At 41.9% G+C, this 72,089-nt stretch overlaps 1 protein-coding gene across 1 annotated transcript; it reads right to left on the bottom strand.

The window, feature by feature from the left end:
• Nucleotides 1–13,257: 13,257 nt before the first annotated feature.
• On the bottom strand, nt 13,258–68,976 carry LOC138821883 (endogenous retrovirus group K member 21 Env polyprotein-like). Its single transcript, XM_070014353.1, has 5 exons — nt 68,849–68,976; nt 62,217–62,282; nt 56,956–57,837; nt 14,626–14,730; nt 13,258–13,297 (listed from the first exon to the last, which is right to left on the bottom strand). The coding sequence occupies exons 1-5, from the start codon at nt 68,890–68,892 to the stop codon at nt 13,258–13,260; spliced, it is 1,137 nt and encodes a 378-aa protein (XP_069870454.1). The 5' UTR covers nt 68,893–68,976.
• Between the last annotated feature and the right edge of the window lie 3,113 nt (nt 68,977–72,089).

The raw sequence follows: 72,089 nt of genomic DNA, 5'->3' as shown, positions 1-72,089 counted from the left end.
GGCACCTGTAGGTCACTCTTGTAATCCTAGCTAGGCAAGAGTCTGAGATCTAAGGACCATGGTTTAAAGCCAGCCTGGGCAGGAAAGTCCATGAGACTCTTATCACTAATAAACCAATAGAAATCCAGAAATGGTGCAGTGGCTCAAGTGGTAGGGTGCTCACATTGAGCTGAAGAGCACAAGGACAGTGCCTGAGCCCAGAGTTCCAGCCCCATGAGTGACAAAAAAAACAAAACAAAAAAACAAACAAACAAACAAAAAAAGGATTGAGGTAGTAGTCTAAGATCATCCTGTAAATCCCGAAAGACAATAGTGCCAATACACCCATTTAAGATTCTATTTTTATTTCATAAAGTCATAGGACAGTTTTCAAAATCTATTGACCATACAACTGAGAAATTATTTTTAACAAATCTGTTACATTCTTCTATGTGTCTGCTCTTGTAGTAGAACTATGTTGTCTTCACTACTAAACATGATAAAAAGATTCAAAGCTAGTATGAATGGTGAAGCTCCACCATTTTACAAGATTGTACTGACTGACCTGTATTCCTTGAATTTACATAGGAGTTTATTGAAAAGGTGGACCAATATTCTACAGAGATATCTAGATGTTTGATATTCACTCATATTTTGTACCTTCAAAAAACACAAGACCCCAGATATTATATATAGAAAAATGTCTTCAGAGAATACTTGAAACAACTAAAATTAACTGAGGAATTAGTTAAGATTTAGATAACACTGTAGCATAACAAAGCTGAATGATAACAACTTGAGCTGTACAACAGAGGAAAGTGAGAGGAGAAAGAATGATGGACCACATAGGAGCTATATGTGATTGCTATTGTGTTTCAAAAACCAGAAAGACTTCAGAGAAGAGAAGGAGAAAAATAAAGTGTCCTGAGGGAAGTTTCTTTTTAATCCATCTAATAGCTTGTACTAAAATCAGTGAAAATGGGAAAAATTAAAATAGAAATTAAAGCGTTGTATATACATGTTGTAATAGGAATATGATAATTTTCAATGAAATAAGAGAGAGAATAGTTAAACTCTAAAGGGAAAAGGAATGAAGAGAGAAAAGAAGCAAAGTAAAACCTTTATCAATAACAAACACAAGAGTTTGGAAGCGGAATTATTCTAAATTACAATAAAAATTGCTAGCATGGATAGAATATGGATGACATGTTACCATATATAATTTTGAAAAAGCATACTTGGAATGAAAGTCATGGTTTAAAACACTATTTGGATTATAATTAGACAGTATAGCTCAGTGGTAAACCATTGGCTTTGCATATGTGAAACAATTGTGTGAACTCCCAAGCATTACAAAGTGCACACAAAGCACACACACACACACAAAAACCACATAAACACACACACACACACCACATACACACATTTGCAATATTGATATTATCATATTAAACGGAGGAATTTATCACAAACAGTAAAAGTATGTTAATATATGAAATAATAATATTGCTCGTAGTATTTAAAAGTTTAGTAGAAAGAAAATAGTCACAATATACTTGGATTTTAATAGATTAAGTAAATTGAAAATTAATAGAAGACATGAGAACTTTTGCAAATAAGTTTTAAATAATAAACATTTTGAAACGTGTCCTTTTATTTTAACAAATGATTGATATTACTGGTGTTTTAACTCAAGATTTAGAATATGATAGTGAGGTGCTGTATATAAGGCTAAGGATGGCTATATCCATAATCATTTCACTCTGAATAGTTTTATACTAAGGTCTCATAGTTTCCCAGTCTCTCCCGAATTACAAACTCTATTTACACTTCCCACCATAGCTAGAAAATGGATGTCACAAATCACCATGCCAAGCTCAAAGTTTTTTTTTTAATTCAAGTAAAAGTACTTCCAAAAAGTGACCAAGTAATGAAGCCTTTCTTAGTAAAGTATGTGCTTCATGAAAATACTGTATTTGTTACCTGGACAAATATTTTTATACTATAAGAAAATAAATGTATTTAGATTCACTAGCGAAATAAAATTAAGAAATTAATTTTTAAATAGCCACATGTTAAATATTATAAAAGCAAAATATATGTGTCTGAATAATTTACATGTGTAAAAATCATGCAAAATTAAATTAACTGATCCTAAACTTTGAAAAAAGAATTACTCTAAAGAAACAAAAGGAAACATTTAAGCTCAAAATTTGAAATTTAGAAAATAAAATGAAGTAGGGGCAGGGAAGGTAGCTCAGTTGTAGATCACTTGCCTTGCAAGCATGAGGCCCTGGGTTCGATTCCTCAGCACCACAAAACCAAAAGGAAAAAGCCGGAAGAGGCGCTGTGGCTCAAGTGGCTCAAGCGCTAGCCTTGAGCTGAAGAGCTGAGGGACAGGGCTCAGGCCCAGACTTTAGGCCCCACAACCGGACCCCCCCCCCCAAAAAAAAGAAAAGAAAATGAAGTATACGATTTAGTTGACTTAATTAAGTGTAAACGCTCTGTATATCAATTTTATAATAAAAAATGCTTGAACAAAAAAAGCAAAAGTACCCATTGAACAATGGCAACAGCAAAAGCATCAATAGTTCTTGTTTTGAGTGTACAAAAATATCGTTGGAATATATAACAATGTTCCTTCCCGAAGAAATGTACTCATTACCTCATTTATGTAACTGTAACCCCTGTGTACATTACCATTACAATAAAATTAATTTGAAATTAAAAATAAACCAAATAATATACCAATTAAGAATTCTTAGAAGCCATTGGTTAAAAACATTGTAAAAAACTCCCCTAAATATCCAAGGAATATACTTTGATGATACTATTTAAATGCTTCAACTTCAGCAGAAAAGCAAAAAGTTTAAAAACTGTTACAAAGTAAAGTAATAAATCAGAATATATTACTATTAATAATAATCATATGACGAATTTAGAGTGGTAGTCAAATATTTAAGAAATGAGGCAACTTGCTATTCATTTGCACTTAATAAGTGAGAAAGAATTTTCTAGGTCTTTTTAAATTATCATAAGTTTAATGAAGAAATTATTCTGTCACATCATATGATAATCAGACAAAGCTAATATTAGAACAAAGAACAGATTTATTAAGGTTTTGGATGTTAATATATATACTTATTTTGGTTGTGGAAAATGTGGAGATTTCAACTTGGGGTATATTGTTCTTGCAGGCTGGCATCATATCTGTGGTTAATTTTAGGATAGTGGTTCCCTTTCCACAAGAACATGCACCTGCTCTGTCCTTTTAGCCTTCCCATCATCAGTGGCATCAGAGTTGCACACCAACTTTTCTAGCTTGCTACCTTGACTGGCCTGGATCCTCAGTCCTTCCAATCTTAGTTACTAGATAGTGCAGGATGGTGGAAATGATCCAATTCACCCAGCTATAGATTGAGAAATAAGTCCACTAAATTTTGGCCTGGGTTCTGTCCTCAAGCCTCCTAAGTAGTTAATAGTACACATGTGATACCCTGGTGCCAAGCAGTAAGAATATTTTTAAAGCAAGTAGACATATATATATATATATATATATATATATATATATATATATATATATATATATATATATATGTATGACTTAGGCTTGTGAATACCTCAGGAAAAGAATAAAAGTGCAGTGAAGCACAGAGGATAGGTAGAATTTTAACTAGCTACTCAGAGGCTGAATAAGCTTAGCTAGCTACTCGGGAGTCTGAGATCTGAAGACCACTGTTCAATCATGAAAATACAAGCGATTATCTAAAAAAAAAAACACACACAACAGGATTGTAGCAGTGGCTGAAGTAGTAGACCACTATCCTTGGGCACAGAAGGTGAGGAATAGTTCCCAGGGACTATCAAGCCTCAAGAATGATGAATGCATGCATGAGCATATGCACATGTTCGTGTGCGTACTCGTATATGCATGCACACATATACAAACATAAATGAATATTTCAATGTGAAGTTATTTTTTTTACCTTGCTGTACTTTATTTCCCTGTATTAGTTCACAAATTAACAAAATCAGCTAAGGACCTATTTACATAAAATTCATCATGTTTCTCTAAAATCTACTCTCTTTTTGGAATCCTGCTTTTATTTGTCCCAAAAGTAAATTATTCAGGAAGTCAATTCATCACTCTCAAGTCTATAATATTAGATGATTGTTTAGGTTCCTCCTAGCAATATGATTTTTTTGAAATCCTGCTTCAAGCTATATATTTCTTTCACTAAAAGAGAAACCTCTGTCAAACAATTAATAATAGCTTATTCTCCTCCTGGCATTCATCTGTAGTTTTATTTTCTTCATATATTTCATGATCTCTCTGTGTATGCCAAAGTCTGTGCTTAGCATGTGTATACCATTCATAGATACTGAAATTGCTTTGGAATAAATAATGTTCCCCCTGACTATCTTGAAAAAGAATAATTGGTTTCTTAGCACTTTAAGTAAGAACTTGAGGGAAAGAAACAAAAGGAAAAGTGAGGAACAACTCAACACATAGATTCAAATGAAACAAAACAACACAAGACAACAAAAATTAATTCAGTACTCAAGAACCTGCAGGAAATGAAAGATTTTTTAAAAATCAGCTATGACAAGCTTATGAAATTCGTGACTACATGGAAGTGCACTGTTGGGAGGATAGTGGCTAAAGCCCAGACTGAGCAGAAAGTACTGTACACAATGCAATGCACCTGTTATTCTAAATTCCAGGAAGAATAACATCAAGTGCACTGAGACCAAGTTCATACACAAGTAGGAAGCTAGTTTCTACCTGAAAAATAATCAGGATAACTTAGGGCAGGGGGCATGACAAAGTGGTAAGAACATCCATTTAAGGGGCACAAAACACTCAATCAAACTCTACTATTAGGGGTAAAAAAAAAAGCTAGATTTAAATAATTAGAACAATTGTAATACTTGAGTATTTGAGTGGAGAAAAATCCATTAGAGAGATAGAATGAACCCACGTTCCAATGCTACTCTAGTGATAATATTTAGTGGTACTTGAGACAAAACAGAGTTACCTTGCAAATGAGCATGGATGTACATTTGGGTGATGGAAATACTCTACTTACAGAGGTGTAAATTAGATTTTTTTGGGTAGATTGTAGTTCTTGAACTAAGAGCCTGGGTGATGTCCTTGAGCTTTTTCTCTCAAGGTTACTACTCTAATACTTTGAGCCACAGTTCCAATTCTGATTTTCTGTTGGTTTGGAGATAAGAGGCTCATGGACTTTCCTGCCCAGGATGGCTTCAAACCATGATCGTCAGATCTTATCCTCCTGAGTAACCAGGATTCCAGGCATGAGCCGTCCATGTTTTTAATAATTCAGTAAATTGTATAGTTACAGAAGTTATAAATTATCATTGTAACTTGTGTAATATATGTGTATGTATAGATCAATGCATACAGTTAGAAATATATTGACATATTTTTGCATCTACAGTAGATTTATGAAATCATCCTTCATTATAAAATAAAATGGAAGCTTTAGTGTGGTCTTGTTTGTAAACATTTGGATAAATGCCGAAAAGTGGGATTGCTGGGTCATAGGGGAGCTCTATGTGAAGTCTTTTGAGGAACCTCCATACTGCTTTCCAAAGTGGTTGAACAAGTTTACATTCCCACCAACAACCACATCTCCTCCAGCATCTGTTGTTGTTAGAGTTCTTGATTTTTGCCGTTTTAACTGGAGTGAGGTGATATCCCAATGTTGTTTTGATTTGCATTTCTTTTATGGCTAGGGATGTTGACCATTTCTTCATGTGTCTATTGGCCATCCTTCTTTCTTCTTCAGAGAAGTTTCTCTTTAAGTCTTTAGCCCACTTATTTATTGGGCAGTTGTTTCTTTGATGATTTGTTTTTGGGGGTTTAATTTTTTCAGTTCCAAGTATACTTTAGATATGAGACCCTTGTCCGTTGTATGGCTAGTAAAGATCTTCTCCCAATCCGTGGGCTTTCTATTGATCTTGCTAGCTATGTCATTTGCCATGCAGAAGCTCTGCAACTTGATGCAATCCCATTTGTCCAACCTTTCTTTGATTTGTTGTGTTTTCGGGTCTCTATTCAGAAAATTTTGGCCTGAGCCGAGGAGACCTAGAGTTTCTCCTCTTCCATCCTGTAATGTTTTCATAGTGTCTGCTTTGAGTTCAAGGTCTTTGATCCATTTGGAGTTGATTCTGGTGCAGGGTGATATATAAGGATCTAACTTTAGTTTTCTACATGTAGTTAAGCAATTTTGCCAGCACCATTTACTGAAGAGGTTGTCTTTCTTACATTCTATTGTTTTAATTCCCTTATCGAAGATTAGATGGCTATAGGTATGTAGGTTCATTTCTGGGTTTTCAATTCTATTCCATTGGTCCTGAGGTAACACTAAAGCTACCAGCACAACTATGTTTATTGCAGCATTATTTACCATAGCTAAGATATGGAACCAACCCAGATGCCCCTCAGTAGATGAATGGATCAAGAAAATGTGGTATATATATACAATGGAATTCTATGCCTCCATAAGAAAGAATGACATTGCCCCATTTGTTAGGAAATGGAAAAATTTGGAAAAAATTATATTAAGTGAAGGAAGCCAGGCCCAAAGAAACATAGGTCCCATGGTTTCCCTTATTTGTAATATCTAGTATATGTATGAGTCAAGTGGAAAAGGTCAGATAATGTGATGTCAGGAAAATGAACCCTTAGATGTGTATTTTAATGTTTTTTTTCTTTCATGCATGTGTTTTTAACGCATTTATAAGATTATCTCTTTGTTGCTTTGTATGTCCCTCCCCCACAGTATAACCCCTGCTTTCACTATATTTGATGTCAGTATAACTGGTGGAGGAGATGGGGAAAAACCAGTAGTTTAAGGATACAGGTGGACCTGTTGCAACAATGAGAAGTACAAGTTGTCATGTCCAAAATGAGCTTTACAACGTCGGGGGGGGGCAGGGGGGGAAAGGAGAAGGATTGGGATGGGGGGAGGTGGGAGGCTGGGAAGGGATGTGAAAGGTAAACAAAGGAGGAGGCTGCAATGCTTGGTAAGAAATGTATGCATTATCCTGCCCATGTAATTGTAACTCCTCTGTACATTATTTTCACAAATAAAATAAAATTAAATTTAAAAAAATAAAATAAAATGGAAACACTTTTAATAAGGAGCAAAACAAAGGGAATTGTTACACGTTACTACTTGTTGAATGGAAGATGAATTGTGAGAATCAGTTTGGGAAAACCATCTCTACTTTAACAAAATGGATAATTGCTATTAATTTCAATCAACTTTGGTGGGGGAGAGTATTGGATGAGGGGGCAGGGGGAGGCTGGGAATGGATGTGAAGGGTAAACAAAGGAGGAGGCTGCAATGCTTAATAAGAAATGTACTCATCTTGCCCATGTAATTGTAACTCCTCTGTACAGTATGTTCACAAAAAAATAAAATAAAATAAAAAAGAAAAAAAAGTGTAGGGAAAAGTTATATAAAGATCCATTACACTTAAATCATGATTTATTGAGTGGAAATTCCCTTGTTCAACTCGTTAAGATAATAAAAATAGAATTAAAAACAATGGAGACATCTGATCTTAAACTGTTTTCTCTTAAACCATAAGTCAATAAAATAGTTTCCTTCTCAGAAAATTTCTTTCCAGGTATTTTCCTCATAGTGACAGAAAAATGATCAATGCTATGAATATCAATACATGACATTGCACATCAAAAAGAGACACAATAAAAATCACAGTAAAAATGTTAGAATTCACCACATGATAATATAACAGGTAGAATGTGCCAAATGCTAATTGATTATTTTTCCAAGTACTTTACCTATGGTATCTAATTTAATCCTCAGAATAATTTCATAAAGTGGAACTACTTACATTTTTAATTCTCAGATGATGATATTGAAGTCTTCAGAGTTGTAATTACTAGTACAACATTGCACACATTGTAAGTGTTAGCCTGAGGTCCATCCCTGACTGTATCAATTAACCTCATTCTATTTTATGACTAAAATTCTAGGAAAAATTCCCAGAATTATTGTGTACACTCATAATATTTAAGTTTATCTTTGTTAGAAAATAGGGAACTGTAATATGAAAACTCGAAGTTCAGAATCAATGCATACCTCCCTGGTGAAAGGAACTGCTAAAGTATAATATTCTTGATTTCTAGGTCAAAATAGCAGAAATCATATTCTATCCCTTCACTCAACACTGCACTGCCTGGGGAGCCTAACTCTGTTTAACACTATCTTACTGAAAGAATGACCTCCCCAATTCCTGATGGAAACAGACTGCAGGTCTAATGGACCAATCATTTCCACATTGTAGCTCAACTAAGTTGTTTACCATTAGAAGGATTTTGATTGCTTTTTATACCCAACATTTTGAGACAAAGGTACTACTTTAAAATGCTATTGAAGCAACACTGATATAAAAATCACCTTTGACCCCAGATAAATAATTTACCTTTCATGTACCCAAAAATGCAGTCTGACCTATTATTAATGTAAGGAATGAGAGGATAAAAAATCATAGACAAGAAGGCCTAAGCATGAATTAAAGCTTCTCCAACTTGTGAATACAATTGGTTTAAAAAGACATTAAGGGCTGGGAAGGTGGCTCATTTGTAGAGCGCTTGCCTTGCATGAATGAAGCCCTGTGTTCGATTCCTCAGCACCACATAAGCAAAAAGAAAAAACCCGCAAGTGGTACTGTGGCTCAAGTGGAAGACCGCTAGCCTTGAACTGAAGAGCTGAGGGACAGCGCCCAGGCCCAGAGTTCAGGCCCCACTACCAGACTCCCCCACCCCCGAAAAAAAGATATCAATACTACTATATTTGTTCAAAATTTCTTATGATACTGAAGATTCAATTGTAAACTGTTAACACTTGAAAATAATTCATTTTCTTGGGAGTAGGAAACAAAACACAAGATTAATCCTAATCATTTTCAAAGACATTTATTTATACTACAAATTCATTCTTATAACTACAAAGATTCTGAAAATAACTGAAGCATAGTGTCACGAAGGACATAATTTAACTTCATCATATACATTCAAAGGACTTTGCTAATAGAAAATAAATTTATACTAATAATTAGCTCACCGAATTCACTTCCATTCTTTTATTCTATATCTTTTATTTTCATAAAAACTGGCTTTTCATAAAATGATGCATAAAAAGCCTATATACCCACTTACATTTTCAGATTTTAACAACGTTTATTTCAGAAATGTCTTTAGCTGTGTAGTCAATGAACTGAAATAACACTAAAATATTTAAAGGGTTTTCAGAAATTGCAAGACTCGCTCTGGGATGTTATTTATATTGGAAAGGATATTCAAAAAGCCTTATTTGTTAAAGTTGTGATAGTTACTCCCACAAAAGTACTATTAATGAAGAAACCTTTGTATGTATAATACAACTTCAAATGCACACAATCTGGAGGTGACACATGCTTTTTTTTGTTTTTGCAATGTATATCTAACAAACATATCCACAATACTGATTTTCAGTAAATATGATGGGATATTCAAACCTAAAATATACGGGGTTTATTATCTTAGTGTGAATAGATTCAATCTTACAAAGAAAGTTATTTTCAACAGAAATCCGGAAAGAGTTTATCCACCTTGAGTTTCACAGGAATAACTGGAGAATAATACCTGTTTGGTCAAGTTGGTCAAAATTACTCTATGAGTATATCTTAAAAGTATATCCAATTTAAGAGGTCAAATACATATTTTGTACCGACAGTCATCTTACAGCAATAACTTACTACCTAATTATATGTGTATCTTCTTTCCTAGCATATACTAAGAGCTGAAAGTGATCTCTTTTATCTAACTTAATGGTGTAAATATGATGATGTTATTATTTTACAAATAAAATGTACAGAAGGCTGGTTCCACTGAAATGACAGGACGGAACACTGATAAATAACAATATTGCAACATAGCTCTTTTCAGCCTCACTGTCCACATTGGCAAGCAACATTGCAACCGCACACACACACACAAACACACACATGTGCGCACATGTACACACACATATACATGAATGCCAAATTCAGGGTTTATTGTACATAAAAGTTCAATTAAAATATAAGTGATTAGGAAAAATGATAATTTGACTTATTACAAAATAATACATAATCCAGTCACCACGGTTGTTACATTTTACCTATCTCTCCACATGTGACCACTTAATTTATTTTTAGTTCATTCATTCATTCATCATTCATTAGTTTGGTGCCAATACTGGAGCTTGAACTCAAGGCCTGGCTCTGTCCCAGAATTTGTTATGTTTTTGTTTTTGTTTTCTCAATGCTAGCATTTTACTGCTTATACTACAGCTCCATTTCTAGCTTTTGCTGGTTACTTTCAAACCAGAATCTAATGAACATTTTTGTCTGGTTTCAAAGTACAGTCATCAGATTTCGTCTTTCTGATTAGGTAGGATTAAAGACCTGAGCCACCCGTGTGGCTCTTAATTTTTCCTGCACATATGTAATGCACATACTTAGATAGTAATTTAAAACTGAGAGCATAGAAGCAAGATGTACAGTGATGATATTGTCCTGTCAGAAATTCAAGTTAGTAATGTAAATTTCTTCTTAAGACCATATACAAAAAATACTTAAGAAAAAATCTGATGTTGTGTGTGTATGTGTGTGTGTGTGTGTGTGTGTGTGTGTGTGTGTGTGTGTGTGTGTGCTGTTGCAATATGTTCCTCATATAAGCACTGTGCAGCGGTGTCCAGTCATTCACAGTTATTGGATGAATATCTGCCTTGAGATACCAACTCATGGGCAATGTCTAGGTGTCCACTCTAGGCTTCGCGATGAAGAGGGGTATACTCATCCTCATCCCTAGTATTCATATAGGTGGCCCTTTTGGAAAGTACTCTCCACACTGTAGTAAGCTGCAAGACAAGCACTCTACCACTGAGCCACCTTCCCAGCCCAAGGATTAAGATTCTTGTCTGTAATTTGGTCAAAGCTATGTCTCTTTACGTAGGTGACTAAAAATATATTTACTAATGTCAAGTAAATACATAAATTCTATTTCCATCTCTTTTAAAAAATAAAAAAAATTGTTTGCTCTGTAAATTGATTAGAAGCATGGATTTTGTGGCTAGCTATGTCATTTCACATCTGTATCTGTTTTCCTCTTTCTCTTTCATGGTTCTCATAGACAGACAATATGGTTGCTCCATAATTATCCTAATTTATTTTGCTTTTATATTTTTAGTTGCATCATTTCACTTTCTGCTCTGCCATTTCCCAGAACAGCATCACATAAACAGAAAAATCCAGAAGTGGTTCTGTGGCTCAAGTTGTAGAGCGCTTGCCTTGATTTGAAGAGCTAAAGGACAGTGCCCAGGCCCAGAGTTCAGGCCCACAACTAATTTTAAAAAAGAATCTAAATACTTGATAATTCTACTAACAGATCTGACTGAAATCAGTTCAATCACACTTTTCCTGTACAATGAAGGAATAGGTCCCGGCTAGGAAAGCAGCTACAGAAGGCAGGCAGATTGTATCTGTGATAAAACTTTGTGGAAAATGGAATCAAGGATTACTTACTGGTGATTCACTTGCACTTGAAGCATGATTCTGAACTATTGCTTGCTGATTCTGAACTATTGCTTTGATCATTATATTTTCCAAGAAGAAAAAGTGAAATTTAATTGATAGTAAAGGAATACTAATACATTTTGACTTCTCATTAAGCATCTTCAATCATCAAAATCACTTGAAGGCAATAGACAGGCCTATTTTTAGATGAAAACAAGTGTCTTTAAAAAAACAAGAATTTAGGTAGTCATACCAAGGACTTCTATTTACTATTGCATTATACATTTTTTCTAATGTTGGATACCAACATTAGAAAGCTACTAGAAAGCTCTTAAAGCCCATATCTTGAATAGTGAGTTCTCTTACACTATAACATGATACTTCCCAAATCATTTACAAAGAAGGCATTGTTTCCTATTTTCTCATTCCTAGAATAAGCTGCACATGAAGACACCAAGGGTTCTCATGTTCAGACAAGGAACAAGATGAAAAAGTGAGGAATGGTATCAATTTAAAGAAAAAAAATGGAGTAGGATCCAAGCAAATTTCTTCTTTGGGATGCCGAAATTAATCTGCTTACTATGGTTTGAAGACTACTTTCCAAATAGGCCACCCAGATGAATACTAGGGATGAGGATGAGTATACCCCTCTTCATATGGAAGCCTAGAGTGGACATTTAGACATTGTCCATGAGTTGCTAGCTCAAGGCAGATATTCATGCAATAACTCTGAATGGCTGACACCCCTGCACAGTGCTTATATGTGGAATAATACCAGAGTGGCAGATACCAATTCCCAAACTAAAGGCCTCTTGTCCGCCTTGCATGTTGCTGCTGGGAATAGAAATCGAAAAGATACGCTGTTGAACCATTATATCAAACCAGGTTTGAAGAACAGGTTGGAAGAAACTGAAACGTCCTTCCTCCACTCCACTGCCAGCCTGCTGAGAGGGACATGCAACCAGGGGTCTAGCTGAGGAAAAGGGCAGGACATCCCATGTCTGAGTTCCCCACCCATAGACAGGCAAGACTTTATTGCAGCTAGCCCGGTTGACCCAGAATCCCTTGCAGGAGGCCAAAGATTTGGACAGCTGGACTTGGGCCCCAAAGGAAAGCTTGAACTCAGGTCTCTGGCAATTTAGGATTCATTGTAGACCCTGATAAGAGGATAAAGACAAAGTCGGTGTGGAGGAGGGGCACCATCCGAGGTCAGAAAGAGGCAGACAGGCACCCAGGAAGGGGACAGAGAAAGATGATGGACACACACACACACATACACACACACACACACACACACACACACACACACACACACACACACACACACACACACAAATATGGCACTGGTGTCTCACACCTGTCATCCTAGCTATTCAGAAGGCTGAGGTCAAAGCCAGCCAGCACAGAAATGTCTGTGATGCTCTTATCTCCAATGAACCACCAAATAGCCAGAAATGGAGCTGCAGCTCAAGTGTTAGAGCACTAGCTTTGAGCACAGAAGCATAGGAACTTCACCTAGTCCCTGAGTTCAAGGCCCAGGTCTTCTACATCCAAACACACAGACAAAGACACACACAGACAAAAGACACATGAACACACAGACACACACAGTGGTAGCCCAAAGCCTCAGCAGTCCCTGAGCACCCTGAATATTCCACCACAGAGATGATGTCACTATCATCATCAGACCAACTGCAGACAAAAGTCAGAGCCTCTCACATGTCTGCAATGGTTCACAACACATCATGGCATTTCTACTGTACACATTGTTATGCAGAAAATTCAGCTACCTTTTGTTTGGTTGTAGGTTATGGGGTTTGAACTTTGGGCCTGCCAGAAGGCCCTCAGCTCTTCAGATGAAGGTGTGCGCTCTACTACTGGTGCCACAGCACCACATCCAATTTTCTGGTAGTTCATAGGGGATAAAGTCTCACAGACTTTCCTGACCAAGCTGGCTTTGAACCGTGATCCTCAGATCTCAGCCTCCTGAGTAACTAGGATGACAGTTATGAGCCACTGGCAGCGCCTGGCTACACCCAACTTCTTTTTTTTTTCAGCTCTTTTCTTTCTTTCTTTTTTTATTGTGAAAATACTATGAAGAGGGGTTACAATTACATGGGCAAGATAAGGAGTACATTTCTTATCAAGCATTGTAGCCTCCTCAGCAGCCACCTTCTTATACCAAGGGAAAACCCAACTCATCAAGACACAAACCAAATGTAACCCTACACTTCAGAATTGGTCACCAGCATCCAAAAACTTCTTCCATGAATGGAGAGCATATAATTGACACTACCATCCCACCCCTGCTCCCATTCACCCACTCCCTGCCTGCCACAGGCCACGACCTCTGGAGATCTTGGTAAGACACCACCCACCCTGCTATGGCTTCACACAGGGGTAAACCTGGGGAGTTATTAGAAATGTCTCTACTGTGAGGCCAGCATCTGGTCTCACAACCTCAACCACCCCAATACTTCACTATCTCTTGCAAGCAAGGAAGGGGTATCTTTATTTCTTGTTTGGTTTTTTGTTTTTGTTTTTGTTTTTGTTTTTTTTGGTTGAAAGCCTTGAACTCAGGGCTTGGGTACTGTAACTGATGTCTAATTTTCCTAAAGGCCAGTGTTCTGCCACTTGAGCCACAGTGCCACTTCCAGTTGGAGATTGGAGATGAGGCGCTGGAGGGACTTTCTTGCCAGGGCTGGGAAATGAGATCCACTGCATTTCAGACTCCCGAGTGGCCAGGATGACAGATGTGGGATGACAGGTATGAGCCAGCGGCTCATGGCTTAAGGTGTCTAGTCCTTCAGAATTTCCACCTAGTCCTCCTCTAGAAGATACCACCTAGACACCCCTCTACCTCCCTCAGAGACAGCAAAGGGAGGCTAGAATCTGGGTGTGGCCATGGGGATTAAAGGGCCCACTCCACATCACTAATCCCCTCTAAGCTCCCATCTGCCTCCCCCGGATTGCCTGGTCTTCCAGGGCAGATCAGACCCACTAGAAGTTCTGGGGCCTGCCCTATGTCCCCATGCCCCACCAAAGCGATACCTGAGGACTTCCGGGGCCAACTGCTCCATGTCCTGGTGGAAGACCTGGGGAGCCTTGCTGAAAACTGGGTCAGGGGTGCACAGGGCAGGAGTGTCCAGTTCACCTCTGTCAAAAGAGACACAAAGCACGGATGAATCTACTAAGAGCTTCAGGGCATAGCCATCCACCTGTCACCAAGGTCCCTGGGAGAACTGCTTTATGGTGACAGCCCTGGGGCCTGACCTCAGGGCCCCGATACTGTCCCTGACTTTCTTTGTCTCCAGAGGTGTGCTCTTTCAGCTGAGCCACAGTGCCACTTCCAGCCTTTTCTGTGTATGCAGGACTTAGCAATCGAACCCATGCTTTCCTGTGTGCTAGGTGAGCCCTCTACCTCTAAGACGCAATGCCAGCCCTGGATAGCTGTTCTTTTGTGATCCCTCAGGCCTGTCTTGGGACAGTCTTGCACATCTATACCAAGTCTCTCACCAGCAGCCCTGTCTGGAAATAAACATGCTCTGCTATGTTGTCTCCAAGAAGCCCTTTCTTATCACCTTGGCATAGCTGGAGCCTCTCTGCTGTGCAGGCTGCCAGACTTGTGAAGCTCTGACTTCCAGCCAGTGTGGGTTGAGAATGCACAAAGGGGAAGGCCTGGATTCCACCACCGGATTTCTGAAGGCCCTGATACACCACCAAGGGCAGGTGTTGTATCATACTCCATGAGAGGGGCTCGAGGCCTGGGCAATCTGTGGGCAACAAGACAGGACCATTTCTTTGTGTGGGCTTGAACTGAGGATTTGGGAGCTGTCTCTCTGAGTTTAATTGCTCAAGGCTGGTGCTCTACCACTTGAGCGACAGCTCCACTTCTGGCTTTTTGGTGGTTCCATGGAAAGTAGATTTTCATGGGCTTTCCAGCTTATGGCTGGCTTCAAACTGTCATCCTCAGATCTCAGCCTCCCAAGTAGCCACGATGACAGGCATGAGCCTGAACTCCAGGTGACAAGCACCAAAGTTTTTTTGGTTTTTGTTGGCTCACGTTCATTTCTTATCAACTAGCAAGCCTAAGTTAAAATAATCAGTTACAGGGGATCAAATTCCTCTCCTAGTTCAGTTAATCCAAGGAGATAAAGTGTCTTTGGAAAGGGCTAGTCTGGGTTGCCTTAGGGATGTTTGTGTGTTTGCGTGTGTGTATGTGTGTGAGTGTTGGGGTCCCTACCCTCAGCTCTGTGGTGCCTCATCCTCCCAGCAGGGAGTGCATCCAGGATCTTGACCCCAAGGGAGGTGGATGGGAGAGGGTACCTAAGGTCACATCCAGGGGGATGATTTGAATTCTGTCCTGCAACCTAAGCCTGGACAGATAAAGGAGAGAAGGAGAGGGTTGAGGGAACATCAAAGTTATCCCCTTACATTTGGCTGAATGTACCATCGAGAAAACTGAATACATCTTTCTTGGTAGTCAGTTAGAAGGTATACAGTGTTCATTTATTTTATGATTGTGTTAGTCCTAGGGCTTGGATTAGGGCCTGGGTGTTATCCCTTAGCTTCTTTTGTTAAGGCTGAGGCTCTACCACTTGAGCCACAGCACCAAATCTGGCTTTTTTCTCTGTAGTTTTGGGGAGGGAGGTGGTTTATGGGAGATAAGAATCTCCTGGACTTTCCTGCCTGGGCTGTTCTGAGTCACAGCCATCAGACCTCAGCCTCCCAAAGAGCCAGGATGATGGGTGGGAGCCATGAGCTCCTGACTGCCACCATCCATTTATAATCACTTAAGCCCAGGGCTGGGCAACCCACACTACACCTCCTTGTTGGGAGTAGGAAGCAGACATGAGTGGGTTTGATACTTCAACAGCCTACCTATCTTTGAGCATTTTTCTGGGTCAGTTTGATGGTGGCTTCATCCTTATCCACAGCAATGACATGGCTCTGTCACAAGAACAAATGTCCAACGGGAGGTGTCAGGTCTGGGGTCTTTCCTCTGAACCCCGCCACCATAACCAAAATGACACTTCCGAGCAAAGGGTAGTACACACAGAGTGTTTTTATTGTCTTGTAGCCAGGGTCTTGTCAGATAGGTGGGGGTAGAAGTCAGAAGCCCTGGATTATGCTGGGCAGGGGGACAAGGTGACACCTCCTCATCCACTTTTCTTCAACGGTGTAGCAGAGGGATGTAGGGAAGAAATCATGTGATGGACAATGAATAACCATCACGGTCTAGCCCGGGCACAGAGGGGCTTACCTCAAGGGGCTGGTTCAACAGGCTGAGCAAAACAGCTCCTGTCCCATAGCCCACCTTCAGAATGAGAGGGCCACCTTGGGTTCCAGGCACATGGGGATGCTGGGCCACCTCCTCTAGCACTCATTCAACCAATTCCTGAGAGAGAAAGAGAGAGGGAGAGAGAGAGAGAGACAGACAGACAGACAGAAGACAGAAGACAGACAGACAGATTGAGAGAGACAGAGAGAGAGAGAGACAGAGAGAGAGACAGAGAGAGAGAAAGAGAGAGAGAGAGAGAGAGAGAGAGAGAGAGAGAGAGAGAGAGAGAGAGAGAGAGAGAGAGAGAGAGCGGGGGAGAGAGAGAGAAAGACCAAAGTCCAGAATTACACTTAAGCCAGGTGCCGGCGGCTCAGACCTTTAATCCTACCTACACAGGAGGCTGAGATGTGAAGATTTTGGTTCATAGCTGGCTCAGGAGGAATGTCTGTGAGACTCTTATCCTCAAAGAACCAACAGAAAACCGGAAGTGATGCTGTATCTCAGGGGGTAGAGTACTAGCCTTGTTCTGAAGAGCTCAGGCATAGTATCCAGGCCCAGAATTCAATCCCCACAAATGACAAGAAGTGGACTTCCCACCACAAGAAGTGGACTGAATAACACCCACTGTTCTAGGAAGCATGGAAGAAAAATCAGGCCAAGATTCTTGTTAGCTGGAGGTCATGAGTAGGTCACCTGGCTTCTCCATTACTCATTTTCCCCAGCTGGAAAAATGAATAGAATGAAGGATCCCTTCCTCATGGAGACAGGGTAATGATGAAAGACAGCCATGTTTTGTTTCATAATCCCACACCTGTTGCATGATTAATAACAGACCCCATCTGAGCCCTTCCCGGGCAACTCCCTGTCATGTGCTCACAAAATTGTTAACTCTATATGACACCTGCTCCCTCTGTGCCTGGCCCTGCTCCAGAGATCCCTCTGTATTAATCCCTTATTTATTCACAACTGTCCCATGAGGAGACTGAGGTCCGATGGTCGACATCCAACCCAGAGCTTCACCTGTGGTCAAGAATCAGCTGCCGTGAACTAAGAGTTTGGGACAATCCGTCTAAAAAGATGACTGAGCAGGGCGCTAAATGTCTACCACCACCACCCCCCACACACACATACACACAAACACTTCTCCACCGTCCTTTGCAGGCAAAGATGTTTTACTTTCTTTCTTTTTGTTGGTTGTGGGGCTTGAACTCTGGGCCTGGGTGCTATCCCTGAGCTCTTCAGCTCATGTCCAGCACTCTACTACTTGAGCCACAGCACCACTTCCAGTTTTCTGTTGCATTATTGGAGAGAAGAGTCTGAGGGTCTTTCTTGCCCAAGCTGGCTTTCACCCATGATCCTAAGATTCAGCTCCTGAGTACTTAGGATGACAAACATGAGCCACTGGCACCCAGCCAAAGATGCTTTTCTATGCCTGTCATCCTATCCCCTCAGGAGACTGAGTTCTGAGGACTGCAGTTGGATGCAACCCTTGGCATCAAAGTCATTCAGAACTCTTATATCCAATTAAACACCCAAAAACCTTGCAAGTGTAGCTGTGGCTCAAATGGTAGAGGGCTAGCTTTGAGCATGAAAAAGGGATGGTACCCAGGCCCTAGTTTTAAGCTTTTTCTACTTAGAGCCACCCAAGAAAAGGAAGCAGGTGAGCACACGGGAGCTCAAAGCTCACACATAATACTCAAGACTCACAGAATAGACCCCATCCTGCTCTGAGTCTCTACATTCTATGTCCTAGATGATGGCAGGCTGAGATGGGACTGACCATGCACCAACTCAGGACATTCAAGTACAATCTCATACTGAGGATCTCGTGACGTCATCAAGGACTCAAGATCTCTCACTGTCCTGCCTTGACAGTGGGCAGTCAGGTGAGATCTAGTTATCCAAACAAAGGATATGGGAATGAATGAATTTCTCAGCCAAGGGATGCAGACTGGAGGGCTCTAGGTCCCTCTATCTCGGGAAGGAGAAAAGTGCGGATCCATCTCAGGAATGTTCCTGGGTTGTTAGTATCCTCTAAGAAACAAGCCTGCTCCCAGCCTAGTGCCTCCTGTTTTCCCACTAGCCTCGACCTTCAGTCGGGGTCTCCCACATCTGCCATCTAGACTAAAGGCTGAGCCAGCAAAGAGACCAACCTCTACCTCTGAGGATGGCAGTCATGGGGCCCTAGAGTGCCCCAGAAGAAGTCTGGGAGCAACACGGGTCTGAATCTTGCCCTCATTTCCTGGGTGTCCTGTTCCAGTAGCACGCTTACCTCTGTCTCTGGTCGAGGAATGAACACTGGGCGTGTCATCTTCAGATTGAGCCAGCAAAAGTGCCAGTCCCCAAGGATGTACTGCACAGGCATCCTACAGTGGATGACAGCCAGGTTGTCAACGGTGAACCCAGAGTGCCAGGACTTTTTATAGCCATGTTTCTGGGTTGAAGATTCTCTCACTGATGGTCTAGGTTGTCAGTTGAGGTCATGGCTCCAATGGCCTGACACAATGGATCTGAGATTGTCATCCCTCTTCATCTTCCTGCTTATCCCTTGCCACCCCCCCTCTTCCCACTCCCTCACCCTATACCTCCCTAGCCCTTGGACAGTTTCTTCTTATCTGACCAGAAAATAAACTCCGTGAGCCAGGGGAGATTGAAACTCTGTGACCCACCCTGAGTCCTAGGGACTTCACCCGAGGCTTTTTCCCTCTTCAGTCAGCAACCACTCAGATTTGGATGTCATGAAGTTGCTGATGTCATGAATGGGTCAGTGTCTTGGTCCTACACACTAACTTTAGGCTCTGAAACTGTCCCCACAGAGATTGTGAATGGTTGGCTCCCTTGATCCAAGGACTCCAAACCAAGGCTTGCATGCTCCCTTCTTCCTTCCTTTCCTCCTTTTCTCCCTCTATCCTTCCCTCCTCTCTTTCTCTTTCCTTTCATTGTGTCACTCCTGGGCATGAACTTAGAGCCTGGGTGCTGTCCCTGAGCCTTTTTACTCAAGGCCAACAGACTACAGCTTGAGCTACTCATCCAATTCTGGCACTTCTTTTTAGTAGTCAGTTGGAGATAAGAGTCTTACAGGCTTTTCTGCCTGGCCCTTAAGCCTCAATCCTCCTATCTCAGCCTCCTAAGTAGCTAGGATGACAGGTGTCAGGCACCAGCATCCAGCTCAAACCAAGATTTCTTCATGTGCTGTGGAACCAGCACTGGAACCTTTCATCCTGTATGACCCTCCACTCTCTCCCCCCCAGGTACTGGCATACACTGTAATGTTTTGTTAGATAAATAGATGAGCATCTGTGTATGACAATACTACAGAAAAGTCCCATCCAACTCAGGTAAGCATCCTGGGTGGGGGTAAACCTGATGTAGCTCTTCCACAGTTCTCTTCTCCCTCTTCCCTCTTCCCACCCTCCTGGTGCCACCGCACTTAACTGTTTTGGTTCCAAGGACGTGAGCCATGATGTACTCACTGTATTCTGGGGCATCTTGGATGCCTATCTTCTCAAAGATCTCTGTCCAGCCACTGACCAGCTGTATGGCACTCAGTTCCCCACTCAGCTGTGAACAAGGTTGTTGTGAGGAGAAAACCTGGCTCAAGGGGCCTCCTCGGCAGTCCCTAGGGCCAGACAGTATGGTCCACCATATCCGGCCCCCAATTTTCATGTTGCAGAAAAGGATCTCTGAGGCATCCTGGGTCTCTGAATCTCCCAGAGTCCAGTACAGGTCCTGGGAATTGTCTCTGCTCACAGCGATCAGGCTGCTGGTGGCTTGTTTTAGTGTCACTTTCATTATGTTTTCCTGTCATACATCGGGTCTTAGGATTCCAGGATCGGCTTTGGTTCTGGAAGCTGCACCCCAGGCTAGTGAGATGGAAGCTGAGACAGAGCTGTCACAATCTGAGTTCAAGCCACGTGCATGGCCAAAAACAAACAAAAAAATTAAAATTAAAAAGTAAAACAATTAAAAAATTAAAACAATTTTAAAAATTAAAAAAATTATTTATCTCCCTGTTTTGCAATTCGTGCCATTTTTTCTGCCAAGCCTGGGATTTGAACTCAAAGTCTGGATAAATAGGCAGCACTGTTGGGCTAGGGGAATCACACCATACTTGAAGCCAAGAAAGTCAGGCCTCTTTCCTAGGTCTGAATTCAAGCCTCAGTCCTGCAAAACATACTCCTTATATACATTTTATTTACATTTTAAAGACAGGATTTATACTTCCATATAGTCAGACAATATCATGTTTGGTGTGTTTATTCATTTCATTTCTTGTTTTATTCATTTATTTACCATTTATTTTATTGACTCTGATGACACTTATACCATTTATTACGATTTTTTACTTCCTATCACATAGCATCTAGATTTGTAGATGTGTTCACTATCATGCCTGACACCCAGGACTCTCTCAGGAAAGGAAAACATGTGTCACACTCAGCTTCTTACTCCAAGATTAAATTTTTGGCTGTGCTGGGATGTGAACTCGGGGCCTAGCAGGCCCAATTCATGAATGGGTAAGGGTGAACACAGCAACTTCTAGCCAATGAAGCTGTGAGGTGGTTCCAAGGCACTGAGATGGAGCCCCAGGTTTGGCCAAAACAGTGATACATGGATTGGCAGATGGTGGTATACAATTAATACATATTGGTAAAGAGTGCCAGAGCCATCTATCTGACTGAATGATGCCTACTACATTCCTACCAACTCTTAGGTATTTATTATACTGCCTTTGAAGTAATATTATTCTTTTCATGCTTAATAAACTATCAATTAAAATCAATCAGCACCCTAGGATTATTACACCCACTTTTAGACTCGACTGATTCACGAAATACTTTTTCAATCAGTATTCCTATGCATAGGAACGAGTCTCTTGTGCTGTCCTGCCATTGGTAGGTGTCAGGACTTAGATTTTTAACCCAGGGCCTATGTTGACAGGTTGGCCTATTTCTTCCCTGATGACCCACCAGCCTTCAGGAATAGAAGTTCAGCTCTACTTTGCAGCCATGTCATTCAGACTCAGGACGGTCACCCTGCAAATAAAAAAATAATGTAAAATCCCCAGTCCTCTGCAGCTCGCCACTTTCTGTGCTGTCCTACTTTTTTTTTTCTTCATGCAAGTCCTCTGGGCCTAGAATCCCAGGATAGACTATGGGTGAGAGGCTGCAGCCCAGTCTAGGCAATCAGAGCTGAGGTATAGTTGCCATGACCTGAGTTCAAGCTCCATGGTTGTCAAAAAAAAATCCCCCTGGTTTGGAATTTCTGCCAGTTTTTTTTTTCCTAGCCTGGGATTTGAACTCAGGATCTTGGTAAACCTGTAGCAATGTGAGGGAAGGTGCAGAGTTTCTACTACTTGAGTTCAAATCTTGTGCCAAGACAAAAGGAAAAAATTAAGTCACTGACCTCAGCTGGGGTTTCGGGAGATAGCTGTGGTGGTGGGAGGGAAGGGATGGCAAGGGGAAAACAAAGGAGGAGGCAGCAATGCTCAATAGTAAATGTACTCATTACTTTGCTCATGTAACTGTAACCCCTCTATACAACGTTTTTCAACAAAAAATGTACAAAAAAGGAAACAATTTATAGATCGGAGAACCACTTTGCAGGTAAGGGAAGGATGTCTGAATAGATATACAAACTGCTGTTTTTACAATCTTCAGTACGGAACTGAATAAAAATCACTGCTTCCATTTAAAATAATTAAGTGACAGTCTTGAAAGTGGGGCCAGTATTTCTGCCACTGCTGGGATTTGATCTCACCATCCGGGTAACTCTTTTGTATCGTAGGTTAAGGGGAAGCTCACTGTCCTTGAGGAAAAGAAATTCAGGGTAGAGTTCCCAGGGCCTGAATTAAGTCCCTATAATGGAAAATAATATGTGTGTACATGTGTAATATATGTTACATATTACATGTCTATGTTTAATACAAACTATGATTTTTTATTATTGATTTTGTATTTCTGTATTTCTATATTTTATTCATTTACTAATTGTTTATTGTATTAATATTATTTTTCACATAATATTTATTACATTTTGCACATCTATTATAGAATTATACACAACAATTTAGGACATTGACTCATTTTTCATTAATACTTTAAAATAAAGGCATTTGTCACAGTCTTCACATGTTTAGAGCCTTTCCCAAATATGAGATTTGACTTGTTTATCTTTAATACCTTCCTATAGGAATTTCTTTAGATGATTTATACTCAGAAACCTTTCCTTGAGGATAGGCAAGTTGAGGGATAAAATTGTAAAGGTGGGACTGGGAATGTGGCTTAGTGGTAGAGAGCTTGCTCAGCATGCATGAATGCCAGGGTTTGAATCCTCAGTGCCACATACTCAGAAAAAGCCAGAAGCTGTGGAGTGCCCAAGTGGTAGAGCACTAGCCTTGAGAAAAAGAAGCATGGAGACAGTACGAAGGCCCTAAGTTCAAGCCCCAGCACTGGCAAAAATGATAGGCCAGATGCCAGTGGCTCACACCTAGAACCCTATCTTCTCAGGAGGCTGAGATCCGAAGACCACAGTCCAAAAACAGCCTGGCAAGTAAAACCTGTTAGACTCTTATCACCAATGAACCTCCAAAAGGCCCCATGTGGCACTGTGGCTCAAGTGGTAGAGTTTCGCCTTGAGATGAAGAGCTCAGCGACAGTGCCCAGGCTTGAGTTTGAGACACACTATGGGAAAAAAGTGAGGGTTAATCAAAGTACTTTTCCAATTTGCTAATTAGGAGAATATTCTCTGGAAAATGAACGCTGATGTACACCAGAATTGGAGTCAGAGCTCAAGGTTCAACTGTAGCTGATCCATATGCCCAGCCTCTCAGACACTAGCATTATAACCTTGTGTCCTAGAGTTCTGAAAGATCCATTGGTGAAAGGCTTAATATGCTCCTCAAGTCCTTTGTCATAAGTAGTTGACTTGTATTGTCAATGTTATTACAGTTCTGACCTAGCAAGTCCCAGTAGCCAAGGCCCATCCCCTAGCTCAGGAGGCTGAGGTCTGAGGATCACAGGGTGAAGCCAGCCAGGTCAGGAAATTCTATGACACTCTGACTTCCACTTCTGAAAGGGCAGATTTTCAAGAGCTTCCTGGGTTTTCCTTGGTGATGAGAAGTTACTTGTACTTGTGTTGAACTCAAGGCCTGCGCACTGTCTCTAGCACTCTACTACTGGAGCCACAGCACCAATTCTGGCTTTTTCTGTGCATGTGCTACAGAGGAATGAACCCAGAGCTTCTTGCATGCTAGGCACTAATCCACATTCCCAGCCCTCTCATATTTTTCTTAATGGTAGTTTCTACATAAGTATGCTACCACTTTACATTCCCCAAGTTTAATTTTCTGAATACAAGTTATTTCAAAAACCCTGATCTTCTCTTCCCTTGCCTGATTTGTGACTGTTCCTGCCTTGGCTTAATAATAATATGAAATAAAGGATGCTGAGATCTTATGTGTGTATCATATGAGGACACAGGCCTGGAACTCTGGAAGAGAAAAGACATGGGCATGAAAAGAAGAGAATGATGCAGTATGTGCAACAAGCCTATGTGAAAAATAAATCTGTACATAAAAGGAGAAGCATTGCATACCATCTGATTGCACTCAAAGAGGTAATATGCACATATAAGTAGGTAGGACACTCATACATAAACTTGGCCTTCTCTTTTTGAATTTTTTTGGTGGACATCCCAGGGCTTAAACTCAGGGCCCTATATGTTCCTCAGCTGTTTTGTTAAAGTCTGAGACTCTACAACTGCCACAGCTCCACTTCAAGCCACCTGGGTTAATTGGACATAAGCGCCTGCCAGGCTTTCCTGCCTCGTCTGTCGTGTATCTCCTGCTCGGCTTTCTTTCTCAAAGCTGGAGCTCTACCCTCTGGGCCACTGAGTCACTTCTGGTTTTCTGGTGGTTTATTGGAAATAAGAGTTTCGCAGACTTTCCTGCTCGGGCTGGCTTTGAACAGAGATCTACTGAGAAGACTCTAAGTGGCTTTGCTCAGGGATTTGGCTGAGGAACTGTTCCACACAAACCCTTAGTCTAAATCTCGAGAGGTACTAGAGAAAAAAGGAAACACGAAGATTCTTCAGTTGTGTTCTAGATACTTCAGGTTGGAGACACAAAACACTCATAGTATTAGATAAATTTATAGGCCTAAGGAGCAATTCAGACAGTATGAGGATCGCTCCAGCTTTTGGTCCTCTCGTCCTGAGACAGTAAATTCACTGCAGCTCAATGCTAAGTGATTGAACTGGCATGTCCTGTGGACATTTGCTGCCAAAATCATGTCACACTCATTTCTCACTTTTGGCTTCAAACCTGTGACCAGAGGAGAAGATGAGGAGAGAAAATCCTTCTCAGAGAAAGCACCTATAAAGAACATTGGGTAGTTGACTTATAAATTCAAAGCATTGGAATGGTGCTGTTAAGTAGTCAGATTGTCCAGATTAAAAAATGAAGAAGAAAAGAAAGGCAGGTGCCAGTGGCTGCTGACTGTAACCCCAGCTCCTCAGGAGGCTGAGATGTAGAGAATCTGAGTTTGAATCCAGCCAGCATAGGAAAGTCCATGACACTGTTATTTCTAAGAGATCACAGAAAACACAGAAGTGGGGCTGTGGCTCCAGGTTAATGCACTACACTTGAGCAAAAGTAACTCAGGGACAACGCCTATGCTCATAGTTCAACCCCAGGACCTACTTCCATGTATTGTGCATGTGTGGATGTATTCCTATAAGTGAAGCTCCAGATTAGCTATGATGAAAGGCACCAAGCTAGAAAATTTGTTTTCAAAAAAATGATTTCATAACACAGAGACTGCTTTCATGACAGTGCATGTTCCTGGGCTCCCCTCATAGTTCCCAATGCAGCCTGAGGGTTTCTCTGCCTCCCAGGCCTGCTGGAAGAAGTCTATCTCATTGTCTGAACAGGCAGACAAAAGGCCTCAGTCCTGTACAGCTGTGTAACAAACAACTCCATCTGGGCCAATTAGTGAGGATGAGTGTGGATGGGCTGTGAAGGTCAGGACAAAAAGGCCTCTTTGTACCCCAAGCTATCTCTCTCCCCAGTGCTCCGGGTTGACAGGCAGCCTTCATTTGGGCCACCTCCTGTGGCAGGCCAAGTTCCCAGCACTTATCCTGCCTTTGTGAGACTACATTCTGGTGTTCAGATACAGTGCTCAATATAATTCGGGAGTCCTTCTGGCAGACAACTAGGGCACTTAACTTCAAGAAATGTTTCATTGAGGGTGATGATGGGCCTATGATGCCTCTGCTAGGTTTCCGGAAGCTTTGGAAATCCAAGCACATGTCTGATCTTGTTTCCTGTCATCTAGGACTGCTGAAGCACTTTAGGTTTTGAAACCTTTGACCTCTCCTAGTTGAGCCCTGGGTGACAAGGTTTTGGGGTTGAACACAGGGCCTGGGTGCTGACCATGAGCTCAGCGCAGGAGCCCAGTGCTTTACCATTTTGTGTCACAGCTTTACTTCTGGTGTGTGAGTGTATCTGTGTGTGTGTGTGTGTGTGTGTGTGTGTGTGTGTGTGTGTGTGTGTGTGTGTGTGCATGCGTGTGCACACATACACCAGTCCTGGAGTTTGAACTCAGGACCTGAGCATTGTACCTAATTTCTCTTGTACAATAATAGCCCTCTCCCTCTTGAGCCACACAGCCACTTTAGGCTTTTTTCTAGTGATGTGTTCCTGAGAAGTCAAGTCCAGGGTTTCATAGATGCAAAGCACTCTATCCCTAAGGCACATTCCCTGCCCTCTACTTCAGGTTTGTTATTCATGCCATATTTTTCTGCCAGTCCTGGGATTTGAACTCAGGGCCGAGGTACATCTACAGCACTGTGGGAGAAGGGGAAGCTCACCATGCTGGTAGACAAGAAAGTCAGGCCTGTTCCCAGGGCCTGAATTCAAGTCATAGCTCTTGCAAAAATAATATTCTCATGCATTTTAAATATAGGATTCATATTTACATACACATGTTTACTGCATATTACAGTTAGTCATTCATTTTATTTTTTGTTTTATTTATTTCTTATGTATTTTAGTGAGTATGATTACACACATAACCTTTTTTACGTCTTATTACATAGGACATAGATTTGCCAATGTACTATAGCTCATTCGTGAGACCCAGGACATTCACTGATAAGGAAGACAAATGGGACATTTGGATTCTTCCACCAGGATTACTTAAGTTTTTGGCAGTTCTGTGATTTGAACTCAGGGCCTAGAAAGCCCACCTCATGAATGGGGAGTGGGTCAATGTTAGCACACCAGTCTGATGCAAATGAAGTTGTCTAGCAAATTTGGAACTAGGAGTGGCCAATATATAAACACATAGATGTGTAAAATGCAGTGTGTGTGTATTTGCATATGCATATGCATCTATGAACGTATACAGAGAGAGACAGGTAGACATTTATGTAGATTCTAGTGTATAACTCTATATAAAGAGTGATGTCTATATCTTACTTTTGTATATTCTATGGCTACTAATTATTGGTCTAAAATTATTCCTCCATTAATTAATCACAGTAGAAGACTTAATAAAGTATTAATTAAATTAATCAATGACCTATATTTAATGCATACAATCTTACATTAGAAAGACTAGTTAATTAGTAATTCAATTAGTACATTTCAAACATTCTATTAGTGTTCCTAGAGATAGGAATCAGTTTCCTAGGACCTTCAGCCATGTGTATGTGGGAGTCCCAGGATCGAACTCAGGGCGCAGGTGTCTGGGTTAACCTCAGGCTTCACTGACAGCCCACCAGCCTCAGCCATGCAAAGTCATGTACAATTTTCAAGCCAAATCAGTGAGACCCAGGATGGTCACTGTGCAATAGAAACAAAGGTAAAACTGTTGTGTAAAACTTTCTGGTTTTTCCTCTTCCATTTTGGTTTGTTCGTTTGTTTGTTTGTTTGCCAGTGCTGGGAGTTGAAATTGGGTCCTAGAATCCCTGGATCATCTGTGGGTGTAAAAGTTGCACCCCAGCCTAGGGTAATCAAGGCTGAGGCAGACTTGTGAAGACCTGAGTTCAAGCCCTGTGCCTGCCCCCCCCTCAAAAAAATTAAGGTTCTGGCTTGGAATTTGGGACATTTTATATGCCATACCAAGGATTTGAAATCAAGGCCTGGGAAACTCTATTTTGCTGTGGGAAAGTGGATGCTCACCCTCCTGGAATAAAAGAAAGTCAAGAGCATTTCCCAGGGCATGAATTCTAGCCCTAGGACTGGCAAAATAATATTTATATACATTTATAATTTACATCATATATATGTATTTGCGTAGGTATTACATATTGTACCTAGGAAACAATATTTTCACAGACAGCAGAAGAGGTCAACATTGGCTGCTTAATCCACCTATTGTCTTTGGAACTGCTGGGATTTGAACTCAGGGCATAGAATGCCCAATTCGTCAAGGGATCAATGAAAGCACAGCAATCTCAAACAAATACATTGCCAGGGAGTTCCCAGGACCTAAGTTTAACCTCCAGAATTGGCGAATATATAAATAGATAGATGCCTAATTGCTGCAAATACATATATATGCATAGAGTGAGAGAGAGATGTATATGTATATTCCAATGCATGTTTAAATATATAAATATATTTATAGAATGTGAGATGTCTATATATCATTAAATTACACGTAATATATTACTAATAATTATTAGGTATTAAATTATGCCTTCATTAATGATGTATCATGGTTTAAGGCACAATAAAGCACTTCCTTGTGCAATATGAGCTCAGGGACAATGTCTAAGCTCACAGTTCAAGCCTCAGGAATTGTACCAAAAAAAAAAATAGAGCCAGTAACTCCATGTGTCTGTGTATGTGTGAATGTATTTCTATCAGTGAACATCCAGAGTCGCTATGAAGAAAGGCACCCAGCTAGGAAATTTGCTTTGAATAGAATGATTTCATAGTACAGAGGGTGCTTTCAAGACAGTGCATGTTCCAGGGCTCCCCTCCCTGTTCCCAGTGTAGCCTGAGGGTTTCTCCACACCCCAGGTTGCTGGAGGAAGTCTGCTGCTTTGTTGGAACAGGCAGACAAAAAGCCTCACTCCTATACAGCTCTGTAACAAACAACTCTTTCTGGGCCAACTAGTGATGATGAGTGTAGGCTGGCCCTGAAGACCAGGAGAAAAAGGCCTCTTTGTACCCCAAGATATCTCTCTCCCCAATGCTCTGTTTTGACAGGAAACCTTCATTTGTGCCACCTCCCGGGGCAGGCCAAGTTCCCTGCACTTATCCTGTCTTTGTTAGACTGTGTTCCAGTGTTAAAACAAACTGCTACAATTAATTCAAGATTCCTTCAGGCAGACAACAACTAGGGAGCTGAACCTAAGTCAATGATTCATTATTGGCAACGGTGCCTCCGTAGGTTTTCGGAAGCTTGCTACATCTAAGGCAAGCACTCTACTACTGAGCCACCTTCCCTGCCCTTCTCCTTTTTCTTTTATCAGTCCCAAGATTTGAACTCGGGACCTAGGATCTCAGGATGGGCTGTGGGTCCATTGGCTGCACCACATCCTAGGGTGATCAAAGCTGAAGCAGAATTGCCACAATATGAGTTCAAGCCCCGGCCTGGACAAGGCCCAAGGCTGTGACTTGGAATTTGCTCCATTTTTCTGGCAGGCCTGGGATTTGAACTCAGGGTCTGGGTAACACTGTGACACTGTGGGGGAGGGGAAGCTCAATGTTGTTGAAGACAAGAATTTCAGTTTCCAGGCCTGAATTTAAGCGCCAGCACTGGAAAAATTGATATTCATATATGTGATCTTTTTACATACATGGGCTTACTCCATATGACATTTATTACCCTTATTTATTCATTATTTATTTTATTTAGTATTATTACATATATAACATTTATTTCATTTATTACATCTTATCACATGCATATATTTGCATATGGATTATACTTCATACTGAGATCCAGGATTTTTACAGAGAAAAAAAAATGTGTCAAAGTAGTCAGGATGACAGATATCAGCCACAGATGCCTAGACTGTAACATTTTGTACAGGTGTCCTTGGGTCCCATTGGTAGGGAGCTAGCCATGATCCCAACAGGGAAGGGTCAGTGGCTAGGCCCTGAGTTCAAGGTTCATGACCAAGAAAAATAAACCAAAACAATTGTCTGTAGGAGAAAATTCACTAGAGTTCAGTACATACATCATTTTGGCCCTGACATGGGGACATATCTGAGCCTCAAGGTTCTCATCTGCCCAATAATCTGGGGAGCTCTTACAAGGACCAGATGCAAGAATGTACTCAGTACACCATTCCTCATATAAAACCAATGACATAGCTGTATACCCTGTCAGGGCTGGATTTTAAAACCACCAGTGTCTGATCTCAGCTCCCCAGTATCTTGGATGACAGGGCTGAGGAAGCCCCAAGCATCCGGATCCGTGTAGCTGGGTTGCAGCAGTTTACCTCTGGCTACATCAGGTTAGATGGCAGCTCTCAGCACCAGTCTCCTAGCTTCCCTTACGATGATGTATTTGCAGTCCTATTCTTATATCTTTGCAGTCAGAACCTTCTATCATTTTGTTTTGGTGACAGTTCTGCATCTTGAGTAAGTGTCTAGACACAGTCCCTAAACTTTTATGCTCAAAGCTAGTACTGGACTGCTTGAGCAACAGCATGACTTCAGGACTTTTCTGTGCAAGTGGTAGTGAGGAATGGAACCCAGGATAGATAGATATAGATAGATAGATAGATGTATATGTATAAAACAAAAGAGATGTCTGTATATTATGAAACTGCATATATGATATTAATACCAATTATTGGCAATTAAATTATTCCTTCCTTTTTAAGTATCATGATTGAATACATAATAAAGTATTGAAAATTAGTCAATGTAGAATAATTGTGTATAATTTTAGAATATAATCATATACTAACTACTAATTTAAATGTTACTTTTATAACATTCCATTTGTACGGATGTATATCAGAATGAATTTCTTAGAACCACCCACCATTCATTAGTGGCAGTTCCAAGATTGGACCTCCAGGTCTAAGTTGCTTGTTTCAGCTATGGCTTCCCTAATAGCCCACCAAACATTAGCAATGCAGTGTCATGTACACATTCTGGGTCTTGTCATTTAGACCCAGGATGGTCACAATACAAAGAAAAAAAAAAAAAACGTAAAACCACCTTCTTGAACTTCTCAGTTTTATCCTTCTCTTTTTTATTTTTTTTTTGCCAGCTCTGAAATTTGAAGTAGGGTCGTAGGATCCAATGATCAGCTGTGGCAGAGATGCGAAGACCTGAGTTCAAGCCCTGTGGTAGGCCAAAAAACAAGTAATAATAACAGGAAGACCCTGGCTAGGAAATTGCACCATTTTTCTAGCAGTCCTGGGATTTGAACTCAGGGTCTGGGTAACTCTGTGACACTGTGTGTGAAAATGGAAGCTCACCGTCCTTGAAGACAAGAAATTCATGGGGGTGAAAAGGTGGCTCAGTGGTAGAGTGCTTGCCTTGCATGCATGAGGCTCTTGGTTCAATAACTCAGCACCACATAAGCAGAAAAAGCTGGAAGTGGCACTGTAGCTCAAGTGGTAGAGTGCTCACCTTGAACTGAAGAGCTGAGGGACAGTGCCCACGCCCAGATTTCAGGCACCATGACTGGCAAAAAAGAAAAAAGAAAAGAAAAGAAGAAAAGAAATTCAAACCAGTTCCCAGGGCCTGAATTGAAGCCCCAGAACTGGAAAAAATAATATTCATATATATGAGATCTATTTACATACATGGGTCCTACTGCATATGACATTTATTACCCTTACTTATTTAGTATTATTACACATATAACATTTCCTTTATTATATCATATCTCATAGGATATATTTGCATATGGATTATACATAGTATTGAGACCCAGGACTTTCACAGAGAATGAAAAAAAGTGTAAGATTGGCTTCTTACTCCACAAATAAATATTTGGCCATGCTGGAATTTCAACTCAGCCTACAATGCCCAATCCATAAACGGGGTACAGTCTTAGCACACCAGCCTCCGGCAAACTGAGCATCCAGGAAATTCTGAGGACCTGTAATCAAGCTATAGTAGTGCCCGATAGATAGATGTGTAGATTGATATTATATATATATATATATATATATATATATATATATATATATGATATATACATACATATATATCGGCATATATGTATATATTTATATATACACACATACAAAGGGAGAATGTGAGAATATTATTAAATTATATATATGTTATTAGTAATTATTAGTTACTAAATTATGACTCCATTTCATGAGGTATCATGGTTGAGTACTAATAAAAGCATTAATTACAAATATAGGCAATATCCTTAATCATACCATGGTGCTAGAATGGAAGATATAAATCCATTAATTTTTGTGTGGCATTCTAAAATAGAATCATGAATTAACTGCAAATTAAATTATTACTTTTATAACATTCCATTAGCATTCACATGAACAGAAATTAGTTCATCAGGATCTCCCTCCATTTGTGGGTGGTAGTCATAGCATTCGAAACCCAGGCCTGGGTAGATAACTTTGAATGCAAACCATTGAATGACACCGTGAAGATTTCAGATTGTCATGAGTAAAAAAAAGAACAACAAGAAGAAAAGAAAGCCAGGAGTCAGTGGCTCCTACCTATAACCCTAACTCTTCTGGAGGCTAAGATGTAGAGAATGCCAATTTGAATTCATCTGAGGCAGGAAAGTCCAAAACAATCTTCTTTCTAAGAGATCATAGGGAGAAAAAAAGCCTATGAGTGGGGCTGTGACTCAAGAGCAAAAGGAGCTCAGGAACAGGGCCTAGGCTCATAGTACAACCCTTGACCTGCCTCACCCCCCCCCAAAAAAAGGAGGCAATAACTCCATGTTTCTGTGTATGGATGGATGATGTATGGATGATGGGCATTCAGCAGGTTGCCCATGTCCATACCCCCAACCTGGGCAAGTCCTCAGAGAGTCCTAAGTCTGAGCCAGCAGGTTGAACAAAGCATCCTTCTCTGCCATTTAATAACTGAAGCCTGCCGGTTTTGCATGGGCTGTGCAACAGGTGAATTACGTCCTGGCTGAGATATCCCATTGGGACACCTAGCAGCCCACCACTGCCTCCAGGGAGACCACAGTTCCTAGGCTGTAGGAGTTGTCAAAGTTTCTGGCTCCATATTCGCTATCCCTCTGTAGGATATGTTAGCCTACTCCCCTGGGGCCTGGTGGCTATCCCTCATTCACCATTCCTCATTGCTGAGTCACAGGCTGTTCACAAATCTTTGCAAAGATATGAAATAGCCAGCGATTTTTGCACCAAAAAGAGGTAAGTCAATAAATCCCACCCTCATAGTTCCTGTCAGAAGTGAGCCTTGGGCTGTGAATGTGGCTTAGTGGTAGAGTGTTTACCTAGCACACATGAAGCCCTGGGTTCGATTCCTCAGTATCACAGAACAGAAAAAGCCAAAAGTGGCACTGTGGCTTAAGTGATAAGAGTACTAGCCTTGACCAAAAGAAACTCAAGAACATGCCCAGACTCTGAGTTCAAGCCCCAAGACTGGCAAAAACTGAGCTTGGTGAGACATATTCTTCTGGTACTCATAGGAGGGCCAAGATTAGAGGTAAGAGGTAGAGTAGTGGACAGTTGCTGGTGGCTCACCCCTGTAATCTTAGCTACTCAGGAGGCTGAGATCTGAGGATCACAATTGCAAGCAGGAAAGTCTATATGAAACACTTTTCTCCAAATAAACACCCAAAAAGTGAGAAGTAGAGCTGTGGTTCAAGTAATAGAGTGCTAGCCTTGAGCACAAAACCTCAGGGATAGCATCCAGGCCATGAATTCAAACCCCAGGACTGGCAAAAATACATACACACACACACACACACACACACACACACACACACACACACACACACACACACACACACACACACCAAGCTAGAGCATTTGTCAGTCAGCCTGCACAAGTTCCATCTCTAGCAACTCAATATTAAAAAAAGAGGGAGAAGGGAAGGAAAGACTTGCTCCTGGAGGTGATATAACCAGTGCCAAAATTCCACAGGAGTTCTAAGATGTGGAACAAGATAGAGAACCTCAGACAGAAGGTACAACATGCGCACAGTTTCCTGAGGTGTGGTGTAGAATAGATGGTGTGGGTGGAATGAAGGTTCTGTGGCTTCAGACAAGTCCGGCAGGACATTCAAGGCTGTGTCAAGGTTTGTACTTGAGTCACAGGGAGGGCAGAAGGTGGAGGTCCCAGAATGGGGACCAGGGGGAAGATTATCTTGGCTTTTCACCATGGACCCCAGGTATTTCCTGTGGCTGGAAGCCTATTTTTCACAGCTCCGGACCCTCAGGCCTCCTTTACATGGAGGAGTCAGGGCAAATGCAGGGAAGAACACTTGCTTAAGAAAAGCTTCTAGCCCAATGCCAGTGGTGCCTAAAACCCTGTAAATCCTAGCTACCAAAAAGACTGAGATCAGAAGTCGTGGGTCAAAGCCAGCTGAGGGGAGGAAAGTTAGAGGGACTCTTCTTGCCGATGAACTACCAAAAGCCAGAAATGGAGCTGTGGCTCAAGTGGTAGAGTGCCAGCCTTTAGGCAAAAATTAAAGAGACCAGAGTCCACACCCTAAGTTCAAGTCCCAGTACTGGCACATAAAAAATAAAGAAAAGCTTTCAGGAGTTCCTAGTCCACTGTGGTGAAAGTCCAAATCAGTTGGGTGATGGTGGTTCATGCCTATATTCCTAGCTCCTCAGGAGGCTGAGATCTGAGGATTATGGTTCAAAGCCAGCCCAGGCAGGAAAGGCCGGGAGACTCTTATCTCCAATGAACTACAAGAAAATTGGAAGTGGTACTGTGGCTAAAATGGTAAGCTGAAGAGCTGAAGGGACAGTGCCCAGGCCCACAGTTCAAGCCCCATGACCAACACCGGGCCTGCTTGAACCTTACTCTGTGGTTCTAGGAAGAGTAATTTCCAGTGGGCCCCTGAGCGTCTCCCAATATCTAGGTGTCCTACAAGTCTTGAAAGCAGCCTCTTTGGGAGCCTTTGCCTACAGAGCGGGCCAAAGTTTCAGAGAAGGGTCTAGCCTTGGGGCACGGAGGACATTGGCCAGAATGACATCAGAATGGCATCTGTCATGGGTGCAGTGTGGATCTGAGCAGTAAGTCAGCATTTCAGAACAGGTTTCTGGGCCAGGAGGGGCAAGGGCTGCAAGATGGCACAGCAGGTAATGCCTACTCATGGGGGCAAATTTGTCAGGCACACCTTGGGTGGGTGTTGATTTGGGCTCATGAAAGACTTGTAGGCTCAGGAATCCACAGCTGGCTGGCTGCTACTTGTAGCAGTGGCTATCCCAGGAGTCCCCGGCTCAGAGCCCTGCTTTCCTCACCAATGCTCAGCAGCAGATGAAGATCTGAAATCATGCACCAAGTATAAACGAGCATCCATCCTGTTCTTCCCTTGGTTCTGTACCCTATGCATGGATGGAGGTACAGGTCCCATGATACTTACTACCATGGCCCAGACCCCTCAGCTCAAGAAGGAGTTAGGGAGAAATAACTTATGTGTCGAGAGTTCACATGACTGTGCCTCTAGACTGCCCACAGTTCTAGTTCAGCTCAACATTATTACCTTCCTCTGTGTGTGTGTGTGTGTGTGTGTGTGTGTGTGTGTGTGTGTGTGTGTGTGTGTTTGTGTGTTCATGTGCACATCTTGGTACTAGGGCTTGAACTCAGGACCCGGACTCTTTCCCTCACTTTTTTCATTCAAGGCTAGCAACTCTACCACTTGAGCCACAGCTTTTCTTCCAATTTTAGGTGGTTATTGAAAAAGGAGAGTCTCACACACTTTAGAAAAGTGAGCTGGTGATAAGAAATGTACTCATTATCTTGCCCATGGAACTGTAACCCTTCTCTACAGTATTTTCACAATTAAAAAAAAAAGATCCTACTGATACAAAACAAAACAAAACAAACAAAAAAAAAAAACAAGAAAAGTGAGCTGGGCTGCCTCTGAATGTCAATCCTTAGATCTCAGCCTCCTGAGGAGCTAAGAATATGAGAGCATGAGCTGTTAACATCTGACCACACTTTCCTTCTTGGCTAAGACAGTGTACCTCTCTCCCAGCTTAGCACCATCTACAGCTAACCTTCCTTCCCCTCCCTCTACTCCTCCAGGCTTCAGAGGAAACGTACCCTCCCCTGAAGACATAGAAATAGGATGCTTGACAGTTTTGAGCTTTATGTTCTCCACACAGTCAAGGGCTGATGGGAGCTGATGTATAGATCAGAGATCTAGGCCAGGGAAAGTAGACAGCTGTTAGAACAGAAGACAGTATGAAGAGACATCCTTGAAGCTGGATGCCAGTGGCTCATGCCTATAATCCTAGCTACTCAACGCTGACACATGAGGATCAAGCAAGATTCAAAGCTAGCCTGGGCAGAGTCTTATCACCAATGAATGACCAAAAAGCTGGGAAGCAGAGCTACTGTAGTTCAAGTGGTAGAGCACCAACGTTGTGCAAACAAGCTAAAGGATACCACATAGGCTCTGTGTTCAAGCCTTAGTAAACACACACACACACACTAACATCCTTAGCAGGTGCCAGTGGCTCATACCAGCAATCCTAACTACTTAAGAGGCTGAGCTCTTAAGATGGCACCTTGAAGCCCACCCAGACGAAAAGATCGTGAGAATCGTATCTCCACTAAACTACTAAAAAAATGAAATATGAGCTGTAATTCAAGTGGTAGAGTGTTAGATTTGAGCAAAGGAAGCTCAGTTCCTAGGCCCAGAGTTCCAGTTCTAAGAGTTTTTTTTTTTTTTAATTTTATTTTATTTTATTTGAGAACATACTGTACAGAGGGGTTACAATTACATTGGCAGGATAATGCATACATTTCTTACCAAGCATTCCAGCCTCCTCCTTTGTTTACCCTTCACCTCCCTTCCCAGCCTCCCCCCTCCCCCCACCTAATCATACCCCCCTCCCCCCCCCCACACTGACATTGTAAAGCTTGCTTTGACATGACATTTTGTAATTCTCCTTGTTACAACAGGTCCACCTGAATCCTTAAACGACTTGTTTGTCCCCATCTCCTCCACATGTTATACTGACATCAAATAAAGTGAAAGCGGGGGTTACACTGTGGGGGAGGGACATACAAAGCAACAAAGAAATAATCTTATAAATGCGTTAGAAACACATGCATGAAAGAAACGAAAACATTAAAATACATATTTAAGGGTTCATTTTCCTAACATCACATTATCTGATCTTTTCCGCTTGACTCATACCTATATCTAAGAGTTTTTTTTTTTTAAGACACCTTTTGCCCCCCTCCTTCCCGCAGGCCATAAATCCAGATGTCGGTCATCCTAGATCTCACTTCCACTCATGCCACTTCAACAGCACCACCAGTGGCCTGTTACTGGCCAGCTCTGGGTTAAGAAGTGAACGTACCCACTGTGACATCAAATACTTCCGTCCTCACAACATTTGTGATATGTCATTGTGATATTTTAGGCCCTTTGTGAGTTGAAAATCTGTGTTTGACTTCATATTTCAGATATGATATGAGATATCTAAAATCCAGTGTAACATCATGATATTATACCACTGGACATCATAACAATTGTGTCACTTTGTGACATCTCAGAACTGTTAGTTCTTTACCTTTTTGACTACATGCACTTTGGGGACATCAGAATCCCTTCGCAAATCCATATACTCATGGTGTATGACAACTGAGGTCCCACATGCCATTGTGACATCAACAACTCCTTGGGACATCTCAAAACTATTGCGACCTCCTCATCAGTATGGTGTCACCAATTGTGACATCAAAACATTATTATAACATGATGTTGAGATATCACATTGTCATTGTGAAATCATTGTTCATTGGGTTTTCACATAGTATGACCTCATACTTTGAAGCTTCTTCTATCACCTGGTATCCTCATATTGAATTAAGAGTAATTGAAATTGGATATATTATTCTGATATTATAAACTGTGACATCACAAAACCATTGTGACCTCATCAAAAACCCAATGGGACATCTCATTTCCATTGTGATATTATGAATCACAGTGTGCCTTCAAAAGCTATTATGACCTCTTACCACCTTTGAAAACACACATGGCCTCTATGATATCACAGAACATTTTTTGTATCCATATCCTCATGGGGAACTAATGACAACTGACATCAGACATACCATTAAAATACAAAAAAATCTTTCTGACATCATCATAATTGTGACATCATGTTGCCATTATGACGACATCAGCTCATTTTGACATGTAAAACTACAATGACATCATAGCACTGTAACATTATATTGTCATTCTGATATCATAGACACGTTGTATTTGCCCTTTATATTATTTGATTCTATATCTAATGTGGCATGTTGGTTGATATCAGAAACCCATTTTGAGTTCATCACCATTGTGATATCATGGTGCCTTAGTAGCATCACATTGCCATTGTGATGTCACATTGCCAAATTGATGTCACAAAGGTTATGATATCACAATGAGTTTCTGATATCCACCCACATGCCACATTTCAAATACAATGAAATCACAGATTAGGCATTCATAATGTGACTATGATGTCACAATGACCTAATGGCAAATGCTATAATGTCATTGTCATTTTGTGATGTTACCATAAGCTAAAGATATCATAACAACAATGTGATATCATACTGGTTATGACGCCACACAGGGTTTATAATGTTACAATGGTTATGAGGTCACAATATGTTTCTGATATCAACTGATATGCCACATTTAAAATAGAATGAAATCATAGGATATACATTCACAATGTGTCTATGACAGCAAAATGGCAATGAAATGTCATAATGCCATGATGTCAGTGTAGCTTGGTGATATCACCATGAGCTGAAGGTGTCATAACGACAGTCTGATGTCACATTGGTGATGATGTCACAAAGGGTTTGTGATGTCACAGTGGCAAGTCAGATCTTAATTGCCATGAGTTTATAGTGTGGATATGAGAATGAAATCACAATGACATATGCAAATGAACTGTGATGAAACAAAGGCCATTTTTTTTCAAAAGTGCTAAAGTTCCTAACAGGTTTCAGTTGTCAAAATGTTAATGATATGAAAATGCTCTCAGCAGTCCTCCTTAATACTTACAAGGCTGTGATAGGAGGATGATGGTCAAAGTCACCCTAGGCAGGAAAGTCCTTGAGACTCCTGTCCAAATTGTGCCAATAAAACCAGAAGTAAAGCCATGTAGCTCCATTGGTAGAGGGCTAGCCTTGATCAAAATCAGCTCAAAGACTGTGCCCAGATCCTGAGTTCAAGGTCTGGGACTCGGAACAAACAGACATACACAACAATCTTTGCAGCCATCCGGCTAAAGCAGGTAACATTCTTTTTTTTTTTTTTTTTTTTTTTTTTTTTTTGTCGGTCGTGGGGCTTGAACTCTGGGCCTGGGCGCTGTCCCTCAGCTCTTCAGCTCAAGGCCAGCGCTCTACCACTTGAGCTACAGCACCACTTCCGGTTTTCTGGTGGTTTATTGGAGATAGGAGTCTCACGGTCTCTCCTGCCCGGGCTGGCTTTGAACCGCGATCCTCAGATCTCAGCCTCCTGAGTAGCTAGGATTACAGGCATGAGCCACCAGCGCCCGGCTCAGGTAACATTCTTGTCCCTAAGTGGATTGAACAGAGTTCCCTGGGAAAGGGGCTGCCATCATCTTGACTCCACCCATTCTGACTGCATCACAGGATTCCAGCCACATCCCCATTCTTTCATGGATCTTTCTGAACAATGGGATACAAGAATGGTGGCCATGCCCACATTCCATACTACCCAGTAGCACTGAGATTCTGTTGGTTGACACCACTACCAGCAGTTGAGGTAGAGGTAGCTGAGTGATGAGCAGGAGACTCGAGGACTAAGAGGAGAGGCCTTGCTCAGGCCCACCATGTGCCCGCCTGTGCTTGGGCCCCCTCCTCCCCTTCCCCATGGCACAGCATTTCAAACCTGGTGCTGCTGGCTAAAACCCATGTTGCCTCTTGGATTCCTCAGACAATGGGGCAATGGTGTACCTCTAGCCATCTTGTTGCCCTGACCTGGTCCTGGCACCCTTGTACTCTGCTCTGGGCCTGATGTCAACCATACCACTGCCATTGCTGTTCGCCCCACCTGGAGCAGCTGCCAACAGATTTTGCCAGCAGCACATGTGAGTGGTGGCCACACAGGCCCGCTCCCTTTGACCCCATATCACCCCCCCCCCTCCTGACCAGGACCTGCGCCTCCTCTGTGCCCCACAGTCTGGCCCACACCCTGCCATAAATGTGCCCCAGGAGTGGGGGTGGGTGTGGACCCGAGGATCCCATCCCCATATCCAGTGTCTAGTGTCCCAGGAAATGGGGAGATGCAAGTTTGGGTGAGGAGTGGACGCCACAGAGCCCCTGACCTGGAGCAATGGGAGACACACAGCCGCACATCTGCACCCTTCCTTTCCCTGGTGGGAAGCTGGTGGGGAGCAGTATGTCCACCCCTGCCTTCTGGGGTCTTTTGCCTTTTTCTGCGGATGGGAGGCTTTGGATGCAGAAGATAGACCCCCCTTTCTGTGTGAACCCTTGTCTTCTGTGCTTGATCATCCTTTCACCTGAAGACAGAGAGACAGAGAGAGACAGAGAGACAGAGAGAGAGATCATCTTTCTCCTTGTACAGTCTGACTGTGCTCAGGTGCGTGATCAGTTGGCAAATTGAGGTGCTGCATGGATGAGTCTTCTGTCACCAGTCTGGATGTGTGTGTGTGTGTGTGTGTGTGTGTGTGTGTGTGTGTGTGTGTGTGTGTGTGTGTGTGTGTGTGTGTGTGTGTAGAAGTGAGTGGTAACAAGGAGGCTGAATGCTTTGGTAATTTCTACCTGCTATCTTTCGGGCATGCATGGGCTTCATAGCTGAGGTCTGGGAGCCTGGAAGGGTGAGATGCTTGAATGGGACACAGCACTGTTAAATTACAAGAACAAGGGATCTGTGTGCCCTGGAGCTGTGTACTCCCTTGGGCCTGGTTGGTGGGAGTGGGAGCTTGGGAGGACCTAGGAGTGCAGCTGCAGGGGATGGCTTTCCTGGAGGACAGAGAGCATGTCCAACACTTAGTAAAGATATGAGTCCTGCTAGTATGGAGTGCAACAGCATTAGTCAGACTCTGGGTCTTCTCCTCATGACTTCTGATGGGCGAGGCGAAACCTATTTTAAATCTTGAGCTGTGATCTTCAGATCTCAGCCTCCTGAGTACCTAGGATTATTGGCATGAGCCTCTGGCACTGTGACCCTGGTTCTTTTTGGTATATTAGGGTTTGACCTCAAGACTTTAGGCTTGCCAGTCAGGTCTTCTACCAGCTTTTCTGTCTTGGGCATTTCTGAGATGGAGACTTAATATATGCTCAGGCTGGGATGGATCACAGTCCTGTATGTGACAGGCATGAGCCACCAGGGTCGGTCCTCTGTAGTTGGGATGGTAGACATGTAGTGCCACGCTCAGTCATTGGTTTTGATGGATTGTCACAAACTCAGTCCACAGCAGCCCATTTTTGACCACAGGTGAAGCTCTGGGTTGGGCCTCAACCATTGGACTTCAATCTCCTCATGGGACAGTTTTGAGAAAACAAGGGATTAATACAGAGGGATCTCTAGAGCAGAGCCAGGCACAGAGGGAGGGGCCGTCAGATACGGTTCTTGGCAGTTCTGTGTATATATGACAGAAAAGACCTGGAAAGATCTCAGATGGTTTTGTGTTATTAATGTTGTGACAGGTATGGGATTATGAAACAAAACATGACTCTCTTTCTTTAATACCCAATCCCCATGAGGAACAGGATCCTTTACTTTGTTCAGTTTTGAAGCTGGGAAAACTGAGGCACAGAGAAGCTGGGTGACCTACTTATGACTCCCAGCTGACAGGAAGCTCAGCCTGACTTCTCTGCCATGCTCCCTAGGACAATGGGTGTTATTCAGTCTACTTCTTGTGGTGGGAAGTCCACTCCTTTTCAGTCGTGGAGCTTGAACTCTGGGCCTGGGGCAGCTCCCTGAGCTCCGCAGCTCAAAGTTAGCACTCTATCACTTGAGACACAGGACCACTTCCAGTTTTCTAGTGGTTCTTTGGAAATAAGAATCTCACAGGTGTTCCTGCCAGGGCTGGCTATAAACCACAATCCTCATATCTCTGCCTCCACTGTACTTAGGATTACAGGCCTGAGCAACAGGTACCTGGCTTAAGTGTAATTCTGACCTTCTTTCGTTTTTTTCTCTCTCTCTCTCAGGAACTGATTGAATGGGTGCTGGAGGAGTTGACCCAGCATCTCTAATGTGGTTGGAACCAAGGTGGCCCTCTCATTCTGGAGTTGAGCTGTAGGTCAGGAGCTGTCTCACTCATTCTGTTGTACCAGCTCCATGAGGTAAGTCCCTCTGTGCCCTGGCTAGACCGTGACTGTTATTCATTGTCTATCTAGCCTTACTGGATTCAGTACTTTGATCAATGCCCTTTTCTAGCAAAAATTTCTGGCTAAAATTATGATACATAGTTATGGAATGAAAATTTAATGCCATCTTAAGAGAGTCATTTAGTGTTCTGGGAATGTGGCTTCATGGTAAAGTGATTGACTAGCATTCATGAAACCCTGGGTTCAATTCCTCAGTAACACATAAACAGAAAAAGAAACACTGGAAGTGGTCCTGTGCCTCAAGTTGTAGAGGGTTAGAATTGAGCAAAAAAAAAAAAAAAAAAAAAAAAAAAAAAAAGCTGAGGAATAATTCCCAAGCGCGGAGTTTCAGCCTCAGGACTGCCAAAACAACAAGAGCAACAACAACAACAATGAACATTTAGTTAGTGAATGCAAAATAAAGAACCCAAACTTGGAATATATAATTGTTCCTTCAATACTGATACTTGACAATAGACCCTAATTCATGTGCTTTACCTACATTAGGATACTGTGTTGAAGAAAAGTTTTGTTCATTAGGTCAGGGCAATTAATGCCAGGAATGTGCTTAGATGTCAGGTGTAGATTAATTCTTGAAATACACATATTCCAGGATTTTGAGAGGGGTCACTGCTAATCACAATGAGAAGGATAGTCTAAGTGAGATTTGGAAATCATTTTGGCCAATCATAGCACCAAAACGGCAGACGCTAATTTACAGTCATGAGAGAAGAGAAGGAATACCTCCAGATGGAAGGAAAAAAATGATAGTAGCTAAGGTATAGCAGAAACAGTTCTAGGGAACCATTTTTGGTTATTGAAGAACTAGTTATCAACTAGGCTTATTCCTCATTGTTTTAGTATTCTAAATCTCTTAGGCTAGATAAATGTGTCTCCTTCTATGCTGTTCTTTCATACCTGATATCCTTTGCTTTCTGAAAATCTGTCTGTCTATATTTCTCTATGAACATTTTCTAATACTAAATACACCTACACAGATGTCACAAGATGCTAATGTAAGGGTCCCATAGCTCATGAGTCATTAATGTAACAAAATGGAAAAGGAGGAGATATTTATTGCTACCTCAATTTTTCTGAAAAGCTGGAATGACATCATTTGGTTCAAATTTCCATTCTTTATCTACATAGTGTCATTAAGTGCACATAAATGCAAATATGAGCCGGGTGCTGGTGGCTCTTGCCTGTAATCCTAGCTAAAACCAGAGGATTGTGATTCAAATCCAGCCTGGTCAGGAAAGTCCATGAAACACTTATCTTCAATTAGCCACCAGAAACGCAGAAGTGGTGCTGTAGCTAAAGTGGTACAGCATTCAAGTTGAGCTGAAGAGCTGAGAGACAGTGCCCAGGGTCAGTGTTCAATCTCCACAATCAAAAAAAAGTGCAAATATGGCTTTAAGTTTCCCCCAAAGGAATGATTAAGTCAATAGTAATCTTCCCAATGGATTCAGAAACTTTGTCTATAATTTTTATACACTAAAGTTCAAAACAGCAATATTATCCATGACAGCCAAAGAATTGAAAAAAAAATTCACGCTGACCAATAGGAAAACAGATCACAAAACATTTTATACTCATGAAATAGCCCATTATCAAGTAAAAAAGAGAAATGGAGAATTGATATTAGTGGAAACACTGACAACAGGCTAGATGTAAAGAGGCAGACACAAAATAACAAATAAAATGATTTGATTTTAATGAAATTTTTGAATTATCAAAATCAGGCATAACAGTTTCTTTGGGGTTGGAAGTCTAAGGAGAATTCAGAATAGCTGCAGACAGGTATGAGATTTCTTTGTGAATGAGGAATATTTGAGAATATTCCAAGGTGATGATGATTGAATATACTTTCAGAATACAAAGTATCCCTAAATTTTATAGAATTAATTTAACAAATATAACATTTTTCAATTACACATAAAATGATTTTTTAAAGGGATACTAGATAATCTTTAACCAGCAAAAGTGTTCTACCATGAAAGTAGATATAGAATATAGCAAAGTGGTAGAAAGCAGGAGCAAGTAAAAAAAAATCAATGCATATGCTACAAAATTAAGAAAAATCAGAGAATAAGTGGTTGGGAGAGATGAATGGAAATGTTAAAAAGAGATTAAAGTGATCAAGATGCATTGTATTCACAAACTACTTTATTGAATAGCAACTCCTTTATTCAACTATTAAATAAAATATTTTAAAAACTAGCAAAAATAATTAATTAAACAAAAATAAATGATGAATAGATAAATAAAATACAATAAAAATAAACTATAGATCTATAACAATATAGGCCAGAAATTTAAAACACAAACAAGAATAAAGTAGTTTTGTTGATGCTTCTAGATATATAAGGTAGAAAATTTTGACTACATCTAATTTATTGAGTTCTTTTGTCAATGGCATTAATTATGCCAGTAGTAAAAATAATCATGAAGTTCTGAAATAAGTAACACATTATCTAGGATATTACTAATTACTAATGCAAAGATAGATGCAAAGAAAGATAATGCAAAGAAAGATGGAATAGTATATGTTTGTATGATAAGATAAATTGTCAGAATGATGTCTGTATGTATACAGATATCACAGAAATAAACAATAGAAATTTAAATGTATAAGCCAGGGCATTACAACATGATTACAGCAAGTAATTTATCTTTTTTTTCTGGAAATGAGAGAAAAATAAAAGCAATAGTGCACAGTACAAAAGTCAAAAACTACCAAAAGTGGTCAAAGTCACAAATACTACTTTTAATCCTATAATAGGACGGTGAAGTCACCCTAAAAATCACGTGTGAGAAGATAAACCAAGACTGCACTGAATTCTCTATACTCACATTTATACAGTGAAACATGACCACACATTCTTTTAATAAACTCAGCACCACCTTATGTTAATTAACACCTGCCTATGGTTTTCTAAATTGAAAAACTGGACCAACATCATTGCATTGTTATAGATTAATTTAGTGTTAAATAAATTGGTTTGCAGAGTTTAAGCATATGGTATGAATTCAACAGTACAGTACCAGAATTGTATACAACATACCCATTTTTAGCTTATTTTTGGAATATGATCTTGTGTTTATACCTAAGCTTTCCTGGATTAATATCTTCCTATCAAAGCTTTGTACATAGCTGAGATGACAGACAGATGCCAACTTGACTAGCAATTGGATGAGATGTGATCATTGTTAAGTCTACAGGGAACCTACCCCCTACGCCCACCTCCTTCACCAGTCTGAACCCAGTAATCACCTGAATGTCCATCAATTAACTGTGTGTCAGAAAAGGATCCTTGGATCTGAGATTACTTCCTCCAAGTCTATTTTCTATTGTGACTTACTCATTTTAATTTTTTTCCTGAAATAGTCCAGGGGTTTAAACTAAGGATCTATGCACTCTCCTGAGCTTTATGTTGGATCAAAAGGCTAATAAACACCATATATGACTAAGCTTATATTAAAATGAAATGGTAAATTAATATATATGATAAACTGATAAGAGAACCTAATAATGCTTGTGTGTGTGTGTGTGTGTGTGTGTGTGTGTGTGTGTGTGTGTGTCTGTTTTATAAGAGCACACTTTTAATACTCTATTCACTATAAACAGTAGAAAATTATCTAGGATGTTATTTTTAGGATAGTAAGTTCTGTAGAATCGATGACATAAGCTTCCACATTCCAGGATCTTGAACGTATTCTGTTCTTGTTTGTTGAACCATGAGCTTTGAAAGCAAACTCTCCTATATATGAATTGCCAACAGGGAAGTAGCAGTCTAACACTACATACATATCATTGAATCTCAAGGTAATAGTTTTTTTCACATCAATAAGATAATTACAGAAGGGATGAACACACAACAATTAAGTATCTAGAGTGAAAGGGAAACAAAAAAGTAAGCTTTTTGGGGGGGTGGATGGGTCCGGTCGTGGGGCCTGAACGCTGGGCCTGGGTGCTGTCCCTCAGCTCTTCAGCTCAAGGCTAGTACCTACCACTTGAGCCATAGCACCACTTCTGGCTTTTTTTCTGCTTATGTGGTGCTCAGGAATCAAACCCAGGGCCTCAAGCATGCAAGGGAACGCTCTAACACTAAGCCACCTTCCCAGCACCAAAGGTATGCATTTTTTAACTCCATATGATAATTTCACAGGGGATGAAAGAACTACAATTAAGTATCCAAAAAAGAGCCATCACACCTTCACAGCATCCTGTTATATTGTTACAACTGGTAGCTCTTATTAACTTCTCAGTATGCCTAATATATAAATTAAGCTTTGCCATAGTTATTATTGTGAATCTCTTAGCCTATCATAGTATTCTGTTCATTTGTAGATCCCCAAAAGATGACTTACTTCTTCTATTTAAAGACATGCCTTCAGCTGTAGTGTTCAACCATGCATTTTCAGTCTTCTCAATTATTAACAGCTCTTTTTCTGAGTATACGTTTTTTTTCCCCTTGTTTAGGAATTGGTACTGAAAGTTAAAAAATCCAATCTAATAGAAAGTGTAAACACCCCTATGATCTAGGAGAGAGGTGTTTGTTTTTTTTCCTCCCGGGATGGATAACAGGACCTATTAATAAAAAGGCTGCTCTAGAACTTTGTGTCACTGAAACTAGTACTGCTTTATTGTTCTAGCTGTTCCTGGGGCTTGAACTTAGGGCATGAGCCCTGTTCATGTGGGATTTTTTTTCTTCTACCACATGACCACAACTCCACTTTGGTGGTTAATTGGAGATAAGAGTCGCTTCGATTTTTCTGTTCGTCCTGGCTATGCATTATCCTCAGAACTCAGCTTGCTGAGTAGCAAGGATTACTGGTAAAACAAGAGTGCTCACTGCTTTAAGTGTTGATTTTTATTGTTATTCTGAGCTCCCACTCCTTTCAGGGTGAAAAGCAGTCACTGGGGACTCAGTTTTGCATGGGTTTATTTGTATAGCAATTTTTAAATATTTATTTACTCCTTTGTTACATTCTTGCTACTTTATCTTATCTTCATTTAGTATTGGTGTCTACATTTTACATTTTATTATTACCAACATATTTCATGAAAAAATGGGATTACTGCACCGAGAAATTCAAATTAGTACAGTATTAGTGGTTTGCCTCATTTGAGGAAGGTTCTCTGCCATAGAGTTCCCAACATATAGATATTCTCTTCACTTAGAACACCAGGCTACCACTGAAAAAATGGGGCCTGACAGGAAATTGGATAGCACCAGTGGGGTATCTCCAGATAAGGGAACTCTTAGCCACATTCCAAAAACTCACACTGCCATCGTCAAGATCAAGAAACACACCAACCTGGCCCAGAGGTTTCTCTACATAGTGAGACAGCAGTGGGGAGGTGGTAAAAATGGTGGAAAGTGTGTTCTCTTTCACAAACAAAAGGAGGAAAAGATCCTCAGATTCAGTGAGGTTGCTCTCTATGGAGGAATGCCTAGTAACTCCCAGGGCCCAGGTGGAAGAGTCATTCACACTAACCTCCCAGTAATGTTTCCCAGAGCTGAAGACTTGGCGTCCAAAAGCAGTAAAGTGGAAGGACTCTTCAGAATTCAAAACTGCATAGGGATTGTCGTGTCCAACACAGCTCCCAAGATCTTGATTCCTCGTAGCTTCATTGAAAGCAATCTCCACCCGGTACTGGCTGAGCCTCTCTATCAGTCCAGGAATGGGAGGGGCACTGAGCTCTGGCCTCAGAGGAAGAGGCAGGAAGAACAAGACTGACTCACAGCTTTCTAGGGTCAAATCTACATCCTGAAGCAGGTCCACATCTGGCTTCTGGTATGTTTCGATCAGCTTCTGATACATATTCCTGAGCTGATGCTTCTTCTGAAGCATTTGGGTTTCCCTTTCTCTGAGTTGCAGTAACATGGCTCTTCCTTCATTGATCAGTAGCTGGGAATGGTGTCTTTCCTCCTCCTGGACGCCCAGCTCTAAAAACAGCACTCTAAAAACATCCTTAGTCATGCCTCGGAATAGCTTCACATACCAAATCCATCGGTTGATGAGTCTCCTCTTCTCCTGTAAATTGTGCTGGTTTTCTTGAGTCTTTTCCCATACAACATGCATCTGCTTTGAAATCATCTCCCTCTGCTCCTCAGCAGCCCTTTCTATGGGATGGTGTTTGTGAGCCCTGTGCTCCTGAGACTGGGAGCAGCTCCTACAGAGCAGGGCCTTGTCTACCTCACAGAACATCTGCTTTGTCTCCCTGTGTGTCCCACACATGTATTCTTCAGAGCTCAGAAAATGCCTGAGGCTGGCTCTTCTGGCAATGGCCACCAGGCTCCTCAGAACCACGTTGGTTTTGAGGTCTCTCTGCTGGCAGGGTCCCCTGCACACAGGGCACGTGGCTGGAGTCTGGGTCTCTTCCCAGCAGAGGCAGATACAAGGTCGACAAAAACTGTGCCCGCACTCTAGGGTGACTGGCTCTATGAAAGTATTTATACAGAGGGCACATCTCAGTTCTTTCTGGAAGGCCTGGGCAGTGTCAGGGTCCATCATTCCTAGAATCTAATGAGGTGCTGGTGGCTCACGCGTAGAAGCCTAGCTACTCAAGAGATTGAGAGCTAAGGATCAAGCTTTGAAACTGCCTCAGCCACAAAAGTCCCCCTGACACAGATTCTTATCTCCAATTAACCACTCCAAAATCACAAATGGGCTGTGGCTCCAGTGGTAAAGCACTAGCTTTGACCACAAAGTGGCCCAAGGACAATGCCCAGTCTTGAGCACAAAGTGACCCAGCAACACTGCCCTACCACTGGGTTCAATCCCAGCAACTGACAAAACAATACCACCACCACCACCACCATACCAAGGAGAGAAGAATTAAAAGAGGAGTAGATTCTCCCACTCTAATCCTCACCTGGAGTATACAAGCTCCAAATGGCCTCCGTCCTTCTGATGTAGGATCTTCAGCAATGCTTGAGACTCAGACTTCCACTCTATTTATACTGAAAGAGGGTGGGTCCAGGAAAGGAAGTCTCTGATTGGTTGCTTAGGGAAGCTGATTTACATATCAATAGGAGCTGGAATTTACATCCTGGCAACCACACCTTTCACTTCCTCTTTCAAGGACCTACTTCTTACAATTTGGTTAGGTTATTTGAGTTAGGTGCAATGTAGGTTTGTCCAGGATTGGAAAAGTTTATTGTGTTTGTTTTATTTTGTTTTGTTTTGTTTTTTACTTCTCTGTATGTTTTATAATGGAACTATGCATTTATTACTTTTCCACAGGACTGTAGGCCATATTACTGATTATCCACTGTATCTTGTGGGTCTTCAAAAGTAGCTGAGTTCGTATTTCTTAACAGGTGATCATCCTATAATTTTTTTATTTGTAATTTGTCAGGCCTGATGTTGGGCTGGTACTTTACCAGTTAGGCCTTGTCCTCTCTGTGTTTGCTTTTGTTTTTGGAATAAAAACTTGTGTTTATTCTTAGGATCTCCTTGACTGAGTTCTTCCAATTCACACTTTGCACATAGCTGAGATGCCAAGAATTATCTCTTGCTTGAGTTGTGATCAGGATTAAATCTGCCCACAGACCAGCCCCTCCCAGCTTTCCCATCACCTGCCTGAATCATACCAGTAATCACGTGACTATCGTTGATCACCTGACTATGAGGGAACAAAGATCCTAGGCTCAGAGATCACTTCCTCTTGTCTATTGTCTATACTGACTCATCCTTGCGATGTTGTTTTTCTTGTTGTTTGTCAGTGCTGGACTTGAACTCAGGGTAGAGGATCTGTCCCTGAGCGCTTCTTCCACTCTATTTCTCTTATCTTTATTTCAAAAATCATTTTTGCCTTTTTATTATAAAATGATGTGGTATTCTAATATATAATTTAATAACTCAATGCCATTATTGAGAATGATCTAAAAAATTATCATAGACATAAATATACATATATATACATATATCTATATACATTGGATTTCAAGAGCACATTATCAATATTCAATTAGCTATAAATTTTATCCTATCAGAATATTCTCTTTAGGGTTATAGGTTCTGTAGTTTCCCTGGCATAACCTTTCCCATTTATGGTTTTGTTACTATAATCAATTTTGTACCTTTCTTGCTGTTGATCCACTAGCTTTGAAAGCATAATCCCCTATCTGAATTGTCAGCAGAGAAATAGTAGCCTAACACTATGTTTGCATCTTTGACTCTCAGGCATTGACTCTCAATCTTTTTTTAAATTTTTCTTTTTAAAAAAATTTTGTCATTGGTGCTGCGGAACTCTGGGTCTGAGGGAAACCTCAGCTCTTCAGCTCAAGGTGAGCCCTCTACCACTTAAGCCACAGCACCACTTCCAGCTTTCTAGTGGTTTATTGGAGATGAGTGTCTACAACTTTCCTGCCCGGGCCAGATTTGAACTGATATCTCAGATCTGTTTCCTGAGTAGCTAGGATTACAGGGGTGCACCACTGGTGCTGGCTAAGCATTATTTTTTACCTTCATATGATAATGGCAGTGGGGATGAATGCACAATAATTGGGTACATAGAGTGAAAGACAGACACCAACAAAGAACCATCACAACTGGACAGCAAACCGTTGTATTGTTCCAATTTTTGGCTATTGTTAACCACTCAGTATGCCTAATGGGTAAATTGAGCTTTGCCATTGTTATTATTAATCTCTTAGCCTGAATTAATGTTCTCTTCATTTTTACCCCAAAAATTATGACTTATTTTTTCTGAAGCCATTCTTTCATCTTTAGTGTTCAGCCCTGCATTTTATTTCTTCTCCATTATTACCAGCTATTTCTCTAAGTATTCCAATTGATTTTATTTTATTTTAGTTTTAGAAATTAGTACTGAAACTTAAAGAATCCAATCTAATAGAAAGTTTAACACCCCAATGGTCTAGTATAGAGGTGTTTCTATTTTTTTCTTCCCAGGTAACAGGGTCTAGTAATCAGAAGTCTGCTATAGAGCTTTGTGTCACTGAAACCAGTACTGATTTTTTGTTCTCGAATGTACCTGGGGCTTGAACTTAGGGCATGAGCACTATTCGTGAGGGTTTGTTGTTGTTGTTGTTGTAGTTGTTGTTTGCTTTTTTTTTTCTCCTACTACTTGGACCACAGCTCCACTTTGGTGGTTAATTGAAGATGAGTCTTTTGGACTTTCCTATATGAACTGGCTATGAACTGCCATCCTCAGAGCTCAGCCTACTGAGTAGCAAGGATTACTGGGAAAACAACAATGCCCACTGAATTAAATGTTTTTTTGTTTAATTTTGTTTTGTTTTTTGCTGTTATTCTGAGATCCACCTTCTTTCATGGTGAAAAGCAGTCACTGGGGACTCATATTTGCATGGGTTTATTTTTATAGCAATTTTTAAATATTTTCTTGCTCTCTTGTTGCATTGTTGCTACTTTATCTTATCTTCATTTTTTACATGCTATGTTTTATTATATGTTACCTCCATGTTTCATAACAAAATGGGATTACTGTGCATAAAATTCAAGTTAGTACAATATTAATGGTTTGCTTCATTTGAGAAAGGTTCTCTCCTATAGAGTTCCCAACGTATAGAATCTTCACTAGTAGTGGTTTACCATTGGAGAAAAGGGTCTGACAGGAAGTTGGAAATAGCCAATAGCGAATCTCCAGAGAAGGGAACTCTTAACCACATTTCAAAAACTCAAATTGACATTGTCAAGATAAAGAAACACCACAACCCCAAGAGACTTCTCTATATAATGTGTCAGCAATGGGGAGGTGGTAAAAAAAAAGTGTAAAGAAAGTTCCCTTTCACAAAAAGAGGAGGAATAGGTCCTCTGATTCAGGGCGGTGGGCCAAGAAAAGGGTTTGTACCTGAGTTCTCATTGAGGGAAGTTGATTTACATATCATCTGGAGTTGGAATTTCCATCCTGGAAACCACAACTTTAACTTCCTCTTTCATGGAAATGCCTCTTACAATTTCCTTAGACAGTGACAAGTGTTGTTTATTTTGGCTAGGTGAAAGTTAAATTTGAACAGGATTGGAAAATTTTTTTTTCTTACCTTTTTGTATCTTTTATTTTTTACTATGAATTAATTACTTTTCCACCATACTATAGCTGACTTTTTATCTTGTGATTTTGAAAATTAGCTGAGCTTTCATTGTGGAGTTATTAGATGACCATCCAAGTCTTTTTATTTGTAAATTGTCATGCCTCCTGCTTGTCTGGTGCTTCACCACTTGAGCCATTGCAATCTTTATATTTTCATCGGATTTCTAATCTCATAAAAAATACTGTATTAATTTTCTATTGGTAATGTAGTTCCCCAATTTTAATTTGTGCAAGAATTCTGAACTGATTTCAAAAATGAAGGACATTTTAAAGTAATTCATTAAAAAGCTATGAATATGGAGCTGTATATAATTCATTACTTTTGTTTAATTTTTCACACCTCAGTTGTAGAGTATGCTCAAAGGTGATTTTCACACTAATCTTTTTCTTTGAGGAATTTTTTTAATTAAGAAAATATTTTAGAGATATTAATGTTAGTTCAGCTATTTTTCTCCTTCATAAGGAATGTGATTTTAAGTTAATAAACAGAAAATCTAAGACAGATGATACATTTGGTATTTAGATCAATTTGTGTAATTACTTTTTTATTTAAATACTGAAGAGTTGTTTCTGAATTTTCAAAATTTCAGGGTCTTCTTGGGCACTTGTGTGTCCTGCTTCCATTCCCGTGGTTTCAACTTCTGGAGAAGAAACCCTACTGCTTCAGCTTTCTCTGTCTCTTGACTACCATATTGGCCAGGAACCCATAGTAGGTCTGTTGCTCCTGTAGCTGCTGGCTAAGCTTCACCTTCTTTAATTCATCAATGGATAAAGATAAAAATCCCACCTAGTCTTTGGGTTGTCTGTCCTCTAGGACAGTCACAACAAGTAGAATCACCCCCTTTACTTTTTACTCACTCCTCCTTCTCTAGTGAAAGCCAGAAAGCTCAGCTGGGGCCCATAGCTGCTCCTGCTTCTGTCTGTTGGTTTTAAGGCACATCACAAGTGTTGTGTAATATTTGATGGTCCTTCTTGGTCCTCCAACTTTGTTCAGCAACTGTGTCTGCTTCTGCAGGTGCTGCGGCAAGGCCTCATTCTTTAAGGTCAGCTGCAAATTGTAGGCCCTGTGCTGTTCACAGGTAGCTCTGAGCTCCTGCAGCTGTTCATGAAGCTCCTGAGATTCTGAGCCACTTGGCTCCTTAACTCAGCCATCTCTTTCTATTCTTCTAACTTCTCCTCTTGCTGGTCCAGCTTCTTCCTTCACTTGGAGCTTTGAGTGCAGCACATGAGAGAGCTCCTCCTTCTGTTTCTTAGCCTGTGGAAGGCATCCTGCAGCTGGTCCAGCTGCTCTTTTATCTCTAGGTTATGCAAAATTGTGCATCTCATGGCCTCATTAATGTGTAATCTTCCCAATGTCTTGAAGAGCTTATGCAGATCCCAGGCCTTTTCCTGCTGCTCCAGTTACCACAGCCGCTCCTGCTGCTTCAAATTTTGGAGACTGAGGCTCTAGTTTTCCTGCCTTTGAATGTAACACTGCTTCTCACATTTCTGTTGCTACTTCTGCAACTAATAGGTCTTGGCTGGCAGCTGTAGCTTGGTCTGAGTTGGTCCTGCAGGCTGCTGCTGGAGGGTAGCTCTGCCAAATGCCATTGAAGTTCCACCATGTTTATTTCTAGGTCAAACACTTATCACGCCCATTGCTCTTTCTCATCTCTCAGTTCGTTCATCTGTTGAACCTTGTCTTTCCTCATGGACCTCTCCAACTTCAAGTCCTCTGCAACATGGTCTCTCTCCAGGCTTAATTTGGTCATTAATTCTTTCATGTTCTCTAGCTTTCTCCAGCCATGCCTTCTCTCTTATTATCTTTGTTTATCTTTTGGTTACTCTCTTGGGGTAACGTAGGACTTCTGACATATTGTTAGTTATTCCAGTGTCAGAGGAAAGGACACTAGCAGGAAAGGAACCAGAGGAAGATTCCAGGTCTGCATGGTCTTTGGTCTCACCCTTGGTTGATTTACAGTCCACAGTAATTATTGTTATGAGGTTACCTGTTTTCAGTTTTCTTTTTGTTGGTGTTAGTGGGTCCACCAGGTCAATTCCTCTCCAGATACTCTTGCTGTTGTTTCTTGCCTAAAGAAAATTTTATTGTGCATGCGTTTCTGGTTTGGTTAGATATCCCAGCAATGGGATAGGGAAGATGGAGGGGCCATATTCCCAAGCTTTCTGAAATCACTTCTATTCTTGCAATCACCCACTTCCTACAGGATCTCTGAAATTCACTCAGTCACCACATAGCACCTTTACTTCCTTCACCTGCTGGTAGTGGTATGATCCAATAGAGGAAAATGCCAATGGTACTAGGTAGCACAGAATGTGGATGTGGCCTCGATTCTTGTATCTTATTGTTCAGCTAGAAACAGGTATGCATTGTCGGCTCATTGTGATCCAGACACAGTGGGTGGAGTCACCCCATACCTGCTCTTACAGTCCTCCCCCATCTACATATCTACTTGGGGAGCAGGGCAGCACCAGCTCCTGTTTGCCCTGCCCATCAAACCTGCCCACTTGGGCTGATAACTAGGATTAGCTCTAGTTGGGTGCCTCCACAGTTGTACTGGAGACTGCTCAAAACAATGTCGTCCATCCCACAATTACAATAACCAAGTGATCCTGAGTGGTTGTTCTCAGGAATAACCACTCAGGATCACTGTCATAGTCCCTCTTATGCTGGGACTATGGAGGGATCAGACCCAGAGCTTAGGGGATGAGTGAGTGACAGAGAGTAGGGATACTGGATACTGCATCATTTTGCAGTCTATTTCCTCATGTTACAACTTGGTACACATATTTTTACATCACAGAAATACCGTCCAAATAATTTCCATCCAATCCTCCAGACTGCAAGACTGTCCTAGTCCCATAATTCGCTCACTCCTTACTGCAAGTTTCTAATCTGGGTCTGAATCTGTTCCCCTGCCCGCCAGGTCTCTATTCCACACCTAGCATACCATGTTCCCATAAGAGAGAACAATGGATTGAACCAGCCTTTGTCTTTTTAAAAATTTTTATTGTGAAAATACCATACAGCGGGGTTACAATTACATGGGCAAGGTAATGAGTACATTTCTTATCAAGAATTGTTGGCTCCTCCTCTGTTTCCTCTTTCCACCCTTTCCCATTTCCCCCCCCCCGCCCCCTATCAAAGTTGTAAACTTCGTTTTTCAACATAACGACTTGTACATCTCATTGTTGCAATGGGTCCACCTGTATCCCTATTTAAACGCTTTGTTTTTGCCCTTCCTCTCCACAAAGTATACCAACATCAAATCCAATGAAAGCAGCGGTTATGCTGTGGGGGAGGGGCATATGAAACAACAAAGAAATCATCTTATAAATATGTTACAATCAGAAGAAAAAAACAATTCAATACTTATAGTGGGGTTCATTTCACCTAAAATCAACTTATCTGATCTTTTCTGCTTGTCTCAGACATATACTTATTATTGCAAATAAGGGAAACCATGGGACTTGTGTTTCTTTAGGCCTGGCTTACTTCACTTAATATAATTTTTTCCAAATCTTTCCATTTCCTAACAAATGGGGCTATGTCATTCTTTCTGATGGCAGTCTAGAATTCCATTGTGCCAGAGCCTGCCGGCAACAAAAGGGAATCCTGAATTAGGGGGCGAGGATGCAGAAAAATAAAGACATTACAGTCCCGTTTATTTTTAATTTTTCCTATTATATACTATTAGAAGTCAAGAGGTAACATAAGGTTACCATAGTGCAGAAAAACAAGGAAAGTTTTAATAAAAACAAATTGCAGTAAAAACAAGACAAGATCAACTGATAGAAAGTAAAACAAATTCTGTAGACATAGCAAAGCAATCCCGGGCACCTAGTGTTTTTCATGAAAGCCAGTTCCTTATGTGTGCCTTTAAGTGAGCACAGGGGTCAAGATGACCGTAGAGCTTTACTGTGGACTCCCAACATCTCCCCCATCTTTGTTTGAAGAAGCGAACCCGCCTGTCTTAGGCTGTGTGGATCACCTTGTCTGCCTTACCCGTCATCGGGAACTTCTTCAGAGCAAAGCTGAAGGCCCTGTCTTAGGTTGGTCAGACTGGCACCCCCTCTTACCCGACTCTGGCTACAGTTCCTCTCGGGGAATTCATTTATATAGAGCTTGATCTTATGTAGCTGTATGGCTAAACTCATAAGAGAGTTTTGCAGTGCATGTATAATACAAGGAAGGCATAGAAATACTATCAGCAAAAGCATTCCCACGCCAAGCAATGACATTAGCAATCCTTTAACATAAGTCAGGGAAGTGATATAGAGTTGAAATTGTTTAAAAAGTTTTTTTTAGCAGTTTTTGCCACTTTAGCGTCCAGAGGTAGGGCTTGTGTGGTACTATGAGCAAGCTGATTAAGATAATGGACAGTTTGTGCATTTTGTGTTAGTGCCACAGCAGCTGCCGCTGAAGAGGCAGCAAACAAAATAAAAGCCAAAACATCAGCTACAAGTAGCCCAACAAATCGATGAGGGTGCATTAGTTTTTTCAATTGTCTTAACACCTGAATGCCAGAATCTTTATACCAAGTTTTAGAAATATTTACAGGAAGCATAACAACAGATGGTTGTCTAACAATAAGTATGGATTCAGTTATGCCGCTATACAAGCAATTAGTAAAAGAACAATTAGAACAGGTGACATTAAAATAATTAGCTCCTATAGAGATATTGAATGGTCTATACATAATGACATGGGGTGGTGATACACAACTCATAATATTTTTTGAAAGGGATGAATTGGGCCAGGTTATGTTGTTGAGTGCAGCCACTAGCATCCAAACATGATGTTGAGGATGCCCATTCATCCACCACAGTCCAAAATTGTACTTATTAGTAAGATTAGCTCCAAACCAGTCCATTAATTGAAATTTAGTTCCAGAAATATTGGTAACAAATGGCTTCACATGCCTGTACCTTATTGGATGAGGCTTTCCTGTAGATACTACTATTTGTGAAGAATTAATGCAACGGGGTATCATATAGGATGGAGTAAAATTTGCATGAACTGGGTAACCAGTTGGTAAAGATGTCATCTGTATATTGTACATTTGATTTTTGTCTGGGATCCAAATTTTATGAGTCATGGATAGCATTATAATACAGCCTGGAATGGAGCCTTTAGAGCTGGTGGTAAAGTAGAATGGAGTTCCAATGTCTGAAGCTGAGGTATCTCCCATCTTGGTGTGCTGGATGAAGGGATCAAGTGCTGTACTGTATGCTGATCTATTGACGTGAATGAGTACTTCAACTCCCTCCCAAGTTGTAGGGCGCACAATCGGGGGATCTGGCACGTAAGCCCAATGTGTCAGGGTTTGTGTCATCAGAATGAGCCTCCACAATCCTAACGCAATGCTCAGGCAACCAGAGGGATTCATTTTCTTCCTGCAAAAAAACACAAACATGTCCTCAACCCCATGTTAAAACTGGATCGAGCCCGTGCCAATCACCTGTTAAAGGATCCTTCCACTTAACTCAACCAAAAGCTCTTTGCTCTCTTTTTTTCCCAAAGTCACTGTACTGTGGAAAGTCCATTACAATATAAACTTAAAAATTTAGTACAAAGAAAGCATGAGAAGAATATTAACAGGAGAGAAGGGGTATAATTCCCACCTTTTAATTTAAAAATTTGGAGTTTTAACAGCCCATTGGCTTGTTTAACAATTTCTTGCTCTTGAGGAATATAGGGAATATCTGTAGAGTGAAAAATCTGGTAAGATTTACAAAAAGTTTGAAAAGCTTGTCCGACATATCCCGGACCATTATCAGATTTAATATGTTTAGGAAGTCCCATAAAGGCAAAGCAGTGTAGGGAATGAGCAATACCATGTTTGTTTGTCTCCCGGCAAGAGGAGTAGCCATAATAAAATTAGAGTAGTTATATGGTAACATGGACAAAACGAAGCCATCCAAAAGATGGAATCAGGCAGGAGTTTAGTCTACTTTTTCCATGGTGGAGGAGGTCAGGGTAACTCCCTGTGACTGTAAGGCTGTAGCAGCCACAGCAACAGCAGGGTCTTTCAGTGTCTCCAAGGGACTGTCACACCTCGTGCTAGGCTGTATATTTCTACACAGACTGGTTAAGGATACAAGTAATACCTAGGCTTGGCAGGCTGTGGCCCCACTAGTTTTTAAGACTATTTAGACAATAGCCCAGGACAAATTATCAAGATGACAAGCTTTTTAACTAGATAGTTCTTTTAATAAGGCTGATTTTCTAGGCAGATGTAGAGGGTTCAGGCCTGTACTACTATTTTCCATGCGTTTTTCTTCTGTCTATTTTGCCACATTTTTTTTTATGACTCTGGTCCCTTATTCTAAAAAGGGGATGATGGAGCTGGGCGCTGGTGGCTCACGCCTGTAATCCTAGCTACTCAGGAGGCTGAGATCTGAGGATCGCGGTTCAAAGCCAGCCCGGGCAGGAGAGACCGTGAGACTCCTATCTCCAATAAACCACCAGAAAACCGGAAGTGGCGCTGTAGCTCAAGTGGTAGAGTGCTCGCCTTGAGCTGAAGAGCTGAGGGACAGCACCCAGGCCCAGAGTTCAAGCCCCATGACCGACAAAAAAAAATAAAAATAAAAAAAATAAAAAGGGGATGATGGGTGAAGATTCATCTTCTGTAACTTCTTCAAGCAGACTCAGGGGTGTTGATCCTACTTAGCCAGGAACCTATAACCTTAGTCTATTTTAGAAAGAGGTTACCAGGGTTAGATATCATTAAGAACAATATTTTAACTTTTGACAAATGCACAGACTTTTTCTCCAGCTACAGCAGTGTAGCTTGTTTAGCACTCTGGTTTGTAAAAGCATCTTTAGGAATGTGACCCCTAGTGACCCTAACAATGCCTAAGTCACCCGTGCAGATGTTAATAGACAGATGTTAATAGAAACACACTCTCAAGTTTACAAACGATTTTCTTGAACAGATAAATTTCTTGTAGCTGGTGTTAGCTCAAAAGTTACTGTCAATTAGGGCTTTTGAAACATACAGGGGCTGGGATTTAAACCATCTCACACATTTTATAACTTCACTTTTTAGTACTATCACAGAATACTAATGTTTCTGTCCCTACAAGGTAGACAGTCATGGACATTAGGCATGTTTACAAACTATCTTCCCATGACATTCTGGCTCTGACCAATTTTTGAAGGGCCACACACAAATGAGTCTAGGATCTGACATTTTTGCCATCCGAGCAGTGGCTTACTGCCTCTGGATGCTCCTCCATAGCTCTTGTCTCACGAATGTCTTCTCTACACTGGGATAAATGCCTCATCTGCATTTCCCTTAGCTGTTTTCTGGACTTGAACTCGGGGCCTGAGTGCTATCCCTCAGCTTTACAGCTCAAGGCTAGCGCTCTGTCACTTTGAATCCCAAAGCAATTATTTTGGTAATCCTAATTTTTCCACTTTGAGGCAAATGTTAACAACAATTTTACTTTTAAAATTTATATCCAGAAATCCATTCCTAATTTTTAAGCCTCCTATTAATCTCTTTTATTATTTTATATTTTAGTTTTTAGTTACCTTTTTAAAAAATCCTTTAAAATCTTGAGGCCAAGTGTCACTCATTGTCTCTTGGATGCTTGTTTTAAAACAGATACACATTAAAACTTATAAACTCACATGACAATTTTTCCTTAATGCAAGAATTACAATCACCATTACTGTACCAAGAAGGAAAACTTAACACCTTTATGACTTTTAAAAACATATCCTAATTGTAGAAGATCATTGAAAGCAAGTCACATTATACAAATATATTTTAACCCTCTTTTTAAGTCCAAGGGGCAGTTTTAGCAATACTAATCAGATCATCACATCACTAATTTTTTTTACCATCATGTTTCTAGTATTTACCTGTAGAGAAAAAGGACAGAACAAAGTGGGCCACTTGGCCCCTCCTGTGGAATGGGCACACACCTAATCACACTCTTTAGGGTATGATGAACTGCATTTGTGCCAACTTGTCCCCTTTCACCATGCGTGGACTCCTCCCATGGCCTGTCCCACCATGTATGACCAGCTGAACTGAACTTTGGCCTGTTTACCCCTTACTCCTAAAGCTAGGTCTTTTGTTGGCTTTTACAGTTTTTCCTTTTCTTATCTCTTGGTTTTTTGAATGAGAATACATACTTTTAGACAGACAGGACAGTAATGTGTTTGACAGTGTTAAACAAACTTTTACATTTAAACTTTTAATATTTATTCCCAAATTTTAGCCAAGAGAACTAAATTCCAAACAGCCAATGCATTTTGTTAAGCCAGATAACTTGATTACAGTGTAAACAGCCTTATGCATTTTAAAATACCAGATTTTTTATTTTTTTAAGTTAAAGAATCCTTAAAAGGTCATTTAAAACAATGTGAAAATTCTTTAAAATTTTTGGTAATGTCCAAACCTCATAACCTTTTGAATTTTAAACTTAAACTCACCCAATTGTTACAGCATGCTGATAATTCTTATCTTAAACATGTTCACAAACACACACAACACACACACAGATCTTAAAGCGCACAAAAATCAATCAGTTGTATGTACATTTAAAACTGGTACCAATTCTAAAACAGAACTAGACAAGACAACAACAAAAGGCTGAGTTGGGGACTAATGGGCCCCCAGTTCATCCCTACCTCAGAAAACATAGAACAGAAAACACACCGAAGTAAACAAGACAAACAGTGGCCACAAAGACAAAATCAGGTCTCAGTGAATGGGGAGACATCTCACCACCACTCACAAGTGGGACTCAAATCCACTTACCAGGGGATTCGAACCCCCTCTACTCACCTCCGGAGGATTTTTCTTTTAGATTCCTGCAAACATTGACCCAGGGGCCTTCCAAGGTAGAGGAAAATTGCCAGTCATGTTGGAGAAAGGGAAAGAAGTCCCTAGCGGCCGTCAAGGCTGGAGGCTAAGGTCTTGCTGGTGTCACTTGTAGGTGGTCAGTGGCATTTTCATCCGGCTGTGAGTTCTCCCTGCCGGCCCTTTTAAGTTATTGTTAGATCCTCCAGGTTTTTCACCCCCACCACCCCCCGACTTCTTGATCCAAAGAGGGTGAAGGAGGTGGCTGTGAAGCGTAGAAAAGGGGGTCAGTTTAAAGTATAAGTAAAAAAGAAGGAGCTAGAGAGAAACAGATATTGAGCGAGTGTTAGCCAGTCTCCTCTAGGCTCTCACATCAGGATGAATCTGAGAGAAGAAACATTCCAAGAATTCCAGAATACATACACACAAACATTGAGACAAAACACATTTACAGCGTGCGCATTGTAGACTGTCAGACAGAAAGTGTTGGACTACAGATGGGCCCAAATGTCCGCACTAGTGAATAGTTTACCCTGATGGGGATCTGGGGGATGGCTCCCATTGGCCCAGTTGGCTGTCTTATAGTGCGTCCGCCAATACCTCTTGCCAACCCCAATACAGAACCTGCAGGCTACACAGATACCAGACAATTACAAAGCAGCAATGTTTTAACTTACAGGGCATTTGCATCATAGTGTCCCTGAATGTTTTTTGTTTTTTGTTTTTTGTTTTTTGCTAAGTTTCTAAACTAATGGTTCCTTCCTCCAGGAACCAGGGGTATACTTCCTCAACAAAGTAAAAGATACATTCTAACTGACTCTGTCTAACTTTCACTGCTTGAGCATGAAGCATACCCTTGAGAGCCTGCACATATAACATGTGGCTGTTACCTTGCCCCATAATTTCTTACTCCCGACTATACTCTCTCCCGCTCTCTATTTCTGGATGTCCTCTTACCTTAGCTGGGTCCTCTGCCATGATCCCAGGTTTTCAGTTCCCTGTTCGGGTGCCACTTGCTGGAGCCTGCCGGCAACAAAAGGGAATCCTGAATTAGTTGGCGAGGATGCAGAAAAATAAAGACATAAGACAAAGGTTGGGGTCGGGAGGTCTGCAGCTCAAGACTGCGCACCATTTATTTTTAACTTTTCTTAATATATACTATCAGAAGTCAAGAAGTAACATAAGGTTACAATAGTCCAGAGAAACAAGGAAAATTTCAGTAAAAATAGAGTGCAGTAAAAACAAGACAAGTTCAACTGGTAGAAAGTAAAACAAACTCTGCAGACATAGCAAAGCAATCCCGGGCACCTGGTGTTTTCTAAGTAAACCAGTTCCTTGTACTTACCTTCAAGTGAGCACCAGGGTCAAGATGAACTTTAAACTTTACTGTTGGCTCCCAACACCTCTCTACTACTTTTTCTCTTCCTTTCTCTACTTTTCTCCTCTTCGTCTTCATCCTCCTTCTTCTACAACCCCCTCTTTCTCCTCATTCCCTCCCCAGCCACCATGATAACCAGCCCTGTCTGCACCATGTGATCCATACATAGACTCACCCCAACCCCAGAGATCAGCAGACACAGTCAGACCTGGACCCAGGCCTCTGAGACCAGAGCTAGAAGTGTTCCTTTGCCCTCATTCCTACACGGAGACCAGAGATGTGGGCTTGGAGCTGGGGAGAAGATACTGTTGAAACTGAATTCCCCATGAGGTGCTCAGAGACTCAGAGTCCGTACCATTTCCTGAGAGATGGAAGGAGGCGCAGTTCTTTGAAGAAAAAGTTATCTCAGAAGTGCCGCGTTCAGGCAGAAAAGCCTGGGCCTGTGTTATATAATTTGAGAAATAAAGGACACGCAAGCCTGGTTCCTGATGGACATACCTGTCATTCTAGCTGCTTGAGAGACTGGTTCAAAGCCAGCCCAGACAGAAAAGTCTTTGAGAATCTGTCTCTCAAATTACCAGCAACAATTCAGACTGGAGGTATGGCTCAGATGATACATCGCCAGCTGTGAGCAAGAAAGCCAAGCAAGATTCTTTGTATGCTTCTTTTCATCTCTAGAGTGAATACAAGGTCCTGAGTTCGAGGGAGGGAGGGATGAAGAGGAGGGCGAGAAAAAGGGAGGCCTTGGGTTCAAACAAAAAAAATGCAATTTGAATTTCTGTTTAATTCAGTTTTTCCCTTTCCACAGGCACCCCTTCATCCTCTCCCTTCCCCTGCCCGCCCTTGCTGCCCACTCTCTTGTTGGTGAAGAGAGGGAGATCTATCCTCATGTCTTTATTTCTTTGTTCCAAAGCCTGGTAGTGATGTGGAGACTCCACATACCCAGGGAGCCCTCCTCCATCTCTTACCTACCCTTTAGCCCTCAGACCTCCCTTAATCAAAGTAGCTTCAGGAGTCACACTCAACTCACATCTTCCCAAAGCCAGCCCAGTGAGCCCGCCACCCCACTCCCACCCCAACTAACACCTGAACTCAGACTACCTTTGAGGTCCACGGGCATGTGGGCATCAGAAAATTAGCTGTAATTGCTCTGTACTTAGCACCTTCATCTTCCCGGCGCTCAGCTGGGGCATCGTGTCTGCGATTTCACTCTTAATCAAGAGGCCTTACAGTCTGACTTCAGAGACTAACTTTTAAAGCTCCTCCTGTGTATGAAAATGAAGGATGTCTTACTTGCTCCACCATGCAGTAAATCACAGAGGCCTGGCAGAGAACTGAGACTGTATTTCACAAAATGTGAAGGGAAGAGCCTGGCACAGGGAAGGTAGAAAGGGTGGCAGAGTTGAAGGTGAGACTCAAAGCTCCAGTGAATCTTGGGCTGCTGGGGAGGTCAAAGTAAAGAAGATCATAGATCACAGCCAGCAAAGCAAAAAAAGCTCCATCTCAACCAGCAAGCAGGGCATGGTGGCTCACACCTGTCATCCCAGCTCTGCAGACAGCATCAGTAGGACTACAGTCGAGGCTGACCAGGACAAGAATGTGAGGCTCTATCTAAAAAGTAACTAAAGCAAAATGAGCTGAGGGCACTGGTTTGCATCCGTCCTTCCAAAAGTGCATGTGTTGCAGGCTGACTCCCATGGGCCTGTGTCCGTGGCCTTTCAAGGTGGGGACATTGAGAAGTGACAAGTGTCCCATTGTGTCATGAGGGTAGGCTACCGATGGTGGCATTTGTGGCTTTATCACAACAGGAAGAAATTGGCACCATGGCACGAGCCTGTATCTCTAGCTACTTCAGAAGAGGAGTTCAGAGGATTGTGGTACGAGGTCAGCCCAGACATGTTAGTTTGCGAGACCCCATTTCAACCAGTAGCTTGGAGTGGTGGCCTGCCCCTGACATGCGGACACAGTGGAAGCACAATGGCTAGGAGCAGTGGCACGCTTGTGCCATCCCCAGAGATATGAGACAGCGCAAATAGTAGGACCACAGACCACTCCAGTGCAGGCATGAGCAAGACCCCACCTTGAAAATAACCAACCAGCGAGGGGCAGTAATTAAACAACACAGTACATATGTCTACTAGTTTTCCTTCCTCTTCTTTCAGAGTCTTTTTGATGGTGCTGAAGTTTGAACCGAGGCTTTTTGCTTGCTTCTTGCTGACTGACCAGTGCTCTACCATTTGAGCCATGCCTCCAGCCCAGATGTTTCTTGATTACATTGGAGATGGAGCCTCATGTGCCTGGTCTGGCTTTGAGCCGTAATCTTCCAGATCTCAGCCTCCTGAGTACCTAGAATTATAGTTATGAGCTTCTTGCCCCTGGCTCTTTCTAGATTTTTGAGTAAAGCTCTGATCTCTTGACCCTAAGGACACATTCTTCCCCATCTTTTATTCTTCTGTCTCTTCCATCTTTTCCTAAAGCATCAGGAGAAAAGTAGAAGAAAAAGAGCAAAGCTTTGGGGCTGGGAATGTGGCTTAATGATAGAGTGCTTTCCTAGCATGCATGAAGTCCTGGGTTTGATTCTTTAGTACCACATAAACAGAAAAAGCCAAAAGTGGTGCTGTGGCTCAAGTGATATAAAGGTAGCCTTAAGCAAAAGAAGCTAAGGGATAGTGTCCAGACCATGAGTTCAAGCCCCAAGACTGGCAAAAAGAAAAGAAAAGAAATTTCCTGCCCAGGCTGGCTTCACACTGCGATCTTCAGATCTCAGCCTTCTGAGTCGCTTGGTTTACAGGTGTAAGCCACCAGCACTCAGTAAAAACACTTTAAATATAAACTAGCAGACAAGTCGAGTTGTAGATTTACAGCAATGATATTACTAAGCAGCCACAGGTCTCTTGCAGGAACACCAGATGGGCAGGAACCACAGAGCCCAGCACAGCTCTCTCCCACATGGCCTGTGTGGGAGCAGTTCCACTGGGACAAGAGGATGCCCTCCACTCTCACTTGCCAGGGGAACCTGAGCCTGAGGCCCTGGGGGTAGCCAGGGACTCCGCATCGAGAGAGAAGGAAAAGGGCAGGTCTGTGCTAATCAAGTGTCCCATCACATCGTGTAAGACCATGTCAAACATGTGACCACCAACCCATGCCTCATCTCATGGGGGGGTGCTCAGGAGCAACTGGACAGGTGGTCTCCCTTGTTACCGTCCAATGCCACTCTGTGATTCCCCAAAAGACCCCCATGGCAAGGTGCAAGGTGTGTCTGATGAGTTCTTGTGTTCCAGTTCATAACCATAACTCTGTCATCGCCAAGAGTTCCCACTACAGAAAGGACCAGCAGCCCTGGGCCTGGGTCATGAGGCTGCAAGGTCCTCCACACTAAAACTCCCCAAGCAATCACATGTCTGCTTTCTTGTAAATTCCCTCTTGTCCAGTCCTGAGAGCCTCAACGACAAGCATGCATCCCAAGCTTCTATTTCCAAAGGGGTGCTGGGAGTGGAAGTTAGTCCACAGTGAGCAACAAGGACCCGGCATAAACCAGCCCTCAGCTGGTGAATATGCCAACAGCCCAGTGGGCTTTTCTACCCAGGCCCAGGTGCGCCACGGTGACTCTGGCCCCATGCCTCTTGTCCCCAGAAGGTGGTGCTCAGATCATCCATAAAGACAGTGCCTACATGAACCTCCAAGATCTGAGCTAGTCAGCTGGGAGTCCAGGACAAACTTGCTCTCAAAAGATTCAGTTGGAAGTAATCACATAAGCCAAGTAGTGAAAGAACAAGGCCTGGGATGAGGAAGGTAAGGAAAAGAAAAGGAGGAAGAAAGGGAGGAGAACTAGGAAGAAAGAGGAAGGGTAGTTGAAGAAAGAAAGGGAAGAAGAGAAGAAGGAGGAGAAAGCAGGAGGAAGAAAAGAGATGTGAAGAGGGGAGAGGAGAAGAGGAGGAGGAGGAGAAGGAGGTGGAGGAAGAGGAGGAGGAGGAGAACAGGAGGAGGAGGAGGAGGAGGAGGAGGAGGAGCAGGAGGAGGAGGAGGAGGAGGAGGAGGAGGAGGAGCAGGAGGAGGAGGAGGAGGAGCAGGAGGAGGAGGAGGAGGAGGAGGAGGAGGAGGAGCAGGAGGAGGAGGAGGAGGAGGAGGAGGAGGAGGAGGAGGAGGAGCAGGAGGAGGAGGAGGAGGAGGAACCTTAACAAGCACACTATAAGATAGAAGACAAATGGAGATCTGAGCCAATCTTCCCATGTCTTGAGGTTTCAGCCAGTGACAGGATTTTTGTGAATGTCCCCCAAGCCTCTAAGTGTGAGGAGAGCCACAATTATGCCATATCCTCTCATCCAGCCATGTAGCCCTGGGTGCTCTCTTTCTCAGAAAACTTGTGACACACTACACACATTGGCAGATCTGTAGAGCATACTGTAGAGCACACCATCTCCACCCTGTCCCCAACCGTCACAGCCTAGAGATCATAGCAAGTCCAATGTGACGCTTCTGCTAGCTCCAGAGTGCCCCCCTCTCGGGCCTGCTCTGAGCCCCCTCCTCTCCTCCACCTCGCCCCTCCCCGTACAGCCTCAGATCCTTGAGCTTGCTCTCACAGAGAGTGTCGGTCTGCTTTCCAATGCTGTGACAAGATCTAAGGAATTGAACTCGAAGGAAGAAAGGTTTCTTTGGGCTTGTCTCCATCTGTGGTTGGCTGGAGCTATAGCTTTGAGCTGAGGTAGGCAGCACATGTGGCAGCAGAAACACAAGGTGGAGAAAGGAGAGGGGAATGGGCTGGGAAAAGTTACTCCATTCAAGGTCACATCCCCCACCCTGTGGAGGCATTAATCCATAGATGAAGGTAGCAACCTTGGAATCCAATCCCCTCTCAAGGCCCCACCTCCTGATAGATCACTCAGCTATGAGGTCATCAGTGGATGAGCCCGTTGCTAGAGCGAGAACCCCATGATCCAATCACCACTCAAGGTCCCGCCTCCTGACAGCCTATTCAGCTATGATATCATCAATTGATTCCCATTGGTGGAGCCAGATACTTCCTGAGGAGATCCAATCACCTCTCAAGGCCCCGCCTCCTGACAGCCCACTCAGCTATGAGGTCATCAGTGGATGAGCCCATTGGTAGAGGCAGAGCCCTCAGGATCCAGTCACCTCTCACTATGGCCACCAGCTGGGGAGCAAGCCTTCAACTCAGGAGCTTTTAGGGATATTTCAAGTACAAACCATACCAGAGGGCATCATTGTTCAAGTACCACAAAATCCTCCACCCCACCTGGGACCCTCCTACAGTGGGGCACCCTAAATGGAACACAGTGTGCCACTGTGGATAGCTGAACACAGGATCCAGGACTCCCTTACTGGAATGTTACATTTGCATAAAACAGTCTGAGGACTTATTATGGTTGTTGACAATCATTGTGTTTGTCTAATTGAGCTTGTAAGAACCAAGAGGTTCTCCCAAATCCTGACTAGCTGCTCTGATGGCTTTTAAAGCAGGAGCTCTTCTTGATATTCAATATAAAGAGACCATATTTCCTCTCCAGGGAGACACTAATGACAGAGAAATGTGATTTCCTGCTGCAAACTTACCAATCCTACTCCACCTCCACCAAGCCATGTGTTAAACCCTTGGTCCCAACAGTGCTCTTTCCCCTTCACCACAGTAACTACTTGCAGAAAACGTCCTCCATCCAGCTGTTTATTTTTTTGCAATATCAATTTGTGATACTGATTGATATTCAGCTTTGGGTAAGGAGAAAGCACAGAGAACCCCTAGGATAGAAGTGTGGCTCTGTCACGAGTCAGCTCTGTGTTTTCTGCCAGTCACTTGACCTTGACTTGGACCTTCCCTCTCAATGAGAGAGGTTCCTCATCTGTAGACTAGAGATAACAAAAGCACACATTGTGGCTGTGAAATTCAAGGGCAAAGTGCATGTGAACTATTTGGCATGGGTGTCACACATCTGGTGGGTGCTCAGCTGACCATTTGGTCCAATTACTTGGTGGTAATTGAAAAGGTGGTCCAATTACTTGGTGGTAATTGAAAAGGGGAAAGGGGACATTATTTCAAAGTATTGAGATCCGTGGCCTGAACCAGGCCCCTGTCTATCTTGCTTCTCCTCTGACCCTCATTTCCCACTCCGCTAATGCAAGGTAACAGCAACAATATTCTGGAAGTATTGAGAGACTTCTATGACAACCAAATAAAATGTCCAACCATAAAACATACCTTCTTCGGTGGGTTACTTTTATGGCTCCCCACTCAGAGTTCATCTCCTCTGTGGCCTGTCCCTTCTAACATCATAGGTAATGGTGAAATAATTCTTCTCTCGGCTTCATCTCCATGTCCCACCAGTCTGTAACTGAGGAAAAAGGAGTTGCCACATGATGAGAATCAATCTGACTCCATTTTCGGTTCTAGATGATGAATATAAATGATTGGAAAATTAAAAAAACCATTAGGCTATTAAAAATAACTTCCAAGAACCATCTCTCAATAAATTATTTTCAGTCTTAAAAAACACACCTGCAAAGAATATAAATGGAATGCCAACCATCTGAGAAGTCAGTAATCAGATATAATGGTCAATGTCTCTGATATTATTGTCTAATTAAGCAATTTGGCTTTCGTGGAGATTGTATGGAACTGAGTCAGTATAGTCTAAAAGGGATGTAGAACCGATTTCTTTTGAGCTAAAGACAAAAAAAGTATATTAAAACTTTAGTACAAGGAAGAATAGGTTACAATTTATGTTTTCTGCTCAATTGGCTGCTTTTCCAAAGCATAATTCAAGAGTTAAAAAGAAGCCTGACAGATGAACTGTGAGGGGAGCGGGACTCCATGTAGAGACCCCGACCCTGGGTAGGTACCAGTGCTCTGCATGGAGGACAGGTCTTGAAGCCAGTCTCAAGCAGATACCAAAGGGGCCTGACATTCATTCAGAAGTATGGCTGTAACCAGTAGAGGAACTTGAGACAGACTTCAGTCAGCACCGTGAGCCTCAGAGTGATATAACAGAAATGATTTTAAATAACAGCACTTCCGTTGTCACTTTTCTTTCTTGGATACTTCTCCTTTTGGCACCAATGGATTTGTTGTTGCTGCTGCTGCTGCTGTGGAGACAAATACAGGAGACAGAAGTTATTTAAAAGGTACAGAATTTCATCTTAGCTCATGGTTTTGATCCAAGGTTTACCAGTTCGACAACTCTGGGCCTGCACTGAGGCAGAGCATTATGGCAGCACATGAGAACCTGTGCAGGGGGAAGCTGCTCACCTTATGGCCTGGGAGCAGAGAAAGACAAGGAGGAGGAGCAGGAGGAGGAAAGGGAGAGGGCAGGGAAACAATGAGAGCAATGAAAGCTTTCTCCATCGGCTGGTGGCCCAGGGAGGAGGAGGGAAGAGAAGAAAGGAAACATGTGGTTTAATTCCATTTTGGGTCAGCCGTGCTGCTGGCCCCAGGCCAATGAGTTTTACGTCTGACCACACTGAGACAGGTAGAAAGAGGGAGATTAAGAACTCCAATGGAGACACCACTTGGTGGCTCTCATTTGTGTCAGCCTACAGCAAAATGACTGGGTCCCCCACATGCATAGCCAGAAACTGCAACACTCCCTCTGGCTGGAAAGGACAGTGGGACGACTGGGCCAAGTACAGTTGCCTGCATCCAGGACCTTTAAGGCAGCCTGGAGTGTCCTTCCATGAGGTGTTGGAATGTCTGAGCTAGCTAGCTAGCTGTGTGAGCCTGCAGGAAGGTTACAGCCAGCACCAACAGGTGCTCACTGCTCACTGGCCATTCTGGGGCACCAGCTACACTGGCTTATCCTTGTCCCCATAAAACAAAGACACATGCACTCACCTATTTACACATGAGCAAAGACAGGTACAGAAAGATTCCATATCTGCCTAAGGCTGCAACAACTGGATTCGAACCTGGCTGGATGCCACAAGGAGTGCCTCCTGCTAAAGCCACACCTGCTGAAGTTATACCACTGCTGAGGCCATACACCTTGCTGAAGCCACACCCCAGCTGAAGCCACACCTCCTGCTGAAGCCACACCCCTAGCTGAAGCCACACCTCCTGCCGAAGCCATACCTACAGCTGAGACCACACCCCCTGCTGAAGCCACACCCCCAGCTGAATCCATACCTCCTGCTGAGGCTATACCTACAGCTGAGGCCACACCTCCTGTTGAAGCCACACCTTCTGCTGAAGCCACACTTCTACTAATGCCATATTATCCACTGAAGCCACGACTCTAACAAAGGCCATGCCTTTAGCTCATCTTCAAGCCACCCTAGAACTATGGAGCCCAACAGTAAGGTTTGTAGAGGAAAGTACAGCAGTTTCTAAAAGTCTTCCACTTTTTATCCAAACTCACAGTGATCTGCGAAAATGAATTACATGATAATTGGGCAGTATGGGTTTTCTGACTGGTAATTGTTGTAATTAATTCAGCCTCGGTGAAATGCAAGGAGTTAAAAAAAATACCTGGAAATGGTTGGAAACCCATTGTATGAGGGAAACACTCATCTTAATACAAAGTACTTAACCAAATATGACGTCTTCTAATAAATCCTCCTTATGCGTTGCCAGCTGCATACACAGCTGTCAGCAGAGCAAGAGCACTGCAAAATTGCTCTACATCTCTCTCTAATTTCCTCCTGGTATGGACAGCTCATTTGACGATAACCCGTCCCTCTGGGCTTGGAGGCAGTATTTCCCAAGAGGGCTCCATGCAAGGCTCAGGGCCACATGCTGCCTCATCGAAGATTCTAGAAACATCCACTCTGACAGTAGTTTGGGGAGATCTGCCAGGAGAAACACTGTGCTGGTGTTGGGCAGCACTGGGTTCAAACCTCTGCTCAGTCACCCAGCACTGATACTCATTCTGCCAAGGAGGCTCCTGACTTTGAGACATAACCACACAGCCCTCTCCCAGGACCGCTGCTGGGATTTAGATTTGCTGTTCCAATGCTATTATCAGGGTCTGAACCAAAGACGCCCCCAGAGGCTCATGGGACAAAGGCCTGGTTCTGGACGATAGGGTTTTGAGAGCTGACTTAGTCATAAGCTCTCATATTTATCCCTGGGTAACACTCATGAGTGGACACTGGAACTGAAGCCCTGTTGGAGGAGGGCGCAGTCACTGTGGAGTATCCTCCCAGCATGGGTCTTTTTCCCAGAAACAACTTGTCTGCCTCTACTTCTTGGCTGCCAGGCAGTGCGCAGCTCAGCTTGGCCCCAACGTAGCCCTCATCACAGGCCCAGAAATGAGACAGTAGAGCTTGCCACCAGCGTCCAATTACAACCACCCCCTGCTTAGCTGCTTTTTGTCCAAAATTTGATCACAATTGGTGAAAACCCAAAGCCACGATAATCTGCTCAGATATACGGCTAAAACAAAAGGCAAAAAACTTTGTGTATTATTATTACTTTTTTTAGCATTTCCTTTCCTCCTGAAGACCAC

This window comes from Dipodomys merriami, unplaced genomic scaffold, assembly GCF_024711535.1.
Source record: "Dipodomys merriami isolate MVZ:Mamm:240054 unplaced genomic scaffold, mDipMer1.0.p SCAF_95, whole genome shotgun sequence".
In the NCBI taxonomy this organism is placed as follows: Eukaryota; Metazoa; Chordata; class Mammalia; order Rodentia; family Heteromyidae; genus Dipodomys; species Dipodomys merriami.
The sequence above is the reverse complement of the archived record's forward strand: the minus strand, read 5'-3'. Positions and strand labels throughout refer to the sequence as shown.

Excerpts from the sequence above, each read along its gene's own strand:
- LOC138821883 (XM_070014353.1), bottom strand. The coding sequence starts at position 68,892 with ATGAACTCTGAGTGGGGAGCCATAAAAGTAACCCACCGAAGAAG. Across the intron at positions 14,731-56,955 it reads AAAGATTCTGGCATTCAGGT|AGGTGAACTGGACACTCCTG; the intron begins GTTAAGACAATT and ends CTCTTTTGACAG. Across the intron at positions 13,298-14,625 it reads TTGGCCCCGGAAGTCCTCAG|ACATGTGAGAGGCTCTGACT; the intron begins GTATCGCTTTGG and ends GAACCATTGCAG.